This window comes from Eurypyga helias, unplaced genomic scaffold (assembly GCF_000690775.1).
Source record: "Eurypyga helias isolate BGI_N326 unplaced genomic scaffold, ASM69077v1 scaffold33162, whole genome shotgun sequence".
Lineage (NCBI taxonomy): Eukaryota > Metazoa > Chordata > Aves > Eurypygiformes > Eurypygidae > Eurypyga > Eurypyga helias.
Genome location: NW_010234981.1, coordinates 1 through 57019, shown reverse-complemented (window position 1 = coordinate 57019; position 57019 = coordinate 1). Strand labels below are relative to the sequence as shown.

The 57019-nt window shown below is 41.9% G+C and overlaps 1 protein-coding gene across 1 annotated transcript; it reads left to right on the top strand.

Moving 5' to 3' along the window:
- The first annotated feature begins 3615 nt into the window (after positions 1-3615).
- Positions 3616-22345, top strand: MTMR6 (myotubularin related protein 6). The gene is made up of 14 exons (XM_010146600.1): positions 3616-3801; positions 4715-4831; positions 6848-7010; positions 8026-8183; positions 8922-9050; positions 10813-10947; positions 12099-12231; positions 15766-15875; positions 16648-16773; positions 18029-18078; positions 18848-19048; positions 19733-19867; positions 19947-20073; positions 21920-22345. Exons 1-14 carry the CDS (start codon positions 3616-3618, stop codon positions 22178-22180), a joined length of 2031 nt encoding a protein of 676 aa, XP_010144902.1. The 3' UTR covers positions 22181-22345.
- The last annotated feature ends 34674 nt before the right edge of the window (positions 22346-57019 follow it).

Here is a 57019-nt window from a genome sequence, read left to right as displayed (position 1 = left end):
GGGTGTCCCTGCGCCCCGGGGGGGGGTCAGCCGTCAGCGGGGCTGCCTGGCTTAGGTGCTTCCCCCTTGGCTCAGCCTCTGCCGGGCGCCCGGCCTGGGCTGTGGGGCCTGCCCCGGCGGGCACTGCCCTTCCCGGGGCGCTTCTCAGCTGGACCCCTCCGAGCCGAGGGGTTGGAAGGGGTAAAGCATCCGTGGGGAGCTCGGTGCGTGCTGCACGGGTGGGCCCCGCTGGAGCGAACCGTCTCAAGGGGAACGCACTAAAAGCTCTCTTGGTGTAGCAGGGGGCTGTATTGAAGGGTGGGGAGCAGCAGCTGCTTGCTGGAGAGGGTTGCAGTTGGTTTTTGTACTTGGGTTGTGGTTCCATGCAGCTTTTTGTAGACTTGGAGGCAAATCAGTTGTGAAAACAGCATTTTCTTTTTTTTTTCTTCTTCTTATTTTCATAGATTCTGGTGTGTGTGGTTAGGAATGGAAGCTATCGGTATATGTGCAATGGGTTAGGCTGTTAAAAAAAATAGCTAAACTGCAGTTAACATTTTAGACTTCTCCGATTTTTTTTTTTGTCTGCTTTCCGTTTGTTAGTCTTTTGTCTGTACCAAGAATGTAAATAAAAGACATAAGTCTGTCTCTTTTTTTTTTTTTTGGTAAATAACTTTCAAATAAGTTTCTAAGTTAGAGCTTTTACAGAATTTCATTTCTAACACTGTTTTTCTGATCTTGCCCGTCATACCTGACCTCAAGGGCTGTGGGAAAGGCTGCGCCTCTCTGTTAGGTCCTGGAAATTGTCAAGTGATTAGTTCCCTAACCTGGCAGCCTGACTTTAAACTAGTCATATAGAATCATAGAATCATGGAATGGTTTGGGTTGGAAGGGACCTTAAAGACCATCTAGTTCCAACCCCCCTGCCATGGGCAGGGACACCCTCCACTAGACCAGGGTGCTCAAAGCCTCATCCAGCCTGGCCTTGAACACTTCCAGGGAGGGGGCATCCACAGCTTCTCTGGGCAACCTGTTCCAGTGCTTCATATTTCAGTCTCAGAAAGTTGGTTTATAACCAATAATTATATAAAGGAACCGGGTGTGGGGTTTTTTTTTTTTGAGTAACAGCTTATATAAATTTTACAGCTAGCTTTATTTTTCATTTATACCTGTATGTGTGAGTATGAAAACAGGAGGATGAAGCTACTCTTAGTAACACTTCAGTTCACTGGATGGCACAGTCTTGCACCACGCTGGCAGATTGGAGATCAGGTTTCTTTTTCAGCATATATATTATAAACATGAAAATCCTTTTTTGGGAACTTAATGTTGTATTGTTGCAGTCAATAGCTAATATCAAAATAAAAACTAGACTAAAACGAAAGTCTCGTGATGATTTCAGTAGCTGTTTAAGTTTCAAACCTGGAATTGGGAGTAGAAATGCTGCAGGTCACTGACGACTTTGCATCTGCAAGTGACTCTGTTTCTGCATGGTTTTGGGCCCCTGCTGGGGAACAAATACTTTGTGTAGCAATATAACTGAATAGAGAAACAAGCTCTGAGCACAACCTGTGAGATACCAGGCTTACTACTTGAAGCAACTGTTTTTTATAATTCATACCAAAAAAAATTATCCATTCTAAAAATTACCGATTTCATGGCTAGAAATAACATGAGGTTTTGGTTATAACTGTGATGCTCGCTTAGCTTTTTGTAAGCAGTTGGTTTACTGAATATCCAGGTGGAGTAAAATGCATGTATGCTAGATGATGATAATTATTAGGGTTACAGGAAGGAAGAAAACTAAAGTACAGCCTGCACTGTGGGCCTGAAGTTCAGTGTATGTGTAAGCTCAAGTTGGGTCTCACACCAACTGTTCTGAGATGTAGCTGCTTTTTCTCATCTGGCAGCATTTCAGTTTTTCAATTTGTTTTATTATAGTGAAATAAGCTTGAAATAACAGTGCAGTCTTGCACAAATTAACTGCTGTGCAAGGAAGCTGTCATGCCTAGGAGAGGTGATGACACAGGCTTTGTTCTTCCTCAAACTTCAGTTTGCTGCAAATGTTGAGGTTAAAATTGTCTTGGAACTGTCAGCACAGCTACCTGAAATGAAGCTTAACTTTTTTTTGTGAAATTGAACTGTCCAACAGGTTTATGTTGAATAAAGAAGTGAGGTCAACTTAGAAATCACTTCTGTTTGAGATCATATACTTAAATAGCGACAAATGGTGAAAACCAGTTGACAATGTGTTGTAAGTGGTGGTAGTGGTGAAATCACAAATAAGAATAATATTGTGGTTTTGCAATGAACCTTTAAAACTGAAGTGTCCTTAAAAATATTTTACAAAACAAAACATAGAAAAGACTGGAGTTTCTTCAGTCAAATCTGTTTGTATATTTGAAGTCAAATGTATTTTAGTGGAAAACACTGATGCGTTTTCTACTGGAGATGAAAAGTTTTTGTTAGCTTGGCTGCTGAATCCTAACCTTATGTTTGCACGTCTGAGACTTAAATGGGGAAGAGAAAACTCCTTTTAATTTCAGCAAATGTCATACAGAGTTGTAATAGAAGAATCTTGCAATGACGTACTGTAATTGGTTTTGTCTTGGGTTAATTGTTCTAGTTTAATCCTTCATCTTTTTATAAATGCAAGATTTCAGATGTATCGTTCCAGCCTTCCTTTCTCTTCCAACGTGTCTCCTGTACTGAAATGTTCCTTTACTTTTTTTGCCTTTAATCTGCAACTCCTAATCCTGACAAACTGTTTGGTGACTATTTCACTGTAAATAGCCTATATTCTTGAGGTAGCTGTTCAAATTCCTACTGATGTAAAAACTCACTAATTTGTTAGTTAGCTACTCTGAGCAGTCTTCAGTCTCGTAATCTTGTGAGCCCATTCTCTTAAACTGAGTTATTTTTCATATCTAATGATTTGCCAGACCTTACAATTAAAAGGCAAAATTAAAAAAGTGTCTGTCCAGCTGAGTACCCATTAAAGCTGAGGTGGGTCAAGTTTAAATGAACATCTATGGAGGCTGAATCTAAATTACATTTCAGTTGTCTTTAAGAAAAGTATATGTATAACTTAGCTTTCAGAATTTTTGAAGAGGAAGCTGGAGCACTAATGCCTGTCCTCATCTAACACTGAAATACAGCTTTGAGAATAGCTGTGTTGCTACACAGGGGAGAGTGGAACTTCTCATGTCAGGATTTCGTGGGTTGTGTTACCAGAACAAAACCGGAGCAGTTTCTGGGGAGGTGCAGTGCCAGGTACCCAAGCAGTTGCACTGCAGAACTGCCTCAAATGAATTCTGCATTTTGGCTGTGCTGTATTGATTTATGCCTCTCTCTATCTGAGCACTGATACCTTACTGCTTACAGCATCGTGTATTTTGAGCTACTAATGTGTGTAGCTTCCAATTTTTTTGCTTTCTAAACCGAAATCTAGAATATCGTAGTAGTGCTGGCTTTTAGTAGGTATTTGTATTTCCTCCATTCTGCTTTGTATGCATTAAATGGCTTTTCTAACTTTCAAACACAAAATTAAGCCTTGTTACATTACAAGGAATATCTGAATTGAAAAGACACTTTTTAGTTTTTTAGACGTGCTTTTAGTAGATAAATAAGCTTGTACATATGAATTCAAAATGCCCTAACATCAGCACAGTAGATGTGGGTTCTCTGTCACTTCATCTGGGTGCTCGTCTTGCTGGTGTCAAGTTTTTGGAGTTCTGCCATGCATTTAATGGCAGTAGCAGCAAGCGCAAGAGCTTTAACTTGGCGTTAATGAGACGGTGCTGCCGAGAAATAGAGCGCGTGGAGGTAAGCTGTTGTTCGCCACGCTCCTTTCCTGCTGTTGCACACAGACTCATGCAATGTTTGCTTCAAATAAAGCAAACTGTGGAGCCTGTGAGGTTATGAGCAGCCGATGAAATACAGGCTATCTGGAAATCCCCTTCTTTGGACATGTTTGCCATAGCATTAAGATAACAATGTTGATGGAATACTGGGAGGAGAAATTTGCCCTTGCAAGGCTCAAGCTTGAAATGTCTGCTTCAATGCCTGCTCAGTCCATTAATTTCTAAGAGTTTGTTACAATTATTAGTATAATGCTGACACTTCATTAGAATCTATTTTGACTGTGACGCAAGGTTATGATAGTCTTGATTTTTGAAGTTGGGGATGATATAAAAGACAGTAGATACCTAAAATTCAAGTCTGAAGGGCCTAATCTTTATAGCTTTGAGTCTGCAGACAGCTGATGAAGCATGTTGCTGAGATCAGCTGTTAATTCAGTGCTGGCATCTCAATAACAGGAAATTGTGTGTTTGCGCTACTTTGGGGAAGCACCCTAAAAGCTTAGTAATTAATTGTTCTTAATTATTTTTATTTTTTTTAAAACTAGATATCCTGGTGTCTTTTACTAGTAAATAACCATAGTACTTATGTAAGTGGGGTCCGTATTCCAATGAGCCTACCATTGTGCCTATGTTATGCGCTTTTGTTTTGAAACAGGATGTTTTAATTAGTCAGTTTTCTCCAAGCTTATGTGACGACTATTGTGTTCTTAATAGTTTGGCCTGAATAGCCTTGTGTGCTGTGTTATGCTTTCTACCATTTTCAGAATTATTGCACAAACTGACAGGGCTCTTGCAAAGTTAGAATTTTGCTCTCTGGAAAAAAAAAACCCAAACCCAAAATTAAGTGTTTCTCCCCCTCCCCTCTTTTCTTGCAGGTAGAGCAAGTGAAATTACTCGATAGGTTCAGCACGAGCAATAAGTCACTGACGGGAACGCTATACCTTACAGCAACTCATCTGTTATTCATAGATTCAAGCCAGAGAGAGACGTGGGTAAGGATAATTAATGCTTGTGGCTCAAAACCACAAGATGCATTTGTTCTTGCTGATCTAAGGTCGAATTTGTTCACTAAAATGTTCATCTAAGTTATAAGCTGTTCTCTGCGCTCCCCTTGTTCATGGGATCGTAAGAAGTTAATGATTTTCAGAGTGTACACTTGCATGACACTTGAAATCAGGTGGTGTGGAAAACGTTCACTTTTCTTCAAGCTGCTGTAATTTATTCCATAACCTTCACTTTTATTCCTGAGTGACTCTGTGGTGCTTTCCTTTAAGAACTGACTTGCACAGCAATTCAGAGTCAGGAATGGGAGAATGCTAGACAGTTTAAGCATCAGGTGTAAAATTTCTGTGATAACTTACTTGTATTTAGAGCCTGCTTAGGTTAAATGAGATGGCAAAATCCAAAAATTGAGGCTCTGGTGAAATACTGAAGATCCCATGCCCTTTTTTTGGAGTGGTAAGGAGCTGTTTCTTCCTAAGTCTTCATCTCTAGAATAAAAGAATTCAGCAGGGGCTGCAGCTTCTTGGTGACCACTACCAGTGTTGTACAATCATGGAATAGTTTGGGTTGGAAGGGACCTTAAAGATCATCTAGTTCCAACCCCCCTGCCATGGGCAGGGACACCTTCCACTAGACCAGGTCAAAACTGGCTAGTACCGTAATTCCCATTAGTGTTTCTGCTCAGTGCTCTGATGGTACACTTGTGGGCATCAAGTTCTGGCTTCTGCTGTAGCCCTACTTCCTAACAGAGTTCAGTGCCTTAAGTCTGTCATCCTCCACGATGAAATCTCATTTCCCTAGCTGTGGTTAACTTTCTGTATTTTTCTGGATTACCCTTAATTCTGTATCCTGGTTATCTGAGTAGATGCCTCACTGTGCTTTCTAGAAAAGTTATTTTTCCGTGCTTTGTTCTTGGATACAGTGTACAGTTTTGTACAAACCAAACTGTTATCCTTTCATACAAAAGGGGCTATTGGGGTGAACATGATTCAGAAGCAGTACTTGCACTCCCTGTGTGCTGCATTCAAAGGTTTCATTTTGGGGAAATTGAACATATACCGTGAGTATTGCATTTCTGTGATGATAATGCAAGTACCAAGTATAATTGTGATAATTTCTCCAAGATATAGTCTCTTTGTAAATGTGTATTTGGCAGCACGGTTCGCAGATGCCTGTCTAATTCAGATCAATATTTAAGAGGAAATGATTGCTTCAGTGAGGTAATTGAAATTCTATCAAGAACATCTTGTTCAGTTGAGGTAATGTACTTGTGGCTTTCTTCACATGACTGAACAGCTGTTACTTTCCCATGTATTTTCCTAAATTTTGTGTAGATTTCCCACCCAGGTGAATCTGTGGAGGGCTTTTGTACATCCATTACTCTGACAGTCTTTTGTCAGAGTGGTTGAAAGGCATTTAGGTGAGATTTTCTTATCTGTGCAGTGCAATGTGTAATACGAGGGATGTTTTCTTATCTCCTGTTCATTCCATAGATATTGAATGCTGGAATTCTAAAATCTTCAGCATCTTTTGTATAATTTATATGTTGAGTTCCCTGATTGGCTTTATTTTGCCTGATAATGCTGATGTGTGTTCCTGTAGATACTTTAAAAAAAAAAAGGCAAATAGCCTATTTGGCCACCACCTAATTAGATGTGTGTGAGTTAGCAAAGTTATAGAAGAGGACTGAACAAACTCAGTGGTGTTTTGCTTTTTAATTGTTTTTTCTAATTGCCTTTAGCAGAATATTTACTGCCACTTAAAAATATTAGGTAACACCTCAAAATATGAGGACAGAGAATAATAAATTTTGACGAATTATAGTGCCTTGACCAAAATACCAGTCTTGGATGTCTTCTAAATTTATTTATTTTTATAATTGATTGACAAAATTGGTTAAAATCCATATTCAACATCGCTTAATAATGTGTCTTAGTGTTTGTAAATAGTACGCTGTTCTCATTTTTCATCAGCATGCTTACGCTGTGACTTCTTGTATGCCACAGATACTACATCATCACATTGCTGCAGTGGAAAAGCTTCCCTTGACTACTTCTGGCTGCCCTCTTGTCATACAGTGCAAGAACTTTAGGATTGTTCACTTTGTTGTTCCTAGAGAGAGAGATTGTCATGACATTTATAACTCTCTGCTTCAGTTGTCAAGAACAGGTAATACTTTTAATTGTACAAGGCTTTGCAGTATGTGCCTGGATAACAAGTTGGAGGGGCTGACGGGTGGGAATGCTTGGCATATATATATATAGATATAATTTTTTTAAACTGTGTGTTATGTAAGTATTCTAAATGGATTTGGTATGTAAAAGAATTTTTATGATTAAGTATTAATTGGCATACAAATTCAGAAGATGTGTTGTCTGGCTTTTGTAGGTCACTAATGGAATGTGAGATTCCTGTGTGTTTTTGCATTTCTAATGCTATCCCTGGAATTGTGAAAATAAATGCATATAGTCTTTCTTTATTGGTGTGTTCCATAGATAAAACGCTACTAAGCAAATACTAACTTGTTACTGATTTCATGCACTTTCCAAAAGAAAGCTGAAGTTTTCATGCTAAAATAGTACTACCAATTCAGCTTAGCAAGAGACTTCTGTCACCTGGTATGGTCTTCTGCATTTTCTGTTTTGTGTTTAGACCAATGTAAAATGTTCACATCTGTGGTGTGTGAATAGTGTATTGGGAAAAAACATAAAATATTTTGAAAGCTTTTATTGCTCTAAAGGAAACTTTAAAACTTACTGCTTTTAAAGGTCAGTAGACATAAGTTTCTGTTCTTCCAAAATATGTTCTTCTAGCTCTTGTGAAATCTTCTAATACTTCTTCCTTTTGTCTTATTTAATTTTGCCAGTCTTCATCTTGTGACTTCTGCTTTGCCCTTATGGCTTTAGAAATGTGCTGTCTGAAATGGGTCAAGCATGCTCAGGAAAACTCCCATAACCTACCTTTAACTGAATAATCTGTAATTGTGTCAGTTACCAGTATGATAGTTGCAGAATACATATTTCAAGAGCGTCAAGTATCTATTTGGTCTTGTTTCTGAGAATCTTGAAACCTGAAGCTTTATCTGCAATTTGGGCAATCACAAGACTTGTCAACTGTGCTACCTTTCTCCACACAGACCCTTTTGGGAACAATGCATTTCATAGTCTTACTCATTGCCTTTTAGCAAAATACGAAGAACTATATGCCTTCTCCTATAATCCAAAGCAAAATGAATCCGAGCAGGTCAAAGGTTGGCAGCTTATTGATCTAGCAGAAGAATATAAGAGAATGGGAGTGCCAAATGCAAACTGGCAGTTGTCTGATGCAAATCGTGACTATAAGGTAAGTGTTGTAATGGAAACATGTTTTGCTCTGCATCCATTTCTGCTTTATCCCCTGACTCTAGTCCTGTAGAAAACAGTAATACTAAGAAATCTCTTGGCTTGCAGCATACGCAAAAACCTAAAGGTGGAGAGAGTTAACTCCTTAATTAGTGTGCAGTCTCACAACTTTCTAATGGAAGTTTTTTTCTAAGGCCTCATTGAGAGTGTGTGTGTGCATGGATGGGTGTGTTCTTTGGGATTGTTTCTAGTGTAGACTGACTCGTTTGAAGCTCAGCCCCAGCAATTCTGCAGCTTTGTTATCTCTCCTACCTGAGAAGGATTCTACTTGAGCATTTGCGACGTTGGTTGTGGGAGACTGGCTGTGGTGGTGCAGCTGCTTCACAGATCAGGCTTAATTTTATTTTGTGGTCTTCAAATACAAAAAAGGAGGGAAATAATTTCAGTATTTTATTTGAAACACGTTCTTAGCATTTCTACTGACATCGCGTTCTCGAGAGGTGAATGCCGGTATGGCAGTGCTTTCCAGCAGTGCTTGGTTATGAAACTTGGGTACCAATTTGTACTACTTTATCTGTGGCTGGTCTCCTCTTCTGAGTTATTTACAGGTATATAGAGAAACATGTTAATGTTTATCCTTTCTCTTATTTCACCTGATGTCTCTCAAATTGAATGCAATAAAACTAGTATGGACTTTGGGCCTTACACAAGAAGAATTTTATGTACATCTGTCTTTCAGATTTGTGAAACCTATCCTAGAGAACTTTATGTTCCTAGAACTGCAAGCAAGCCCATAATTGTTGGTAGCTCCAAGTTCAGAAGCAAAGGAAGATTGCCAGTGTTGTCCTATTATCATAAAAATAAAGAGGTATAGTGTGTCTTCCTCTTAATGCAAATGTGCTGAAAAGTATTTCTCAATACTTGGCAGTAGGTCAGGGTAGGTAAGGAGGTAAGTACAGTGACTTGCATGAGAATGGTATACCTCATAAGTGTCAGCTGTGCTTACAGTTGTGCCTAATAGGATGCTGAATTAAGCTAAGCCAGTTAAAAAATAATCCTTGATAATCAGTCGAATCTCTTTAAAGTTTCCAGAAACCGACCTTAAGATAAATGAAGATAGCTTTTTGTCAAATGATCTGTCTTCCATGATATATAAAGAATAAAATCTGTTATCAAAACACAGGTTAAAAAAACAGAATCAGCCGAACAATAACAACCAAGCCCGCAAAATCTAAATAAAAAAAAAAACCTCCTAAAAGAATAGAACTGGTTCTTTTAAGGAGGAATTTGCAAAGTAAAAAACTTGAGGATGAGAAGTAAGATTTTGCAGGGTTTGGTAGAGAGTGGTGTGAAGCAGCTTCTGCCTCTCTTGGCTGGGAGACACCTTTGAAGAGAGGGGATTGTCACCTTGCCGAGTTGAAGAATTTATGAAGGAGGAGTGTTCAGCTACTAGATCCATTTGAAGATAATTACTATTTGGAAGATGCACCTGATACCTGGGGGTACTGATGGATAAAAAGCTGGACATGAGCCGGCAGTCTGCGCTGGCAGCCCAGAAAGCCAACCGTATCCTGGGCCTGTGTCAGGAGAAGTGTGGACAGCAGATTGAGGGAAGGGATTCTCCCCTTCTACTCTGCTCTTGTGAGACCCCACCCGCAGTTCTGGGGCCCCCAACATAAGGACATGGAGCTGTTGGAGCAAGTCCAGGGGAGGCCACGAAGATGCTCAGAGGGCTGGAGCACCTCTGCTATGGGGACAGGCTGAGGGAGTTGGGCTTGTTCAGCCTGGAGAAGGATCCAGGGAGACCTTCTAGCACCTTCCAGTACCTGAAGGGGCTGATAAGGAAGCTGGGGAGGGACTTTTTACAAGGGCCTGTAGTGACAGGACAAGGGGTAATGGGTTTAAATTGAAAGCAGGGAGGTTAGATTAGATATCAGGAAGAAATTCTTCACAGAGAGGGTGGTGAGGCACTGGAACAGGTTGCCCAGAGAAGCTGTGGATGCCCCATCCCTGGAAGTGTTCAAGGCCAGGCTGGATGAGGCTTTGAGCAACCTGGTCTAGTGGAAGGTGTCCCTACCCATGGCAGGGAGGTTGGAACTAGATGGTCTTTAAGGTCTCTTCCAACTCAAACCGTTCTATGGTTCCATTCTAGGGCTGGGCCGATTCCATTCTATATATTGTATTTCAGAAGGGAACACTGAAAATGACATGAGGAAAATGTTAGATGATGACATATTGTACTTGCAATAATAAAATCATACTTGCAGTAGTAAACCCAACCATAATTCATTTCTTACCAGTAGAATAACTTGCTTTCCTAAAGTGTATTTTTTCCAGCCTATACTTTTCTGGAATTCGTATACTTAGAAAAAGTCCATTAAGTAAACCTTGCCCATGTAGATAAGCCTGAAAACAATGTTTTGATATACCTTTAGATTTAATTTGTAGGTACTGTGTTTGAAAGTCTGCAAGTGATGTGCTTTGAAATGTTGGAATACTTAAGGTTTTTTTCAATTTAGTGCTGTTATCTGCTGATGAAACAATTTATTTCAGTGTCTTTAGAATTATGCAAGGTATTTCAACTGCAGGTATTAAACTGATGCTAACTTTTTCTTTGTTTTCTATGTCAGGCTGCAATATGCAGATGCAGTCAACCTCTCTCGGGTTTCAGTGCCAGGTGCCTGGAAGATGAACACATGTTGCAAGCCATCAGTAAAGCAAATCCTTCAAATCGCTACATGTATGTCATGGACACCAGGCCGAAGGTATGTACTTCAGGTTGTACAGACTAACTTCTCTTCCTGAACATTAGAGTGCTGGGATACAGTGTAATTCTGAAAAATTTGGAGTCCTTTGACTCCATCGTGAGAAAAATGTTCTTTAAAGGTACAGTTAGACCTCTGTATACATGCATTTAATTACTTGCTTTCTTAAAAACTTGAACCCCTCTCAGGACTCAGCTAGAATTCCCTGAATATGCTAGTGAACTTTTGGGGAGGGGAGGTGCATTTAAAAATATACTTAAAGCATAGTTAAGTGGGACCCAAGTCATTGTCATGGTTTGAAATTAAATTAATGAAATAGTGAGCTGGTTTTGGGTTTCTTTTAGAATGGGAGGGAGTACAGTGTTCTGTGTAAATGTTCAGTGAAAACTGCTATTGCTGTCTGTCTTAGCTAGGAAGAAGTACGGGAAAATCTGTTGTAGCGTTGTGATGTCATACTTCATCACTGTCTAATTAAATTGAATTAGGTTGGGTGTTTGACCTGTGTGGGAATGCGTGGGGTAACTTTCACTCTCGAGGCCCATCTGTGTTTAAATTGGTATTCGTTTCACTCAAATCTCAACACTGGAGCTGGAAAACAAGGATGCAGATTGAAAATCCTGCGCTGCAGGATCTGCACTTAATTTGAGCAGGGTTCAACAATAGGTCGGTTTGACAGGCTGAAATTGAGCCAGATGTGGGGGTTTGTTACAGCTGCAGCAATTTCTTAGCTTCTTACCCCCTAAACTGACACTTTTAGCATACCTGGAAAGCACATGTATGGTTAAGTCTGGGTCTTACTCTTTCCTTTTTAGGTTAATTGCTTTATAGGGTCTGTTCAGAAGTGTTCAGGGGAAAAAAAGTAAAGGTTTGTTGGTGGGAATACAGAGGAGAGAATAAGAAGCTATTAAATGCATTATTCAGATATGTCAGGTCTAAATGTAGACTGCCTGTTGCTTTTTATGTACCATACCTTTCTTATCTTGAAAGCATTCAAGTGTTTTCCACAAACTGTTAATTGAATAGAATCTGTTGATAGTGTGTGCGCTCTCTTGTAGTGTGTATTTAATTGAAATTGTGTGACTCTTGTTTCTTAATTTGAGATTTTTAGTTCAAATACTGTTTTTCAGTGGTTTTATTTTGCTCTTTTTCAGCTTAATGCAATGGCAAACAGAGCTGCTGGGAAGGGCTATGAGAATGAAGACAACTACTCTAACATTAGGTTCCAGTTTGTTGGCATCGAAAATATTCATGTAATGAGATCCAGCTTACAAAAGCTTCTGGAAGGTATGTTCTAACTGTACTGTAATGTATAAAAAACCAGGATAAACATTTTTCTGAAGTCTCTAATAATAACTCATAAACTGTATTGATATTCCTGTGTTTTTACCCCAGCTCTATGTTTAGTACCAGTTTGCTGTGCTCTATAGTAATGAATTACCTTAAACCTTTCCTTTTTAAACTGTGACTCCATTCATTGGGTTTATCCTGAAGAATATTAACTGACTGGTATGCATGTCTTGGGTGAACATGGTTAGTGTGTCAGTGGTTTATGGTAAAGACTTCTGTGTTCTCCAAGTGTACATGTGTGTATACACACGTGTAATAACAAAATAGTGTGTGTGCCTACGTATGTTTTGATATGTTGAATACTGATTTTTCAAGGTGTGCTTAGTTCCACAGAATTCACAATCAGCATATAGTCTGTACAAAACTGGAGCTGTTTGGCCTGGTAAGCCATTTCTGTGCTTGTAGGTGCATCTTAGTGTTTGTAGGGAGGGGAACAGTGAACCGCTTCACTGGGTTTAGTTTTCCCTTGTGTAGAGGACTGGTTTATTTAAATTCGGCTGAAACAAAATCATGAGTAATGTCTGTAGTTGTTCCCAGATGAGGTTGTAGGGTAAATTAACACAGCTGTTCTACCTCTGTTCAGTCTGTATAATTCACTGGAGTTTTGCTGAATACCAGTCTAGAAGTAGAAGCATCTTTAGGTGTAGGACCCTTAAAGTTTAGGGAGGTATGCAATAATTTGCTCTTCAGACCCCTGTAGAAATGTGCCATCAGTGGGGTGGTCAGGAATTAAATGCTATGAAGATGGCTTATCATTTAAAATGAGCAAAAATGCTGTTTAACTTCTGTGTACTAACTTCCCCTTGACATGCTGAACTGAATGTTCTCAAATGGGAATGTGATACCAATGACCCCATTTGTTCAAGAGCTATTGTAACTGGGACTGTCCTCAGGTTTATTTATAGCAAACTGTTACTCATTCTTCAGCATGTGTCCTGTTCCTAGGCTCTTTGTCTATCTGCCTGATTTCATTCAGAATCTAACTATTCCATTTGCAAGCAGAATCTAAGGCTTAATCATTCCCAACATCCTTTTGTAACGGGACCACACCATGAAGCATGCTGGGGGGACTTACAGGCTGTTCTTCATCTCCAGTTCAGGTGGTTTCTAAGTACCTTGCATGCAGTGAAACAGAACTTTCCTAAAATGTGCTTCAGCCGGTTATAGTCACCCCTTGAGCTGCTGCCTGAGGCATTGCTGCTGGTGTGTGTATATGGACAATCAAGCAACAGAACGTTTAGGGGTTTGGCACTCGTGTATGCAGGGCTCGAGTTTTTATGATGGGATCTAAATGTAGTTAATGATAGTTATTGTGAAGTATCTAAACATCTTAGTGTTACCATAAATCATCTTTGATCTTTTTAGGGTCCATAAGGGACTGGAAATGTGGTTTGGTGGGTGTGTTTGGTTTGGTTTTTTTTTTTTTCCCAGCAAGTGTCAAAACAGTGTCAATGCAATTTTATTTCATCACTGAGTAGTATAAAAATGTCTGTGTTCATTCACAGAAATGGAAAGCAATTGTTTGGGCTCAACGTATGTGTTCTTATCTCTGCCTAGGTTTATAAAAACGTAGCTAGAAGGGGGAAATACAAGTGGTGGAATGTTTCTCCCAATCTGAAAATTCTGATCAAAAGCAGACTTTGACAGCAGTATCTGGGTGAAAACAAACTGAGGGCTTGGGAGCCTGTTTTATTTTCCAGCTGAAAGCTTGTGCTTTAGACTGTAAGCTACAGAATGAAGGGGTGAGCAGTCATGTGTAGTGCTTGTAGACATTGCCTTTTCTGTCCAATCCCTTCCCTGTGGCTGTTTGTATTTCTAAATATGTGAGTATTTTTAGTTTCTTTACCAGAGAATGGTGGACCTGTTTGCATGCTGTTGTGATCAAACAGGTGTATGGAACCACTGGTTGTGGAGTAGTTCTCAGCTGATTTCTTCCATGTGCTAGACTTTTCAGAAGCAGAAGTCTTGTCAAACTGTTAACCCTCTCAAAGACCAGGGGAAACTAGAACAGCTTTTTCTGCTTTTACTGATGTTTACAGACTAACCTTTAAAATTAGGTCCTGTATCCAGGGGTTTCTTGATGTTTTGTTACCTCATTGTGCTGTGGTTTGCTAGATAGTTCTGTAGACGCAAACATCTATGGGCTTTAGAAAATGTGCGTGTGGTACGTACCTGGGAGCCTGTCTTTGCTACAGCATTCAGCAGCAATTGGCACTATGACTCTTCCTGAGCAATGGGGGGGTATACCAAAACTTGTGTGGCTGAAAGCTGAGGAACATGTTGTACAGATATAGGAAAGCTCTGCAAGGCAGTGGTTTAGGAGTTTATAGACTTCATTGCAGCAGGGGACTTGACTGAACATGAAAGTGTCACAGAATGAATTGGTGAATTTTGTTCCTATTTTCCCTATTGACTCATTTTGTCCCATAGTCTGAGACAAAGATTAGTTTGCAGCTGCTGTGTGAATATCCCTACTGACAGCGCTCAGCTACATAGCCTCTTTATTTTTCATTTTGGGCCCACTAGCTTAGTATCACAGAATTGTTTAGGTTGGAAAAGGCCTTTAAGATCATCAAGTCCAACTGTTAAAGCTTGGTAGAAATTAGGCTCCTGCTGTGACAGGGGCAGGTATTTTTGCAGATGGCGGCCTTGGGTATCTTCTCTTAGAATCACACATGGTGAAGCTTTATTAGCCAGCGAATATTTCTCTTATTTCCAGAAGTTTGGCATGTTTGGGCAGTAATGTAACTGCATGAGTTGCTCCTCAAAATCATACAAGAACCAGGTTATCTCATATGTGAATTGATGTTTGTGTGAGAAACTGAAGCCTACCCCTACACCTCTTGCTGCTAAGCTGCAAGGTGCCTTTCTTTTAGCTTGTTCTTCCCTGCCCTCTCAATTGGCATTATTGTTACAGCATCAAAGTATATTAGGGAAGAATGGTAAAGATCAATCAGAATTGTAGTATGTCAAGTCTGGAGGTAGATAAAGTCTCAGTGTTTTCAGTTCATCACCATGTCCTTGTACTGCGCTCATCAGAGAGGAGAAGGTGATGAAACTCTGGCCATCTGACTACTCTGAACAGTGTATATTGTCTGGATGCAGCTACTTCCTACTAGCAGTTGCAATTTTTCTTTATTTATGGTAAGCTTTTGGCATTTGCGTTGCCTTCCTTGGCAAGGCAAGGGTGCTGGGGATGACATTCAAACTAAATACACTGGTTAGTTTGTCAAAAAGACAAGGATCTTACTCTTGTCATTCATGGTTACTGTAATTCTAGAGAGTTTAATTTTGGATGGAGAACACTTTGTAGTACCCCTCTCAACCATTTGAGTAGTGGTTTCCTGAAAGATTTCTAATCAACTTACAACATAGGGCATTAGAAACACTATACAACTATTCCTCTTCCTCCAGTGCAGGGTACAGGCAGCTGCAACTGCTTAAGGCTTTCTAACTCTTGGTTTCTTTCAGTCAGTGGCACGAAGGGTTTGTCTGTCAATGACTTCTTGTCTGGTTTGGAGAATTCTGGATGGCTGCGTCACATCAAAGCTGTGCTGGATGCTGCTGTCTTTCTAGCCAAGGTAACTTGCATGCCGCTTTGTTATTTGATGGGAAGTTGACTTGCTGTCAGGTAAAATTATACTTGATATTATGTAACGTCTAAAATCCTCCAGTTGACCTTTTTGGAAGTAGATGCTTAGCATACACAGATGCGTCTGATACGCATTAGTATTTTAAGTATTACACGTTTCTTTATCACTGGAGATGTTAAATATGCCACCTAATGTTTTGGGATTTTTTGAATGCTGTTTGCTAACCTTACTGGGACATGAAGAGGTTCTTCTGCTCCCTGGTTCTTTTAGGTATTTGTGAAAGGTTTAAACAGTTTGGAGGTGGGTGGAGCAAACTGTTACGTAGAGTACCCTGAAAATCACAACTCTGGGGGCACTAATGGCAGAGGAGCCAAGCTGGCTGTGCTGACTTCACTTGGCAAGGAAATGGGACTCTATGAAGAATTTGGAAGAACAGTTGCCTTTGCCAGGCACCTATGGATCCAAGGACTTGACCTGAGGGGGGCTGGGTGAAGAGAAAAAATGGATCTTTGTTTTACTGGGTGAAATAGCAAAGAGTTACTTCAGTTAAGAGTGGATGATTCTCCTAAAGATGACCTTCAAATAGCTGGGCTAACAGGATGTGTATTAGCTTCAGCTAAAAATTCGTATTTCCTAGTCCTTTTCTGTTAAATAGAATGGTCTGTGCTGTGGGTTTGGGATAAATGTAGGTTTTGTATTTACTTACTAAATTTTGACTTTGGCCTGGAATAGAACATTGACTAAACCAACTGTTTCACAGGCAATAGCAGTTGAGAGTGCAAGCGTATTGGTGCACTGCTCAGATGGCTGGGATAGGACTTCCCAAGTTTGTTCTCTTGGAGCTCTTTTACTAGATTCCTATTACAGAACAATCAAAGGATTCATGGTAAGCAAGCTGTTGTGTTGTTGAGTTGTTCCTTGGTAAATAAAGGATGTAAAATGTTTGTGTGGGAAAGGGAGCAGTGTAAACATACTGTGTGGTTTGGTTTTTTTTTGTAGTTACAAATATAACAAGATTTTCAGTACACTGATAAATATTTCTTTTAGAAATTGTTTGCTACTGGGAAGAACCATTTATTTAAAATCTAAAAGTCTGAAATACAAATAGTGGATTGCTGTAGGCACTGTTCAGAAATGTTGCAATGATTATCTTTTGCATCCAAAAAAGCCGCTTATCTATGACATATACGGATTCCTAAGGACTTTATGTGAGATGGTAGATGTACTAAATTATAGCAGCTCTGTGCTCTTATCACTTATCCCAAAATTAATATTATTAAAATCTGAAAATGACAACTCCCCCAGTGAAAGAGACATGAAGGTATTTAAGTAATCTAAATTTCTTCATCTTTCTCTTCCTTGCTGTAGAAATTTCAATATGACTATTCCAAATTTTAGAGTAGGAAAATCAACAGTGTTCTGCAGTGGCAATACAAGGTGTTATGGGAACTCCTGACAGATAGTACATAAAACTAGTTCCATATATTGGTTAGAACTAAGTGCCACAAATATTGCAAGCAACAAAAGTGAAGTTGAGGCAGAACTAAGAGGATTCATTTTTGGTGAATAGTGAAAATATGTGTAATGTTTAGGGAAGTAATTTAATCTTTTTGGTTTTTAGTCCTCACTGTCAATTAGATTTCTGGGAAAACTTCTGCAATGACCAGGCAGTCCTGTGTTCCTTTTGGTGCCTTGATACTGTGACTGAAGTGATAAAACAGGCTAGTGTTGATATTAACAAATTTCTAGCAATAAAATTTACAAAGACTATATTGTGTTGTTTTATGTAAAGTATGATAGCAAGAATGCAATATTAAAGCTTTTCCTGTACTTCATGATTTTTTGCAAGTTGGTTGATAATCTATCTATAACATCATACAACATGAGTGTGCTCAAAGCAAGCCTGGCTTAACAGCAGTTACCTGATTGTCCACTTGCTAAACCTTTCTACTAGTGTTAGAAATGTGCTTTGAGAATCTCTTATGAAGGATTTTCCAGGAAAATAAAGGAAGTATAAAGTGACAAATAGTTGTTCCTACTGTAGGTCATTTAAAATACAATATATTGATGAACTGTGTGGTTACTACTGTAGATGCAAGACAGTAATGTTTTCCATGAGGTTTTTTTTTTTAACCCTCTAGGTCTTGATAGAGAAAGACTGGATCTCTTTTGGGCACAAGTTCTCTGACAGGTAAGCACTTCGGATACAGTAAAATGTATACGGCAAACTAAACTAGGTGTTCTTAAAAGCAGAAGACAGCTTGTGGACATTAAACTACTGCAGTGTTGCTAGAGTTTTTTGCAACGAGTCAGCTGTTGTCAGTAGACAGTGCACTTTGTGTATTGCTATTTATTCATATACCTATTGGATAATCGATTTACATTATAGACATAAATTTCAAGTGGTAGTAGTGCCTCACTCCGGTGTTGTTGACTGCAGCTGGGTCTGCACATACACAGACAGTGCAAACCCAATGTAAAGCTATACCTCAGCTACTTAAGCAATGTAAAACACTTAGTTTTGATATCTTTAAAATTGAGTTTACATTTATGTTTACTTTTAATGATAAAGTCACACCTAACTTAAGAAATCCTATATGTTGAGAGTTCTGTTTTTTATCCTTGATTTGCCTATTATCAGCCATGACAATAGCTTTGCTGCTATGTACTGCTTAGCTGATACACTCCAAATGTTGACTGGGGAAATTATAGACACAAAGGAGCTTAACTGTCTTATGTTGCTTTTCTGTACTGAATACAGATGTGTGATTACTTACAAGTTAGAAAAAGAGGTTAAATATAGACTTATTTCTATTCAAAAATCGCCCCAGTTCTTAAAGTTAGGTGCTCAGTCTCCAAACAAAGCTAGTGTCAAATTCATGTGCAGTCATTTAAAAACAAATGTGGCTAAGCCTTTTTTTACTTAAACCAGTTTCAATCTGTTTATGGAATCTTTTCAGGTGTTGTCAGTTGGATGGTGATCCCAAAGAGATCTCACCAGTGTTCACCCAGTTTCTAGAAAGTGTGTGGAATCTGACTGAGCAGTTTCCACAGGCCTTTGAGTACAACGAAGCCTTCCTTCTTCAGATCCATGAACATGTCCATTCATGCCAGTTCGGTAACTTCCTTGGAAACTGCCAAAAAGAGCGAGAAGAACTAAAGTAAGCAGATGTATTGTCTCTTGTTTATTCAGCAGACTAAGAACTCCTGTGAATCTTCTTCATTTTAGGCTCTGAATAGAAATAGAGACAGGATTGGTAGTTCTGAAAATGATGATGACTTGCATCAGGGAACAGCAGTGCTTCACATGCTTTTGCACACTGAAGACAGTCTTTCTCCATGGAAAATGAGATTTTCTCCCAGAATTAGAAAGAAGCCTTCACTTTCCCTCTTCCCCCTCACCCCCCTCCTAAAAATAGCTAGAGTTAAGTTTGGAAGTATCACTTCATGCCCTCCCCCACTCTAGTTTTAGGTAACCGTAAGATTCTATCCTGCTCGAGACTAATTACTGTCAGAAGGATTTATATGATGTATCCTAATCCTTCCAGTTGGAGAACTTCTGTAAAGTTTTCATCAGTACCTTTGTCTCAAACTGTTTTGTAAAAACATTGCAACTAAGCAAAACTTGCATGGCATGAGCAGTAATACATCTAAAACTGACAGTTGTATCCAACATTAGCGTATGCCAGGACGAAGTTGATTTTACTAAGAGCTTTTAATTCAAGATTTAGAAGGATTTCTGGTTACTTGGGGGAAAAAAAAAGTTAAGATCAGTTTAATATGTTGAGTTGAACAGCTTCTGTCTTTTGCGTGTAGTCAGTGCCTTGACCTCTGCTTCCTTTAAGATTAAAAGAGAAGACCTATTCCTTGTGGCCATTCCTTCTGGATGAACAAAAGAAATATCAGAATCCCCTGTATAATCCAGACTTTTCTCCAGAACTAACCCTTTTGGAGCCTAATACAGTATCATTCAATTTTAAGTAAGTTTAAATTATATACAGTATCTCTTCTTCAATTTTGTCTTTATCCTGTGTAGTTAAAACTGTCTGCTTCGTGCAGGTTTTGGAGAAATATGTACCATCAGTTTGATCGAAGTATGCATCCCAGGCAATCTGTGTTCAATCTTATAATGAACATGAGTGCACAGAATAAACAACTGGAGGAAGATATTAAAGAACTGGAAGCTGTAAGTATCACAGAATAAGGGTGTGCACCTGTGACTTGTTCTTCAGTTTCACATTTGTAGTCTGTAATAACACTGCTACCTTTCACGTGAATGCCACTGCTGGATGGCCTAGCACTTACTCTGTGTAATGTCGGCTTTGACTGTCACTGTGCTTCAGTGATGACTGCCAGACTGTGCAGCCAGTGTTCTGCTCTTAAGCACAATTTATTTTGCTTTACTGATGAACTGTATTATGTAAAAGTGCTCCTACTATCAAAGCATTACTGAAGATGGCTTGATTGATGTAGGCTGAATTTATGTGCATCTTACCCTGGATAACCAGGTACCCATCATAGCTACGGCTGTGTTGCTAAGCCAGAGAGACTGAAAATGTTTTATTTCCATTATAGCTACTAACATGGAAGCAGTAAGTATTGGCCTTCTTTTGACTTCATGTGCAGGTGCATGCCAAGTCACCATAATTATGGGGCACATACACTGTGATGCATATTTGGAGACAGGGCTGAAACCAGACTTGTATAAATGTCTTTTACAAGGTGCTACTGTAAACAGGCAGGAAAGACTGATCAGTGTATGTCGTTTTATCCTAGTATGGCTTAACCAGTGGCTTTTAATTGGTACTTCATTATAGTCAGTTACGGTGCCGAAATTTCAGAACGATACCTTTTAAGAAATGCGCAGGTTTTCTAATAATCAGTTTAACTACTTTGTATGGCTAGAAATGGTAGCTTGGCTTTAGTATGTTAATGCTGGGGGAGAAGGAGGGGGAAGTACAGCTTTTCTAGGAGGAAATATTTTATTAAACTGATCCTACTGTAGTGTAATGAATGCAGGTTGCTTAATCGTAAACTGTTTAAAATCTTAATTGTATATCCAAAGTTTTTTATACAATTGAAGCAACAAGATGAAAATGCAAGCTGAAGCAAGATGTAAAGTGAAGTCTTGGTTTTGAATTTGCTAGACCATTTGTTCCAAGGTGTTAACCTCACCTGGGCCCACATTTCCCACCTGAGTGATGAAGAGATGTAGTTGTTAGGAAGTCTGTGTCAAGATTTCATGCTGCTGCAATCTTTAAAAAGTTGGTGTCGAGACACCAAAGTCATCTGGGCTCATTCTCAATTGAGCACAAGCACTTCAAGAAAAAAATCAGTTAACTTGTTCAAGCTCCCAGTTACTGGGCGAGATTCTTTTTTTTTAATCCAAACAACCAATGAAAACAGAAGAACTGAAGTGTTGATCCACATCTTTCCTCTTCCCTAGCTCAATGCTTGCAGGATAGGTCCTTTCCTCCAATCCTGCCTTCTACTTGACATCTTTTAGTGTATTCCTGCATTTGAACAAACTGTACTGCTGTTTTTCGGATCTAAAGGAAAAGTCTTTTAGAAGATTTTTAGAAGGACGTAAGGGCTTAGCTATGAAACTACCCTCTGTTTAAGAGACTTGTAGTCTACTGCGAGCTTCCTGCTTGCTAATGGTGCCAAGGCCTGTCGTCTTCTGCCTGTACTCCAGAAAGCATTCCCCTCTTGATAGCAAGCAAACAAGGGCAAACCTTGGAAGAACCTCTCCTTCTCTACAGACACTGACTGGCAACCTTTCTGCTTTCTGCTCAGTTGCAAGTTTAAGTATACTGTTCTTGTAGCCTCTGCTGTAAACTATGGGGAAAAATGTCTTAGTGAATGCCCTAACATTTAATAACCCTGTTGCATGTCTAACCTAGGGTATGTAGCGCAGGGTTCTGCAGATGCTGAGTTGGCCAGCTAAAGAAGTGGATTCAGTTCCTTCCAAAGCAGAATGTTTCCTGTAAAGCAGCCATGCTCGCTGTTAGTAACTGTTCTCTGTATTCCAGAAAATAAAGTGGAGAAACGGGCAGTCAGGTGCAGTCCTTGTGAAGGAGCATCAGCAGTCCGTTCATCCTGCACCCATGGCGCTGAAGACCCCTCCGTGCTTCAAGAAGGAGCAGCCCCTGATCCCCGTGAACGATGCCGTAAGAACTATAGAGGGCAGCAACGCCGCAGACAACCGCTACAGTGAACTTATGGCAGAGTTCTCAAAAGCTGAGCCTGCTGTTGTCAGCTTGGAGTACGGAGTGGCCAGGATGACCTGCTAATTAAAATTCGGCACTGTGCTCTTCTAGACTGATCGAATTAAGAGATGGGTTATTTTGAGGATGGGTCTGTGCTGCATGACCAAAACATGATTTGTATATCAGCAAGTTTTGTTAATGTAGACTAGAACAGCATGCTAGTTGTCAAGTGTTTTGCTGTTCTTTTAAGACAAAAAGAGGTGTAGTTGTGTTTTAAAAGAAATAGGGGCATTTGGTAAGTAGTGTCTAAAAATCACGAATGGTATGTCTTTGGACATAAGTCAGTTTGCACTAAATTGATCCAAACAGTAATACTACTTTATCCAATATAGAAAAACACAGGTGGTCTTTCACAGATTGATTTTTGTTTGGGCAAGAAAACTTGAACTTTCTGTTTTAGGAACTGAAGCTACATGTATATCTAGCATATGATACGAATATGTATACCCTTGTTTAATGTCACCCAGTGCTAGCTTTCAGTGTATTAAGTGCCATGGAAAAGTAAGATATATTTCAAGTCATAAATAGTTGGCCTTAAACCTGTTATATCAATGATATTGTCCTTTTACTATTGCAGTCTACCCGGCTCTGTTTACATTGTATTTGCTCAAATTGTTACTTCCTTAAAACAAGACTGAATATAAGGAATGAAGCATGCCTAAGCTGGCACAGCCTTTTGGCAAATAGCTACATGAATGTGAACTCATCACCCAAGACTGTTCTTTCTTCTAGTTCCTCTATTGTTTAAAATTATATAGATTGGCCTGATTTTCTTCTCTGGCAGCTCAGTAGGTTGAGCATCACTTAAACTACAGGTTGTGTCTGACTGTGAGCGTGTTGATTTGTGGCAAGGTATTTAAGTGTAGAGTAAGAAGAGTAAAACCTGTCACATAAGAAAACAAAACTCAGCCAATAACCTAATTGTCACGTTAATTTAGATCGTTTACTATGTGCTGTGCAGTTATTCAAGTGGCAAGAATAGAAGCAGAAGTTTTGGAATTGTATTCTACTGACATTTTTCCCAAGTACCATAAAGAAGTCATTTGTGTGTCAGACTCGTGAGAAACTGAGTGCCTCCTGAATCACCTCCTGAATCTTTCATTGGAAGAAAATTTTAGGTTTTAGTGAAACCCCCTTCTCATCTTGTTAAAACTTGTCCAGCCTGTGCATATTCAGTTATTTCAGTAGAGTGGGGATTTTAATGTAATTAGAAGACAAGCTACTTCTAGCAGGATGCAGAAGAGATCACGGGACTTAAGAAAAAAGGGTGAAGCTTAGGGTTTGTAAGCTTAATTGCATACCTGTAAACCTTCTAGTCAGGGAAGATTTTTGCTGAAGTTTCTCATGATGGATTTTTTCTGAGCAGATAACAGAATAGGGAAGAAAAATGCCAGTGCCTAGTTCTTAAATAGAAGTATAAATGATAAACTTGGGTATTAAGATCCATAGGTGTGAGGTTAGATTAATGCTACTGACCTTTTATCTCTAGATTTAAATTATTCTTGGCTACAAGTGAAGCTGAGTTTATTCTCATCCTAATCCCTGAAGTCTATTTTGTTAAAATTACTGGTGTGCCCCACACAGTTTGATGTAATTGGCAGTGTTTCCCTCTGCACCATATTGGATCCCGGACTCTTAACAAGGCTGTTGTAGGTCATGATCAAACTGCACTTGTGAAGCTTGTCTGGGAGAAATTACCTGTGACTCCTATATTTGTTGATTCACCTGTTTCCACTCATTTGTTTTTGAAAAGCCTACAAGTGTAAATAAAGGTTTGTAAGTATTTTTATTCCCAAAGATACACGAGCATAGTGTCATCTTCAAAATACATTATCCAGTCACTGAACCATGTTTGGAATTTCTCTGCTACAGGTTTTGATAGTTTCATGTTTGCACAGCGGTGCCTTACAGGGTTGCAGCAAGAGAGGGTTTGTGCCTTGTTTATTGTCTCACCTCCTGTATCAACTTGGTTCTGCAGTTTTCATTTGGAAGAGCATCTCGTGTGTTAAGCATGTGTTGTGTCACAGGAGTGACAAATTCATTGATTACAGTGTAGGTAACTGTTACCAATTTGTACTTGTGTTTTAACATTTAGCTGCTCCAGTGTGCCATGTACACTTTTCATATTTATTGTTTAGAGTTCATAGACTCAAAAGATTATACTAGCTTTTTTGCAAATATTGTTGTATGTTGTTTTTACTTTAACAGCCATCTGACTACCCCTGTATTCAAAGATTTTAGAGAAGACCCGTTCCCTTTCAGTGCCGTTAAAGTGAGTTTATTTCAGTCTTCAGGCCCTTTTTATTGAGAGTTTACTTCTTAACAAAAGGAATCAGGATGCCCTTTTATTTTAAATCAAGGTAGGCATGTTAGGTCAGCTTTAAAATGCCATAAAACTATCTGCTTAAGCACAAAAACAGTGTCTTCATGAAAAAATACAATACTTCCTGATCTGAAGGAAACATTTTACTCCAGTTAATGTGAATAGAGTTTCATGAGGCTGCTTTGTAGAGCTGCCTTCTTACAAAGTCCAGATAGCCCTGCCAACTCAGCCCCCCGGCTCACCAGTGAGAGAAGTTCCTGCAGAGGCGCAGCTGTCTCTTCTCATTTGCTGTCTAAGCTTAAGCCAAAACTACCTAAAGCACATGGGACCTGTGGTGAAGTAAATAGATGGTCGCGAAGTAAGCTCCAACAGAAAGCTTGGCAGGATGGCCAGGGCTCAGCGCAGGGGGGCTGTTCTGTGCCCTTCAAGAAGGGTTTAAAAAACACCAAGAAAGTTGACTAAACTGTGGCAGAAGCCTTCTGGGAGCAGAAGGAATTTTAATTCTTATTTCAGTGGGTGAGCTTTTCTGCCTCGTGAGCAGTTACAGTACTGGAAGGTGTGAGGTACAGCTCAGAATGGTGCGTGGAACTCTTTCAAGCCGCGACGTTGAGACGTAGTCTGTGTGCTCACCAGTGATTTGGGAATATAATGGCCCAGACAGAAAGTTGCTATAGTTGACTGTGCTCCATCGGTTGCAAGACTTCAGCTCCTGTCGATTCCGTGCTTCTTGAAGTCTTGGTAAAGTCTTCTGGGTTTCTGTTTTGTGCTGTGTTTGATCTTTTTTCCAATCTGAATGCCATGAAAGAGAAACAATTCCTTTTAATTAACAAAGCTGATAGTCTCATCTGAGTGACTAAAACCACTTCACTCTAGGCAATTTAAAATATTTATTCCACTGGTACCGAAAGAAGTTGGGCTTATTTTTGGGAGGCTTGCTATTGTCATCCTGTATACAGGTTTAAATATCCAACTGTTCTGTTTTTTAGGATGACTGCCAAGTCAACAGACTAAGAAATTAATTAAGCAACACTGAACTGAGCCTGTGCATTTTTCCACACATGTCCAATTGCTAGTGACCTAAATCTAGGGCAAAAGCCTGAAGTCTGGAGAGTCCATTTAGAGATTTGGAACAGCAGCCCTTCCATAAAACAGCACATCCCTGTGTGGAACAAATGCCCTAATATAATACTCCTTTAGAGGGAAAGCTATCACATATCAAGCTGACAATTTGATGTCTCCTCCTCAGGATGAGCACACTGGAGAATGCCTTGCTGGGAAAGGTGATGTGTTCTTCCTCTGTAGCTGCTGTTTCCCTGAGGCCTTTTGATAAAGTAACACGTCAGCAAATCTCTGAGAACTTGCTATTCCTCTTCTGGTAAACTAAGCTCATAACTGCATGCACAGTTGGGCTGAAGTGGAGCTGGGGTAGCTTGGCTTAACTGCTAACCTCGAGTGACATAATATAAATAGATTCGGTGTTGGTAGCACGTGTCCTGCCCTATTTTAACATCTGGACTTCAGAGTCCTGCCCTGCTCTTGAGCAAGCGTGGCTAGCGTGGGGGCCTCGCCTAAGCATGATGACTGCTTTCTAGTCAGTTCAAAGGTAATCTGGTTTGCAACTAGATCATCCCTCCACAGTAGTGATTTCTAGATCTTTAAGGTCAGAACTTAAAGGTTGCTCTTAAAGCTCTTGTTTAGTTGCTAATAGTTTGAAATCTGTACCTGATCACAGACTTAACTATACTGGTCGTGAAACCTATGTTGACCTTTAGGATTAGATCTTCAGATTAGGATGAAGTCTGCTTTGTTTTAACTTCACCATTTATGCCACACTTTCCTCCGAGTGTTGCTTATTGTGGTGCTCGATACCTGTCAGATGTAACAGGCTTCTTAATGCTGTGGTTGCTTCAAAAGCCTGGGAGTACTGCAGTTTTCTTCCCCTCTTGTGAAGGCTCAGGTTAGCGAACAGCACAGGGGAGAGCTGATGTTTGATCTAGCTAGCCTGACCTGCCTACGTGTCTAACAGCATTGAAAATCAGCATGGTGCGTTGTTCAGTGGTGCCACCTCTGTATGCCCGGCAGGCGTAAGGAAGAGGATGTAGTTGGGACCCTTGTCACAGCATGTAGCAAGGAGCAGGGCCCTGCTGGGGTACGACTCATAGAAAAGTAGAAGCGGTAGAGCTGTGGTGATGCCCAGCGGCAGCTCAGGGACTTTGGGTGGAAGGTCAGAGGCACGCTGCTTCTGAATCGTTTCCAGGTCCCAGAGAATTCAATGACCTGGTCTGTTCAACACTTGTAGCTGAGCAATTCTGCACTGGCATCAAGCGATGGAAAATATATATGGATTTGTTTCTTAATCTATTGGGTTTGTGTAATAAATGTCCCGGTGGTGACTTTGAAACTGGGGTGCAATATTTTGTTTATTCTTGTTTATAGTTTAACTCGAGGTCAGTTGTATACTGTTTATAATTAAATGGGATTATGGGTTTTTTGACATGTACTACAGAAGTCTTTCCCATCCTAATGACAAGATTAGCTTGTACATATCTCGTGCTTTCTATCTCTGTGTGTATTTCTGCTGAATGCTTTTTTGCAAGTAGGCAGTTATGGTGATGTCCCATGCTGCCCCACAAAGACGTTCCTCATGACCTAGCACTACACAATGGTTTCCTTGCTGTCTTACTGCTGCTCTTCAATCTCACACTTCATAGCTGTCTGTTGGCAATGTCCCTTGACAAGCATCTTTCCATCAAAGAAAACGGGTTGGTTGGTTCTTCTCTCTCTCAGGGATTTTTACCCCTGAACTAGTGAACTTGTAAAGTACCACTTACTCTCCCTTTCAGGGCTTCTGAGTGCCTGTTGACTTCCACAGTCAGTTTACTTCCACATTTTAACAAAATGGTTAATGGCTATTAACAAAAACCCAATCAAATCAAACGTTGGTTGTGGCAAAGGGAAAGAAAATGGTTTTCACTGTATAAGAGTGGCTGTTTCACTAGCATTTATTGCGCTGTTAACGCTCTCTGTAAGAGTCATTTATCTGTGTGCTGGGATCATGCTTGATGTATATTCCTGAAGAAACTTTAGCAAATGGAATTTTGTAACAAGTATTTTATTTGTACGTGTTTTGAAAATCCATAAAGCTTAAAATAAAATACCTTAATATTGCCAATCTAACTGGGCATTAAATAGTCCATTTAAAATAGCAGTGTTTGAACATTAAACACTGAATAAAATTTTCATTTTATGGATGAATCTTACCTGATACAGACTGTAGAGTACAGAAATTACTTGGCCCATTTATTACTTTCTTGAATGATCTTGTAACTCTTAGATATGGGACACTGGCTCAGCTTTATGTTACTGACTCTAGACTGCTGTCTATTAATTAAGAGCTAAGTGTCAGGAGAAGAGAGCTCTGTGTTTACTTAGCATTACCATTACCCCTTACTTGATAATCCAGATTAGGGTATTCCACAGCTCCAACAAACCTGGTTAGGACACTGCAGAACTTCCTGAAAACACCAGGTTCTCAGTGACTTTTCTGTTTATTATTAACAACTGTTTTCTTTAATTCTTAGTTCTGAGGCTTCTTAAGGATCATACAGCTGCATTCTTCATTTGGTAAATATAGGAATTGTGTTTTGCCCTGGTGGTAAAGCCCTCCCAAACTGCTACTTGCTACACAATGCTTAAGATGCTTTTGGCAGCATTTTGCTCATTTACTTACTTCACCCACATCCAAATAACATCTTGATCTGCACTAAGATCATAGTATGAGTATGTGCATGAACATGTTGATCCATGTGTGCTTCTGGTGCGTGGATGCTACTGGTTGCAGTAGAAGCGCAGTTTCATATGTGCATACGTAAGTGAAGGGAAGAGTAAAGTTTAACTTCAGTTCTTACTGTAGCCTAGAGGTTAATTTATTGTATTGACTTAGTACGGGGAGCATTCATTGCCTCTACAACTACAACCTGCCTAAGATTAAGTGTTACTTGGAGTGTCCATATTTAAACTGTAATAGTCAGCATATGTGAGAAGTAGCTGGATATGGTGCAGAATGCTTGAAGAGAAGCAAGTGGGACATAAAAAAAAAAAACCACCCCAAAACCAAAAACACACAAACACAGCAAAAAGGCACACCACCTGGAGTGCTGCATCCAGCTCTGGGGCCCCCAACAGCAGAAGGATATAGACTGGTTGGAGTGAGTCCAGAGGAGGCCACGAAGATGCTCAGAGGGCTGGAGCCCCTCTGCTATGGGGACAGGCTGAGAGAGTTGGGCTTGTTCAGCCTGGAGAAGAGAAGGCTCCGGGGAGCCCTTATAGCCCCTTCCAGTACCTGAAGGGGCTACAAGGAAGCTGGGGGGGACTTTTTACAAGGGCCTGTAGTGACAGGACAAGGGGTAATGGGTCTAAATTGAAAGTGGGGAGGTTTAGGTTGGATATCAGGAAGAAGTTCTTCCTGGAGAGGGTGGTGAGGCACTGGCACAGGTTGCCCAGAGAAGCTGTGGATGCCCCATCCCTGGAAGTGTTCAAGGCCAGGCTGGATGAGGCTTTGAGCAACCTGGTCTAGTGGAAGGGGTCCCTGCCCATGGCAGGGGGGGTGGAACTAGATGGGCTTTGAGGTCCCTTCCAACCCAAACCATTCTGTTGTTCTATGAAAAAGGGAGGTGTGTATGTTGTTCCTGACCTTTGTGATGGCCGTAGTGGGCTGAGAGGAGGAAGGGCTGGTAGTGCAGTGGTTGAGCTGGTTCCAGAGTTTGATGCAAGGTTGAGTGATCCTAAAAATGTTGTCATCTCTGTGTTTATTTTCCACCCCCTGAGGCTGCCCCGGCTAAAACACTACGGGTAGCTATGCTATTACAAAAATATGGCTTGGCAGAGGATGGGGCTGTTCCCTGAGTGTTCTGGAGGGTGCCTGTTGTTGAGAAACATTCCTCAGCTGTGGTAGTAGCTGCTCCTGCTGAGTCCCTGCAAAAGCATGAGACTGCTGCAGCTTAGTGCTCTGAGATTCATGTGAGAATACTTTAGTGGGGGAAACGCTCTCAGCAACTAGATCCTTTATTTTCTAATCCCCCTTTAAGCTTTAGTAAACTTGGTTTTAGTAATTTGCTGGTGGAAGAAATGATTCTTAATGAAACAAACGCCTGTTTTTCTGCTTGTTTGCTGGTCTTTGCGTGTGCGCTGTCATTTGATGTTCCTAGGTTATCTGGTGATATGCAAGTGTCCCATTAGTCAACACCATGTTTGACAGGTTTAAGAGTGACTACCATGATAGGATAATGATTTTGATTACTTTCTTTTTCCCTTTGAGTGTGATGAGGACAGTACAGGAGCAGGAAAAATGTTCTAATTGCTATTATGTCATTTATTTGAATGGCTGTTAAATGCTCATTGTGGGTGCAGGGAATGTCAAAGGAGGCAACTGACAGCTGATAGGAAGCATACTGGAAGGGAATGATTAGTGGAAGAAAAAGGATTGTTTATATATATCTTAAATCTACATTTAAGAAGGGTTTTTGGTTTGTAACTCCACTTCACAGGTGATTTAAATCCTAGTATGAATGCAGCTAGAATGATAGAGGTGTGTGGTTAGTAGTGTCTCCAGAGAAGCATAAGCACTTAGTGCCTGCTGTGGTGCTTTATCAAGATCAAGCTCTGTAAATATTAATGTAGTAGTTCTCTAACAATTTGTGGTGAGTTAACTTTGGATGGTGAATATGTTTTGGGGCAGGAAAATGTGAATAGGGAACACAGAGCACAACTAGGTATAACCATCACTATGAATTTTGTGAAATACAGTGCAGAAGAGAGCACTGAGGTTTTGGTAGCTGTAAAAAAAAAAAAAAAAAAAAAAAAAAAATTGAGGCCGAACTGTGCTCTAATTTCTTTGTTGCTGCTTGTGTCCCATAGCACACAGGTCCTTGCACAGTGCCAAAGGACAGCCTGAGAGAAGAGAGATAACTGGTATCTGGGTATTTCCTGACACAAACCAAGAAAAGGGAAGGAGAGCTGTCTCCCAAGCAGAGATCATGTGGTGGAGATCACATACCAAGAGCAGATCATGAGGTTGTAAGAGAATTAATTTCTACTTAGGCTGTTGCAGGAGCAAGGCAGGCTGGTCAGCTGGAGATCAGCAGTGGGGGAAGGATTAGTGTTAGGAACAAGAACTGCTTTAACGTATTGGTGTTTGAGGTATTGTAATGTATGGAGGAATTGAGCTATTTATATAACCCTATAACTGAGTTATATATAGCCCTGAAAGTTCAAATTCCTGGGTCTCAGTTTGGCTTGTTCTATTTCAAGAGGAAAATCCATATGTAAAATTCTGCTCTGCTATTCTAAAGTCTTGCCAAAAGTTTATTTAAAGATCACTATTTGGCAGAGACTACTCTCCTGCCTGCAGATTTGCATTGAGCCCTGTATGCTCTGTTGTGGTTAGTGGCTATTCAGTTTTTGGTGATTGCTGCTATTGTCTTGCTTTTTCTCTCTTATCTGCCTATATTCAGACTCCAAGGCAACTGAAGCTGGGGAGAGCTGCTCATACTTAGCTGCAGAGGTCAGCCAAGGGACAGTGGTTTACTACTGAGCTGCTTGTCTTGGTAACAGCTATCCAAGTCAGTAAGGTACAAAACCACCCTTTGGGATTTCCATCGGCAGCACCCCGTGCTTGGTCTGAGCTGCAGAAGAGTGTGCTAATTTGGAAACTGGTATTATGGCAGGTCTGCAGAAGAGCTAATGAGCTCACTCCCTTCTGAAAAGGACCATTAGGCAAGTGTTGGAAGAGCAGCACTTGAGGATGTGAGGTGTGGTGCTCTGCCGTTGTGAGGATTAGGGAGCTGCTCTGATTTACTGCAATTAAAATGTGTTCTGGAGCTGTGCTGCTCATGCTCAGTCTGTTGCTTTGTAGGCTTATTCGTGTAACAGATAATGGGGTGCCTTTAGTGTTAGTTAAACAGCAGCATGTGCCTTGTTTTTGGGGAGGTTTTTAGAAATTGGTATTCACAGACTAGAAAGAGCTAAGAAATCCCAAGTCTTACAAGGTCAAGGGAACTTGGTTTTCTAGCAGGGTTTGCAGCATTAAACAGAACTAGAGCTGCACCAATGGGTCTTTACCAGGTCCAGAAAGACTTTTGGCCTCACTGTTAAATCATGTTTACATTTTCCACAGCTTATGTTGATTCCTGTTTCCAAATTAAGGAATCATAGAATCATAGAATGGTTTGGGGTGGAAGGGACCTTAAAGACCATCCAGTTCCAACCCCCCTGCCATGGGCAGGGACACCTTCCACTAGACCAGGTTGCTCAAAGCCTCATCCAGCCTGGCCTTGAACACTTCCAGGGATGGGGCATCCACAGCTTCTCTGGGCAACCTGTTCCAGAGCCTCCCCACCCTCTCTGGGAAGAACTTCTTCCTGATATCTAATCTAAACCTCCCCACTTTCAATTTAAACCCACAGGGTGGTTTCCTGCATGTAGGGATTGTTTCAAGATGATCCATTGTCTTGATGTTCCTACCCGGATGGTCTGCAGAGTTAGTGACTTGTTTTGGATGAAGAAAGTCATATATTCACAACCTCTTGCTTTTTCCAATTATTTCCTTTGTTGTGAAATATTTTTATTAATATCCATCAAAAAAATGTAATTTATGATAGTGATGTATTCCACAATGCTTTAATTGCCCATTCTGGAATGTAAGCCTTTGAATAGACTGAAGCTTAGGAGAGGGAGTTGTCAGGCCTTTATACTCTGGTTCATATTAACAGACTAAATGAAGCCTCACTTCACTTTTAAACCTTCATTGAGGGTGAAGGGCTCAGCACAGAAATGCATTAGTGACATATTCATCCAGCCAATTCCTCTTCTTTAGGGACCCTGGCTCTCTGGACGTAAAGCTAGGCAGAATAGGGACAGCTTCCACAGAAGAACTCTATCAAAGCTAAGCATACCTTGATACTAGAACATAAAATACTAGGAACTGGTCTTTATGGTGACCTGTAAATTGAAATACTGGCTACTGTTAATCTGAGTTTGAGAGGCAGCTCTCAACACTGTTTAGTTCCTTGTTTTTACTGCCATTCAAGTGACAGTGCAATTGGAGGCACGCACTCGCTTTTGTCCTTGTCAATGAGCTTTTATGTGACATCTAGACTGAGTTAGAACTATGGAGAGTCTGAGGCTGCTTACATAATGCACTTATGCTGCAGTTACGTTATCATTTTTGGCTGTAATGCTTAAAGTACCAATAAATCAAATTACTTCTTTCCTTTCTGTAGTACAAAGATAATAGTAACTGCCCTCTTACCTTCTTCCTGCCATTTTTGTAGACTTTAGTATATAGTTGGTTATGTCTTATCAGACTTTATTAGTTGGATAAGTTGATTTCTGCAAAAACAGACTTTATTTAAAACTGAAAGCCACAGATATGGCAGGGAAAGCATTCTATATAACTTCTTTGGGAAGATGCTCACGGATTTTTTTTTTTTTTATCCAGTCCTGTAAGACTACAAATAGGACTGAAAACCTGCAGAATAATGATGGTCAGTGAACAGTTCATCAATCCTGAAATTCTCAGTCATTTCCAGAATAGATTCGTACTGGCTAGAAGGGGTGTGTGGAATACAATTGAATTTCATCTGAGAATTTGAGCAAGCAGGTAATGTTAGGTTAGTTGTGCAAAGTATTTTAAAGTTGCCTCAAGAGATCCTAGGACTAGTTTAATAAAACAGAGGCAGTGCAGAAGTACACGTCAAGGCTGTAAATCACAGAAAAGCAGCAACAGAGATGAAATTACTCTGCCCACTTGAGCCATGAGCATCTGTGTAAATTACTAAAACCCTTGAGCACTTTTTCCAGCAAACCTGAAGGAGGAATCACAAGCTGTTGGCATGCACCCAGGTCCTGGTGGCACCCCGTGGGACTCATCTCCAGCTTTATGTGCCTGCTCCTGTGCAGACATCGCCCCTGAACTGCTCACCCTTGGCTTCTTGCACAGATGAACAGCTGGGGCACAGCTGCCCTTGGGCTAAGGTGCACATCTGAAGTAGGCTGTAGGAACCACATGGTGAAAATACCCATTTCTGTCATTTGACTATGCAGGGGGCCTTGGGTGACGCACTCAGTGTGTGTGAGGTCAGGCACAGTGAGTCATGTCCCTGCTGCTTTTAAAGGTCTAGAATTTGGAGTAGCTCAAAAACATGCCTGGGAAAGTATGGACTGGTGAAGGAGCAAGGTGCCTAGATATCCAACATTGCAGTGGATATCTGATGGAGCACTTCATGGAAGTGGCCCCCAGAGCAGCGCTGGAGCCTTGTAAGGCACTTGGACACGCTGTGCTGCTCGTGGAGACTTGAGGAACTCGCAAGACATTAATAGACACCAGAGACTGAGGTCTCAGTCTACTGGTAGCAGAGCTTGGGCTGCAGCCCAGACACAGGTTTGCCTGGCTGGCAAGAGAAACTGAAGAACAGGGTTCAACAAACTGGTGTGCTGAGCAGGGAGCTGGTTAGAGACTGCCAGCAAGACATGCTGGTGCTTGGGGAAAGATGCAAGGAGGTCAGGGACCAAGTCCTGCTTCTTCCTCCTGCCTTTTAGCTATCAATGAACTGAATAAGTTTCATGTAAAATGGGAGCCCCCACTTCATTTTCCTCACAGACCTGGGTGGGTTTGGGCAGAGGTCTCTCTGGCCAGGCTGTCCTGGCACTCAGGCTGACTGCTGGGCTGAGCAGGGTTGGAGCAGAAAGCAGCCCCCTCTCACCTTCAGTCTCTCCTTGAGAGATGACTAAAGCTTGCCTTTAGTCACGCTTTGTGTGCTTAACCTGTGATGTCCTCAAGGCCACATTGTTCCCACACACACCTGTTTCCCAAAGGGCTGAGTGATGTTGGTGTTGGATCATCATTATTTCCAAGGCATGTTCCAAGTGTGTCATGATACCATAGGTATACCAAGGTCTGAGGGCAAGAAGCGGTGCCTGTAGTGGAATACGTTGAACTGGGAAGGGGAAGAGCAGAGACTGTAGTACTGGCTACGTTGACGTGTTCCTCACTGGTGACAAAGCCTCACGTGCTGTGTACAGCTAAGGCTTTTATCCCCTTGGACACGTAGGAAAGCCTCCTCTCTCAAAATGCAGAGACTGAACCACGCTGATGGCCAGCAACTGTGCTATACACTGAAGATACTATTTTGTTACCTATTAATTTTGCTCTCTGTGAAGGCGATTCACCCCAGGGTAGGTGTGGAATAATGTAGCAATTGCTACAGAAAGCAGTATTTCCTTTCTATGTGGCACCAGATGTGGCCAATCCAACAAAATAAATTATGTGACTTGATTTCACCAAAGCATCTTAAGTAGTTCATAAATATTCCTATATGCCAGATTCTTTAGGTGGAGCAACTGCCAAAAAATTATGGTGCCCCAGCTCTCTGGAAAAACTGTTAAAATACCAACAGATACATGAATCACAGAAAGATATTTGGTTTCTCTTAGAGATATTGTAATAATTTCCAGACTGTAATAAACTGAGGGATAATTCTCTAGCTTTTTTTTTTTTTTAATTATCTCTTATGATTGCCTGAGAGTGGGAAGATGGCTTCATAGTTAAATCTGAAACTTCAGGAGATGTGGGTTGGATGGCAAGGTCTGCTGCACGCTCTCTCTGACCTCAGATAAGTCTTTTAATCTCTGTGTTACTCCTGTTTGCCTGTGGAAAATGGAGATAATATCCTCTTTTCATCAATTCTCCCTTTGGTTTGCTTAGATTGCAATCTATTCAGGTCAGATTCAGTCTTATTTTATGTGGCATATAGATGGACCAATTTCACTGAAGGCCCTGAAGCTTGATCTATAGATAATTCTATTTTCTAATAGTATTATCTGGAAAATATCTACAATTAATCCATGAAGAGGTACTAAAATCACAATGAATAACAATTCCTCCCAAACTGCTTAAAATTTCTATCAGCTTGCAGAATGGCAATATTATATCTAGATGATTAGAACAGCAGCATACAGCTGGCAGATGAAGGTCCCCAGTGTTGCACAGTCTGAATATTTTATGCTAAATTGCTGGTTTTAATCTACGATGGCTGATACTTGTTATGTCTTAAAAAACTTGTAAAGGAGAAAAAGTTCCTCAGAAGCTAGACAGTAGCATTCCCCCTTATTACCAGTTCTAGCAGATCTGTCAGGTAAGAAAAAAATGCTGAAGATAAGTACCAGTGAAAATCAAGATATTATTTTTTCTCTTCCATTAGCTTGTGAGGCAAAACTGAGGAAGAATCAGAAGAACTTCACATAAAACAAAATTCTGAAGTGGATGGAAGGTCATTACATAGCTTTAATACGTTAGCTTTCCTTTGTAAACGGAAGAATCAACGTTGTTGTATCTAGAGACCTAGGAGGAACTCTAAAGTACAAAATTAAGCAGTAGTTAATGAGGATGAGAATAATAAAAAAAATTCCCCAAAGCTGTTCAGAATCAGATAAATAACATCAAGGACCCTGATTTCTCTGCCTTTGGCAAAGCACATACCAAAACTGAGTTTAGATTATCCTGCTAATGGGAGCTGCCTGCTTCTCCTGATGGGTTGTAATGTCGAATATCCTTGGGCCTGGCCTCCTGCCACTGCACCTTCCCCAGCTTGCCTAGCCCACCTGTGGCATGGCTGTAGTCCTCTCCCTCCTGTGGCACAGGGTAGCCAGGACAAGGCTGTGGAGCAGATATATCTAAATGCTTATGTCCAGATGCTGGGCGACCGCATTTGGAAGTCCTCTGGATTCTCCTGTAGGCAATGGAGAGAAGGGGATTCAGAAATGGGAAAAAACCCCTGAAATAATTTACGGATAAATCATGCCAGTCTCTGTCCTCACTTTCTTTGGGGTGTTGCCTAGCGCATTACATGTTTTAATAATGCCTAATCTCTAATCCTTACTTTGTCACTGATGGAAATGAGTGTGGTGGTCTTGCAGCCTTCCGACCACTTGCAAAAATTTTGGTTCCTCTTTGACACTTATGAGACGTCCAAATAATGAAATGCTGGTGGGATGTTTTCTGAACACTTTCACTGCTTTTAACATGTGCTACTGCCTCCTTTCGGTGTAAGGACATGTCCGTGGGGACAATCGCAAGAGAGGAGTCTAAGGGAGAGAGAACTTCAAGGTTTCAAATTATACATTTGACTGAAATATATAATTCATACTTATGAGAGTTGTGTACAAATTTTTGTTATATTGTATAATTTATGCATATGATGTCCAGCAGTTCCTCAGTAAATGTCTTTTATTCTTTTTTTCTTATTAAAAAAACCCAAGATGTTCTCTCATTTTCCTAGAATTTGCCAATTGTTTGTGATTGGACTTGTCTTGGGTATAATGTTCCCTGTTTCTTGATGGATGGGACATGCCTGAACGGGAGCATGAACAATTATCACCTCAGTATGCAACGGTTTAACAGCAAAACACCCCAGTCCTTTGCATGTGACAATGCTTGGTGTGCATAATGGCTATGGATTTATAGCGGTGGCCCTACAGAAGACAGCCTGCTGGTCCCTGCTCTAGTTTAGTCATCTTAAATGCTTTTGGTTACCCACAGCTCCCACCAACTTGAAAAGGCTCTGTAGGTGTGCAGTGCTTTAGAAACAGACGCTTCTTAAGGAAAATAAACAAGGACTCGATTAACACTCTTCAACCTCTGTGACAGCTAATCTTTTTCTACTTTGTTAACTGTTTTTTTCAAGAGCCAGAAACCTAACATCTTTGCTTTCACAGCCTCTAATTAATGCATCTTTTCCTGGATTCCTAGCACACCCGACATCTCTTCTTCATGTAGTATCTAAACATGATCTCTGTTTTTCATGTCAGCAACTGAGTTTCTCATTCATGTGATGTATAAACCCATGAAGGCTGGATCTCCAGTGTTTTCATCAGCAGCTTACACTATACCATGCCCTTTCCTAATATCCTTAATCTCTGCTTCTGGCAAATAAAATAGTGACCTACTTTATTTTTCTGCCTTAAAAAAAAAAACCAAAAACCCAAGTGCACATGGTGGAGCAGCAGCTGCTGTTTCCTGTCAGCAGGCAAAGAGCTGTAGCGCCTCTGGTTCAGAGCTTTGCTAAAGCCTTTTTTTTTACATCGCACTCTCCCTCCTCCATGAGCGTTGACACTTGGTGCAGCCCTCTGTCTGCTGGTAGAGCTTGGGTGCTATCAGACTGGATTGCCTGCAGATGAGAAGGGGCTAATTACAGGGAAAGTGGACTCAGGGGCTGCACTCCCCTCTGTCAGTGCTCCCGGATGCAGTGGTGACACCTGCTTGCAAAGCTGAAACAGGTCTTGGATGATACACCTCCTCTTTGACCGCCTCATGAGCTACTACTGATTTGGAAAACGTGTGGGGAATAGGGACCCATGCATTGCATTCACTTTGCAATATGGGGAGAATAGGGGTGTCTTTCCCATAGTTCCCCCCCTTCCCTTTTTGCAGTGAATGGTGGTGTCAGCATTGACTCATCAACCTGCTTGCTTCATGGGCATCCTCCAGTATCCCCAGGAGCTCCAGCGCTTCACAAGGCTGTCGTACAGCGATGAGAGCTAGGCACCAAAATAGAAAATCAATAGTATGCAAGCAGTCTTCTCCCACGTGTGCTTTTGAACATCTCCCCCACAACCTTTTGCATCAACACTAACCAGATTTCACCTATAAATCTGCTGCACTTAATCTCCCTGAGTGCCTCTCCAGCACTCGTCTCTCATCCCCAACCTAAGCTCCCTCACTGACAGATGCACACATGCAAACAACCATTTTCCCCCTCTCTCAATCCTTCATTGTTCGAAAACAACATATGACAGCAGCTCTGGCAGGGCTGTACCCTTCCTCTTTGCGCTCCAAGTAGCGAAGGGTTCAAAATGGGAGGATGGAGCTTTGCTCCTGCCTGGATTTCACAGAGCTCCTGGCGAGAGGCAGCCAGGCAGCCCGTGATCTCCAATTTGGGGGCTTATGTGGCCACCTCCAGCTTCCCGGCAAGGCCATGGCACGTATCTGCGCAACTGCACAGTAGCAGCTGGATGGTTTACCCTTGGCTGGCTTTGACGCTGACTTCAAGTTATTGTTTCAGAGCTGCCTGATGCAACATCAAAGCAGCAGCCCAGACAAAGCGCATTCAGGCTGGGAGCTGGGGTGGAAAGAGGGAAAACCTGCAGCAGAGTGATCATGCAAGCTGTTTTTTCTTTTGCTTCAATGGGAGTGAAGGGCATGCAGGAGGCAAAAATTCATAGGTGTGAGTCTGGCTAGAGAGAAAATCCAGCCCATGTCAGAATGCCCTTAGCTGCTTTTTAGTTTTTTAATTGCCAAATGTTTTTAGTACATACTGGTTGGAAGTGTTGGAAGACATGTTTGGACGAGGGTAACAGTATGAAGACTTGACAGAGTAGCTGAGATAAATGCAATGGCTCTTTCTTGTAGTAAAATGGATGAGTAAGCTGAGAATCCTAACGAGAACTAATCTCCATTTCAGATCTTGTTTAAAAGATTAATTATGGAATATTGTAGACCTAATTAAACACATAATCAAGGGCAAGTAGGCACAGTCTTACACCAACCAACAGAAAGATAAAAACTGTTGTGCTGGAACTGAGAGTATTTCTGTGCTTGGAAAGCAAGAACTAGCCACAGCCTCTTACAGGTCTCACATAGATGAAACCAATACCAGCAAGAGAAAAGGTCTCAATACATTAACCTACAAATTCTACAGTAAAGAAAAACTAATGACCTTCTACAGCCACAATTGCTATGAGATTTGTGGTTACCAGGAGGTCTCATACTAATTATTTTTCCATTTGCACAGCATCATCAATTTAAGTAACCTAAATTACCATAAAAAACATTATTTCACCTTATTAGTAATCTGTTGAATATCTGGAGAAACAGAAACCCGAGTGCTGAAATCATGTGCTCGTGTTCTCCTACAAAATCAGTGAAAGAAAAAGTAATATAAATTGAGACTCTTGACATTCAGCTGTTCTGTCAAAATTTAAGGGTTTAAGGAAGTTACTTTGTAAACATACAAAAAGCCACCCCAGGGGAAAGTGAAATCACAGATGTAACTAATTGAGACAAATAATTCCAGCCTGCTCTTGTCAGCTGGCAGCAGCTCTTAGTTTTGAGGTTTTGTTTTTCACTGAGTTCTTGTGAATTCCTTATTGACCCTTATTATTATTCCTTATTGACTCCTTATTATTCCAAGTCTTCGCTTGAAAAACCTGGCAATTATATATTTTTTATTTTTTTGATGGAATTGACTGTCACAGCCACATCGTTTTGGCGCTCTGAATTCTGCAGTTATTGAATCACACGTGGCCATTGAATCAATCGTATCCTCAAGCAAGGGACATACGCATGTGCATGTGTGTTACACGTTTGCTATTTAATTTCAAAGGGTTTCTGATGCCCTTTTCGGCTCCAGAGAGAAATGCCGTGGCTGCCTTTGCAGTATGGGCATGGGAGTGATGACTTTTCCTGCTCCTCTCCTTTGAGTCGCCCCAGGTACTGGGGGGCCGTCTTGGGATGCAGCACTGCAGCACGGCTGTTCTGCCCTTTCGCTTGGCTTTCCAGCCCGTCTGTTTAATGTCTGTGCCTTCTGTCAGGACGAGCCATTAGTCAGACTTCTGTTCGACACCGGGTTGTCCTCCCCTGCCCTTTGCTTGTTACTCCTGGTTTTCTCTTGTTCTTGTTCCTTTTTTATAACTGGCCCATTTTGGGCACTACATTTTATCCTCTGCTCCTGGAGGTGGTCCTCAAAAAACCTTGTCCTCCCCTGTTTTTTCTTTACTGCCTCAAAGAAATAAAGGAAAAAAGGGATGTGCTACTTTTGAGGACAAGAATATGAAGTGTCTGTGTTTGAAAATAATGCTGAATACAGTGTCTCATCTTCATGTGTGGGAAGGAAAGAAGTGAGCAAATCACTCGTTACACTCAACCTTTGAAAAGTATCAAGGATAACTCTAATTTTACAGGGTATATTTTTCCCTCAAGGAATTTTTAAAGGATACAGCTGAGAAATGGCTGTAAATAAGGAGGTGATCAGAAACAGAAATCAGATGAAGGGGTTTTACCTGGGACTTCTTGTGAAGCTCAGCCTCTTCCCACGCTGCCTGATTCCTCTCTTGATGGTGTTCCCTTTCAACAGAGGAAACTGTGAAATAAAGATCTGGAAGGGCCAGAAGGTCAGTACCTGCTGAGTTGAACTAGATCACACCAGTAATGATACCTTTGTGGTCAGACATGGCAATAAGGGTGCCAACTGGAATTTGGCAAAGCCGGGATCCTTTGGGTGTTAGAACTCAAACAGGCTTAGTTCATGCAATAATTGGTATCTTTTTCAAGGTTAATTCAGTTAAAACAACTATGCAGGATATTTCAGGGTTATTTAATTTCCTTGCTTTTCATCCGTGCATGGAAACTAGTGTGGAGTGAGGGTCTCAGTCACTCCTCATGGGACAGAGTATCCGTAGGGGAGGTCTCCTCCTGCTACAGCCATGGCAGCCAGGTGCCAGAACCTTGGGAAAGCAGCAGAGAATGGGAAGTATTTGCAGCTAGGAGGTGCCTGCATGAATATCTGTGAGAGTTTACTCCTTGTCAGTACCTCCAGGTCACAACTGTGTTAGTGTTAACAGATTTCGGGCTGCTTGGGAGCAGCCAGGTTTGGGGCTGACTTTCTGTTTGCAGCACCCATGGCTACTCCCACCTTCAAAATACTATTTTGGACTGCTGTCTACCCTGCCAATCTGCGATGCCTTTGCACCAGCCACATTTCCAACTTCGCTTTGCAGTAGCTTGCTTTTCAGTACAACTGATGTGCTGACACCGTCACAAAACCTCAGGGATGGGCCTTGGGCAGGGTCTGTCTGCACCTACGATCTGGCCTCCTGGGGCATCGCTTGCACAAGAATAAGTGTGATCAGCAGGTCGAGGGAGTGACTGCTCTGCTTTTGTGAGACCCCACCTGGAGTACTGCATCCAGCTCTGGAGCTCCCAGCGTAAGAAGGATATAGACAAGTTGGAGCGAGTCCAGAGGAGGCCACGCAGATGCTCAGAGGGCTGGAGCACCTCTGCTATGGGGACAGGCTGAGAGAGTTGGGCTTGTTCAGCCTGGAGAAGAGAAGGCTCCGGGGAGACCTTATAGCACCTTCCAGGACCTGAAGGGGCTACAAGGAAGCTGGGGGGGACTTTTTACAAGGGCCTGTAGTGACAGGACAAGGGGTCATGGATTTAAATTGAAAGCGGGGAGGTTTAGAGTGGATATCAGGAAGAAGTTCTTCCTGGAGAGGGTGGTGAGGCACTGGCACAGGTTGCCCAGAGAAGCTGTGGATGCCCCATCCCTGGAAGTGTTCAAGGCCAGGCTGGATGAGGCTTTGAGCAACCTGGTCTAGTGGAAGGTGTCCCTGCCCGTGGCAGGGGGGTTGGAACTAGATGGTCTTTGAGGTCCCTTCCAACCCAAACCATTCCGTGATTCTGTGATATGATTCTGTGATGTATCAGCCTCTGTGACAGCTTGTGCTACAGCAGTCCAAGGTATTTCCCAGCTGATCTGAAGTCTATGCTGTAAGTTAGAGACAGAAGACAAGGTGTTACTTCTGCATATTGTATTTCTGTATGGCATGGCCTTATAATTTTTCTAAATAATTTTTTTAAAAAAAGTCTTAATTTCTTAGTCGACCTTTTCTCTGCTCTCCCACCTCAGTTTGACACAGAGTCGCTGGAGCCCATGAAGGTTTCATGAGAGTTATTGCCTGAGCTCTGTTTCCTCAGGATCTTCTTTGCCACCTCCAGCTGCTTTTCCAGTTCATCCCCAGTGAACTACAAAGCTAACACCACTCTGGTCCCACTTTCCATGACTCTAATAATAAGATGCTTTTTTTAATTTCAATAGCAAAGTTTTGCAGAATGAGGCACAATTGTTCCTTTGCATGGATGCCAGTAAGACTGGCATAAACCAGTGCCCTTAATGCACACGTAGCCACTCCAAGGTGACTAGTGACTGTTCTGCTGTTGAAATGGGGAAGAGAGCTACTCTGGTTATCTTTCATGCTAAAATCTACAGCTTTGTTCAGGTTTCAAAAAGAACATGGAGAAAACTGGGGAAGTACCATGCTAAATATGAGGACTGACTGAAAGAGTCGTTTTTCCCTAGAGCAGAATTGACCAAGTCTTGTGTCATTTTCTGCAAATAAAATTATTGGCCAGGATTTGCAGAGGTGAATATGCTGATGGAAAGGTGGGCTCTGCAGGGCCTCTGGGCGTGTGGGGATGTATCCAGTCACACAGACCAACCCCAGCATACAGCAGCTCCTTGCGCTTTGCAAGAAGTCAGGAGAGATTGCTCTTTCTGTCCTTGTGTCCAATAAATTTATTAATATATTTATGGAAAAACAAAACCAAACCCCAGCCATTTCTGTTTGGATGACAGTGGTTCATGATACACATTGTGTTCTAGAGGAGCAACAGAAAGATTTTCAAAAGTCTCCATTTCCCTGGTGCAAAAACTCAATAAATGTGCTCAGAAACAAGACTTTCACAAACACATGAGCCCCCATTTGTCCAGCTGAATGGCTGAGGCCTGGGCCACTCCAAAAAAAGGAGTTTTGCAAATTTTTTTTTAAATCATGTTGAAAGAAATTGTTGTCTTAATAGGACAGTAATCCACATGTGCTGTAACACTGGTTACTAATTAAATAATTTTGAGACTTGGAAATGTAGATGATGCAAGCAAGGATTAAACTGGTCTGGCAGTATTAGTCTCTTTAGGAAACTCCCAGTTGAGTTTTTACAGAAAACTGCTTAAATGAGCACAGAGATGGGAAGCACCTTTTCAATAATCACTGTTTACTATATGGAGCCTGTGTATCTCTAATGGTGATCTCTCACACATATTAAGGGAAAAAATTATAGGACATATATGAGGACAGTACTTTTTGTAATTCAATAATATACAATTTTTTTAACTTGAGATAAACATATTCTTCCTCTTTCCTACTGACAGAACTTATCAACCTGGGGTGAAGACCCAAAACTGGTATCTTTGAGGTGTATCAAACACAGCCTAGGAGGCTCGTGGAGGTGTTGTGTCTAACTTGGGCACAATATGCCTTTCTGGGGAGGAAGCATTTGGCATCTCTTTTCATGCTGTCCCTGGGTCTCCTTTTCCCTTGGATTCTTCCCCTGAAAGTGCTCATCTCCCCTTGGAGAGGATTGAGGGGCTGGGCCAAGAGACGTTCACTTCTCCTGCCATCCTCACGAGACCTACAGGAAAGGGAAATCCTTTCCGGGCTCCGTGTGGCACCTCCAACTCTGTATTTCCCTGATTCGGTGCAATGTTCCTTGATGTTCCTCAGGAGTAGCCAACCATGGGGAATGGGAATGGCAGGGAACCAGGATTCTGGGAACGGTCTCCTGAGTCGACCCAGGGCTGGACACAGTGCACCAGCTGCCCTCTCCAGCATCCCCACACCAAAATATGCATCCTTGCTGCTCTGCCCGGTCTTTGGCTCAGCCCTTGGAGGTCCTGGCTGAGCTCCAAGATAAGTCAGATGGTATTTTTTTATTGCAACTTTGATTTTTGGTGCTTTCATTTAGCTGATTATTAAGATGCAAATGTAGGCACTTGAGTTAGGGTTTATACATTGTCTAGATCTGTATTTCTCACTTGAAAATGTGTTGATGTAAATTGCTGGCAAGTGCAGCTTTCCACAACTCTGAAACCACTGTCTTACACAACCAGGTCCCCGGGGTTCTGCTTGAGCCTGGTGTTACAGATGTGGTATAAAAATAACTACATTTTAAAGCCCTGCCTTTGTAATTTAGTCCACCAGCGTAATTGTCCAGCTATGGTTTATAGCAGAAAACCCTCAGTAAAGAGAAGTATTTTGCTAGTCGGAGTTAAACAATGACAAACACTAAACAGAGATTCATAGTGGCATGCTCTAGTCTTCTCTCTTTCAAACAAGGAGAGTGAAAAACATGTTGCCAGTGAGAAATGAAGGCGGATGGAAGTGTTTGATTATTGCTTCCGGCCATGTTGAGAGTATCCTATATCCTTCTTGTTCTCATTAATTCTTATTAACTATAAAAGAAACAGGACAAACTATGCACAAACACCTTATTATGAGAGAATAATTTCCCATCTCATGCTAAGATTCTTAAAATTTTCAGAAATCACTTGATAATGTTATACTCTCTTAACTGGTAACATGTTAATGTATATCCTTAGGGTAAATGACTTTTCACTTTTGATATTAAGAGAAACTTCTCTGGAAATCTTTCTCCCTATCTAGAAGCAAATACTTTTAAATGCTTTATTATAATTGAGCACCCATAATGTTCAGTGTCTAAAAAAAAAAAAAAAAAGACTCTTACAAGAAATACCCTATCAATATTATAAATGATTAACAGGAGACCATCATTCCCTTAAAATGCTTCACCATGTTTGCAGTGCAAAAGGCAAATCAGATGCTGGAGTCACACCAAATTTACATTAATGTCTGTGCTATGGTGTTCTGCTCTATCTTATTTTATACGCATTCCTATCACTAAGTGCTTTCCAATTGTTCTGTAATGGAGCTAATTGATGTTGTTTGGTCTTTTTCTTAGCCTTTCCCTTTTATTTGGGCAATGGAGTATTTGGGTAGGGTTGATTTTCTTTGAGATACATAGAACCATTCATTTACATTGGAGGAAACAGGGAGAGAACGTGTTCCTTGCACTTGGGACAGAGAGTTGTGAGGCTGAACGTCTCCACTCCCTGCAGGACTCCATCTCCAGAACAATTGGGCTCTCTGCTTTGCAAGGACACTGAATAGCGCCCTTTTCAAGAGCTGCATTTGGGTCAGCATATTTAGGTTTTCACATGCACTTAACAACCAGCTCAAACTGTCCTGCCTCTGTGAGATAGCATCCTACCTCTGCAGTTAAAATCTTCCCAGAGAACTGAAGGAGCACAGATTTAAGCTGATTCAAAGCAGCTTTAATTAAAACTCAATTAAACAGATTCAGATTTAAACATCCAGGATGCACGATCCCCACTTAATTACCTTAGCCCAGCCACGGCTTGTGCTCGGGCGCTGAGAGGGAGGACTGTGGGGTGCAGAGCTCTTCCAGACTGCTCGAGCCTTCCGCTCCCTTCTCCCCTCATCCGCCGCTCCCAAACCCTCTCCCCACACCCTGCCGAGGCTGTGCCGAGCTGGGCGAGCAGCTGCAGAGCGTGGGGCAGGCAGGCAGGGAGCCCACTGCCACCCCAGCAGGGCCACTGCCACGCTGCTGAGAAGAAGTCGCTTGCAGGGTCACAGGGGCAGTCGAGGCTGCCTGCAGCCATATGGCTGCTCCAGGAGGTCCCTGGCACAGGCCCCAGCAAATCCTCTTAGTTCAGCTTCACCCTCTTTCTTGCCTCTTTGATGTCGGTCTTGCCTTGGTCCCTGCTCCCATCTCAATTCCCACCGCGAGCTCTTGCGGTCAGACAGTGGTTGTGCCCCCGCAGCTCTCACGGCCCGACCAGGGCTCGAGTATGGGACACCGAGACTACGTCTGATTTCTGCACAGGGTCCTGCTGGTGGTGAGACATCAGGCACGAAACGGCCCGCCTTCATGCCATTAAACCCTCTCACCCTCCAAACCCAGTGGCTGCATCCAAACTACCTTTCCCACTGCTCTGCTCTCTATCATAGCCACCTACCTGAGAAGAACTAGCCTAAGGAGAGCAACGAGGGCATTTTGTAATGAGGGGCACTGCCCGGTAGCAAAGACCAGAAATGAAGAACTTAAATCTGCTGCTGACACTGATTCTCCTCTGTGATACCTCAGTAAGATATGTGTTTGTCTCCCTGTGCCATAGGCGGACAATAAACACCTTCCTAAAGCTGTACGAGGATTTTTGTTAAAATTTAGACTGAGAAACTGAAAAGTGGTAAATAAAATGTTCTTACGTGGAGTGGAAGTAGGTGCACAGCCTTATGTACCGGGAAGGGTGCGTTCACATTAACGAGAGCTTGTTGCAATTTATTCTGTTCCTCAAAATCTAAGTAAGAAACCAAAAATCCCTGCTGATCCCTTTTCAGTTTTGAAGCAGCACGATCAAAAAACATCTGCTAAAGCTAATGACGGCATTTGCATAGATTACATGTGACAATCCAGCACACAACAGGGTGTCCTGCCATGTAGACAGCAAGCCACAAGGGTGATGCACTTCTTTGGCATTTATTGCCAGAAGTCAGCTACGCTTCTACAATAATCGTGTCGGCTCATTTCCAGGGGGGCTTTGGCTAACGGTGCCAGAGAAAATTACTGATTCCCTCTTTTTTTCCAAGCTGAAAGGTGTAGGGCTGTCTCCTGCCAACCATGGAGGAGAGGTGGAGGAGGGAAGACAGCTTTCATGACAACACCCAGCAAAACCCCTTGGCCCCAGTGTGGCAAGGGAAGGGGTCTGGTTCTGCTGGGCTCAGGCTGAGCCCTGTCCCCCGGTGCTGATGGTACGGGGCTGGCCGCAAGCGACACGGGGTGGCTGTGCAAAGCCCTGCTATCCGCCGGGCTGAGGGAGGGCTGGCGCCTGTCATGGGGCATCGTGGCTGGATGCCACGTTGAGTTGGAGGGTAAAAATGGTTCCTTTGTGTTTTCAGCACAGTGGTTTAGTTTTATGGCATCACTGTTATTCTTGCAGTGTTGGCTGTGGACAAATAGAAGACGACAATTTATATCCCAAGGCAAACTGGCTCTGATACGGTACTACTCCTTTTTGCTTTGCTTAATTGGGCTAACAGAAAAAGACAACAGCTGCAATGGTGGGAATGAAAAATGCCTCTGCTTGCCCTGGTTTTGACAGCAATCAGACTGACAAGGGATTATCAATTGATCTGAGATAAGTGTTAGTGAGGTTTATCCCCTTTACTATTTCATAGATACAATTGCACTTCAAAAAACTAATATAGGCAGTGATTGTGAGAGAGAGTAAACTCTTAGGCACGTTTAAGTAAGACCAAAGTGTGAAAAGGAGAGGAATCTCTCTTAGAAAAATGCTTTGGGACCCCTGTGTGTTTAGATATGTACATATGTGTGTGCATGTGTGTCATGAAGTGAGCAAGGAGAAAGAGAGACTGGCCATAGGCACGTGTTTTTCAAAAAAATCAGGTCATTTTCTCCAGCTTATGTTTTCCAAGACTGCAGATCTGAGTATCACAGGATGCTTCCTTCTGGCCTGATAATCCACGAGTTCAGGCAAAGCTCTGCGACCACCTGTCAGGCTATTTTTGTGAAGCTCCATGGAAAAACTCCATGAAAAGGACTGGATGATCTTGACTGTCCTGTTTGATATATATGACATCTTTTGAACTGGCACATGGTTTTCCCATTGGGTTTTGCTGGAAGCAGGGGACAATATACCTTGGCCAGGAGTCAAGTGAAACGGGCTTTCCCCAACCAGCCGGTGACACCAGGCAAACCTGTGCTGCTGGTTTCCAGTTTGCTCGCCCCTGGCCCCAGTCCAGCACCATGGAGCTTGGCACGAGTTTTGTAGTTGTCCTTGGTAGACGCTGAATCCAGCTATTGTGCCTGGAAACTCTACTGAGAAGAGCCCAAAGGGCTGGAGGATGCTTGCTTTGGATCCTTGGTACCCTACCAGCCTACTCAAAGGGCCTAATCCTTCATTTCTTACATGTTTCTTGTGCAAATGGTGTTTCTCCTGTAACCCGTTTTGTCCGAGCAAGAAGAGCAGGAGTGGAAGCCCCAGTGATTATTCCTCTTGGTACTAATCTATTCTTAAACTGAACTGTACTCTTTAGATTTTTTAGTAAAACTGTCATAAATCAACACCCACTGCCTCGTTTTTCTTAGTGATGAAAAAAAAAAAGGAAAAAGAGAAAACTGAAAAGCTGTCCTTTAGCTGACATTCAGTTTGAACTGATCGAGCGATCTGCTGCCAGAGCAACAGCTCTTGTCAAAAATAGCCCTTTGGAAAAAAACCTCTGGTGTTATTTGGATTGCATATACCACACAACGCTCATTAGTGGGAGCAGGGTGTCAGAGACCAATATTAAAAAGGGATCAGTGAAGGAGCCGTGTGGGAAATGAGTCGCGTGCTTCTCTACAAGCTGCCAGCATCCCTGTGACTGTCTCCACCTAACGAGTTGACTGATGTGCATCAAGACATCATTTTTAGAAAGAAGCAGCAGGGTCAGATTTCCTCAGAAACTCTCACAGGTCTGAGTGACTGAGTCTACCAAAATCCAGGCTGCACCAAGCCTTTCCCATGCTCTAACTTTGTCTCAGTCCTGCAAACAACCAACCGTCTTAGTAGCTTCTTTGGTGCAAGCAACAGGCATTGCCACACGCACATCCACGCGGCAAAGCACATGCTTGCATTAGAGATGATGGAAAATGTTTTATTTCTGTTTAACAATGCTTTCTCCAATAACTTAAAATCCACAAATGCTGAAACATTTGGAGAGGGGCTGATCTGAGCAGACTCACATGTTTTTACCTCATCCATCTTTCAGCTGACATGTAAAACAGGTCAAACAAACTGCACCCTAAGAATACCTGTCTTTTGCCACATTCGAGAAAGGGGATTTAAGCTAACCAGCTGAGATGTAGCGTTTTACCCTGCAGCTGGTTGAAGCATGGGGAGACAAAACCTACCCTTAGGTCTGAAACAGACGGAAACCAGTGGTTCCTACAGATTTGCAAGGCATGGCCTAATTTTGCGTAGCATCTTATATTCAACCCTTTAGGAGACTACTGAGATGCACCCTGTTTCAATTAAAAAATATATAGTGTCTCTCTGCTTAAGAGCAGCTCACATAAGAGCTGATGCAGTTTTGAGGCTCCTGAAAAAAAAAAAATCCGTGCAGTGAATTTTCTCTTTAGTTTTGGAAACTTTCATAATGAACAGCATAATTATTTCTCTCCTCTCCCACTCTGTTCCAAGGCCCAGATTTACTTCCAAAGCTTTTCAGTAATTCCCTCACAGCCTGCGTGTTTCACATGTGCTGAGGTTTCCCTTCTCTCTCTTCCCATTTGGCCTCCGAGTCCTTTCACCTTTTCCTGAAGGCTTCCACGTGCTACCACGGTGCTGGTACCCAACTGCTCCGCCTGAAGTTCTGCACTGGTGCTGGTTGTTTATACACATTGAAATGAGGGGAAAGAAGGAAAGTGCGATACTCCTAAACTTAAATTTGTAATATATCTATCAGTAATTGTAATGAAATAATTTTACTCTTTTTTTTTATTATCTCCAGTTGCTGATGGACAAGATGGAATCTAGAACAAGATGGAACAGATGGAATCTAGAAATAGTCTTGATGGTGAATTTGAGAAGTATTTCTTAATTAAAAGGTAGCACAACAAGTATGATCACATCTGCCTAGGCATCCTATTTAGGGAGGCTGAATCTCTAATTAAGGGCCACATTCTGAGTTTTACGTCCACTAACACTAATCAGGACTATTTCTGCTGAAGTCAATGGAAAGATCTGAGATAGCACAAGGATGAGAAAAAAATTCAGGCATCCCCAGTGAGATAAAAAGTTTTTTGGATGCTTACATCTCACCAAAACTCATTCTCATCCTCCAAAAATCATTCTCATCTGTTTGAAAAACATGTTCTGAGCCACTATTCCCCACTGTCCCCCTAATCTGCTTATGCTGTTGTTTGGGCTTTTAATTAAAGGAAGTGGGCAAGACACATCCCTCCTGTGGTACCATTGTCTGTCAGGTCTCCTGGGACTACACAGCCAGGTTTTTATTTTCATTCATTTTTGAAGTAGAAAAACACTACAACAATTAGAAATAGAAAAAAGTTTTCATTATCTCTGGGATATTGCAAACATCCAAAGAAGAAAGTGACTGGCTGTATTTCCACGTAAAAAATACATATTTACAGGATTTAATAAAATAATTTCTCTCTTCAGTTCAGTAGGTGGAAGAAAATAGAGTCTCCACATTTCCAGTAATTACAGTGCAAGTAAATCTGGGATTGGGCTGGGTTAATTCTTACTGGTTCTAGCTACAATGGTACAGCAGGATTAATCTAAAGGGCTGGGTTTTTTTAATGCAGAGAGCAAGGGCACATTTTATTAATTAGAAGTAAATCTGTCCCTTGGGGGACTACATGTATTGCCTGAATTTTTAATTCATATTTAGCTTTAAGACAAATGAGGGATATTTTCCCCTGCTCAGTTTCTCAGTTGCTTCCTTATTTCTCTCTGTAATCCTTTTGTTTTTCATTGGGAAGAACAGTTGGATAAGACAGAGATTGTACAGAGACAATCGATTTTTTCAGTCTGTTGGATGAACTGGAAAACATTCAATAATTTTCCTTTGGGCTGAACTCATGTTTTGCTTAATTTTAATTTTCCTATTTTGCTCTTTAAAACAGCAAAACATAAGCCATTTATTCAGAAAAGTTGTTTCAACAGCATCAAAACCCTACAAAAATCTTGAACGAAGTAACTATAACTTCATTATTTCTCAGCTCAGATTCGTTACTTGATTTCAGAAACCCCAGGATTGCTTTGCTCAGTCTGAACATCCATTTCTTGCTAAGGATTTTTATATAAAATTGCACCTGGAAGGGATGCTGGGGCTGAGTGACAGTAATAAAAGCAAACTTCACAGTGGCCGCAGGATTCCTTTCACACACAAAAGTGACCTTTGCTGCAAGGATATTATCAAAGCATTCATCCTTGTCAAGTCCTCACTAGCAGGTCTAATACACACTCCTCCAGGTTCATGAAATGGGACTTTTCCCCATTTTGGCTAGACTGGACCACATGGAAGGTCGGTGGCTCTTTTTCTTTCTTCCACATTCATGCTGCAGAAGGATCGGATCATTCACCTGTTCAAGAATCTGTACCTCAGCTCTCATTTCGTGTGATTTCTTGGAGATTTAGAGGATATTTTGGTTGCTTAAATTGCACAGCTCTGCAGCACTTCCCAATTCTGTATGTTTGTGGGGTTCAGACATAATTTTCTGAAAATAGAGTCTAGGTCTCTATTTGGAGACACAGGTCTTGTTCTGCTCAGCATGTACTTCCCAGTACTGCAGGTCTTCGTTCAATAAAACAAATTAATGACAGCTTATGATGTCCCAGGAGATGGGAGATACACCTTACAGGGTCTGCACATCTCCCAGTCAGGATGATCTTTGCTATCTGCACATTGCACTGATACCAGGTTTTCCCAGAGACGGTTTTTCATGTGTTTAACCAGGCAGTTCCAGGCGGAGGTGAGCATGAAGCCTGTGCAGGGATGACAGTCTGATGGAGTGTAGGAAACTCACTTTATCCCTCATCTTCTACTTGTCACTCTTTATTCTTCCTTCCATATATCACATTTTTTAGATTCTTTTAAGAACCTTTTCCCGAGTTTGAGCTGCCTGAGAGTAAGGGTCAGCCAGGCTCTGGACATGCTGAACTGACATTTATGCTCTTTATGCCTCTGCAGCTGGGGAGAGTCTGGTTTGCAGAAAAGGATATCTGACTGGGGTAAATGGAGAGTGGTGTAACAACACTGGTGGCCCAAGGAGGTCCTAGCTACTGCCACACGGGCTGGAGGGAGAGGAAGGAAATACGCAGTATTAGAGGACAAGGACCTGTTGGGAGGCAAATGCAAACAAGTGGCAAATGTTAGAAATCCAAAAGCTTTTCCCCTGTACCTGTATGAGCAGACTATTCCCACTGGAATATGTTACAGCAAAAAGGTTCACATGGAAAATAAGATGGATTCTTTAATCTTCTATTTCTCTTTCTGAATTTTTCTTTGCTGTTTTTATCTGTTCCCTTTGTTTAGTCCCAGCGGTTCCCTAAGCAGATCTTAAGGTATCAGCAGAGATCTGGCATTACTTATGTCTTCCTTAATGAGCCCATCGATTCTGTAATCCAGCAGTGTCTCTTCCGTTTCCTGATACTGTAATGCATTGCAGAGTTTATCTGTGCAGTAACACACCTAACCATGTAAGAAGAAACTGCGGTGTTTGATGGAACTTTACAAGCTGTAGGCCTGTTTCCCTTGTGAACCTATTATTGCTCTATTACAGGGCCTCCCTGTACTCGTTCCTAAATTCTAGACCCTGGTATGATAATTGTGTATGGCTTTTGAAAAGCTTGCTGACTTTCTGCCCTCACCAGGCTGGGTCTAGATGCAGGCATTGTGCCAGCCAAAGTCTTGCGATTCACTTTCTGCAATTTAGATTCGCTGCTTATCATTAGGAAGATCTACTAGTTTTAAATTGATGTGGCGTCTTTGAGGCCCATGAATTATATATATACACTGTAGTATATGTGATGGTAGAAAAACAGCTGTAGAGAGTGCTAACTAAAAAAAGAGAAGTAGAAAAAAGGTGAAGAACTTTGGCAGAAAATGGTAAAACTGAGCATGTCACAGGTACTATGTTGACAGAGCTGCCCCCGACTCTCTGGAGTCACTGAAGCTGCTTGGAAATGAAGCATGAAGTGAAAAATTCCTGCAGAGCTTTTCAGACACCTCTGTCCCATCACCCTGTGCTCGGTGCTCCCGTTCAGCACATGAGGCAACCTTGAGACACCACGGAACTCAGAGGCTTCTGCCAAAACATGGGTCAAGATGCTCTGCTAGCTGCCGCTCCCGTTGCTAATTCATTCTCAGAGAATCATAGGATTTTCATTCAATATTCCTCCTGTGCCATATTCTGCACTTCTAGGGGGGAAGTGAGAGGGTCTGGCTGGTGCAAACTCGAGGGGAAAGCCGGGTGAGGCTCTGTCTGCTGTTTTGTAATTACACCGCTGCCACTCTGAGCATGGCTCCAGCGGCAGTGGTACCCAAGTGGCTCCGGCACTGCAGGATGGAGGCTGGAACAGGGCTGTGATACCTTTGGGTCACTGGAAGACGCACCCTTGGCTGAAATGAAGGAAAGCGGCGGCTTCCTGAGGATCACAGCACCAGTCAGTGGTGGAGCCAAGGCTGGGAGCTGGACGAGCAGGCTGGGGTTGTAACTCTCAGCAAGCAACCCATGAAAGCTGCAGGGTACCCGGGGAATAAGGAGAGGATAGCCCTCACCTCAAAGTCCTTAATTTCTATTAAAAAGGGTATACCTATAAATGCTACATGTTTTTTGAATTACCTTTTCTGAACAATTTTGTTACATAGTGCTTCTTGCCTGTTTTTCTTCATTCATATTCATTCTAAAGATGGAAAAAATGCACCTTCAAAAACATTTCTTCCACAGACCCTTTTCAATATCCCCTTCAGCTGGAATCTATAGATGTCTTCAGTTTAAAACAAAATAATAAATTAAAGAAAGAAAAAAAGGGAATGGGAATGTTTCATTTGTCACTTTCAAAATTCAGTGCTTTAATTTTTCATTTTAGAGTGATTATCCATTTGCAGAGGTACTTCAAGGTTATTTAAATCATTTTAAAATGTGCACAAAGGATTGAAACCAAACGTGTAGAAAAAAAAAATCATTTTGTCAAAACATTTCTAAAGTAGTAATTTCAGATTGACCTCAAGTCACTTTTCTCCATTAACACTTGGATTTTAAGTTGACTGAAAAGCAAGATGAAAGCGCACCCCTTCCTTCATGACTGCTGATATGCACACAAAAAGAAAAAGGGCAAATTAACTTGCCTGTTCCATATATCTGTGAAGCATTAAGTCACCTGTCCTGTGCCTTTTTTGTCTATCTCCTTCCTTTGGACTCAATGCTTGTAAGAAGAATTGGTGAAATATAAAAGATTGATGAAATGTAGCAAAGCACCACTACGAAAGTACAAAAATTTGTAAGTTCAGCCATGCAGCCAAGTCTTACTTATTAGCATTTTTGCCCACTTTTTCCCAAGATACGTAACCAGATTTTGTTCTTCCAAATTTCCAAAGGATGGCTGGCTCTGTGTATTTGCATTTGTGTAAGAACATTTGGTATTTTCTGTCTTTTATCAAGTTTCTTTCATCTGTCTGGAAAGTAGAAATGTTGCCAAGTAGTGGTGGAACTCAGGACATGGCACAACGGATGGAGGCACAGTCAAGGTGAGCAACTTATGCCTGTGGGCCAGGGTTCTGGTCTGACCCCCTGTCTCCATGGCTTCTAGGTGCTGGGCATGTTTATGAAGTGCACACTGTAAAATGTAACTCAGTCCGCCTCCTCCAGCCGAAATCTTGGCTTCTGTCTCACCTGTCCTTTCCTCCGTCTCTTGCACAAGGCAGGAGAGACCCGTGAGCTGAATGATGTGCCCATATTGCTCTTATTGAACGCCTGTAATTGTGAATGCAAATGGCACCTTTTATACATGAACAGAAAAAAGACTAAATTCACTGGATAAATTATTCACAACAGATAATTCAACCAGCTCTCATGGGACAGTGCAATGAATGTCTGATGATGTAAAAAAAAAACCCAAACCAAAACCAAACAACCACTAATCCTTCCAGCCAGTGAAGTCAATGGCAAAACCTTTTACTGACTTGAAAGGGAGCAGAACCTAGCCCCAAGCCAGAGGGCCCACATACGACTTCCTTATAGTGGTTCCCACTTGCATTTAGAGCTAAAACCCAGACAAGTGTTTCTGTTTCAAGGAGCCCAGACTAATGCTGTATAGCAGAGTTGTTGCCAGGGCGCATGCATTATTATGGCTCTGGCTGCAAGTAGGTCTGCTGTGCAGATCACTGCCCCCAGGCCAAAATAACCCTGCCTCAAGAGAGAGACAAACGTATTTTCTAGTGGGCTGGGAGCTCAGGACGGGTTAATTTGGCCAGGTTTGTCTAGTTTGGAGGAAAAGGAGGCTGAGGGGTGACCTTGCTGCTCTCTACAGCTTCCTGAGGAGGGGAAGTGGAGGGGGAGGTGCTGGTCTGTTCTCCCTGGGATCCAGTGGTAGGACATGTGGGAACGGTCCAAAGCTGCATGAGGGGAGGTTTAGGCTGGACATCAGGAAGCATTTCTTTACTGAGAGGGTGATCAAACACTGGAACAGGCTTCCTAGAGAGGTGGTCAGTGTCCCCTAGCTGGTCAGTGTTGAAGAGGCAGTTGGCTATTGCCCTTAATAACATGGGTTAACTTTTGGTCAGCCCTGAACTGGTCAGGCAGTTGGACCAGGTGATCATTGTAGGTCTTTTCCAACTGAAATGGTCTATTCTATTCTATTCTATTCTATTCTATTCTATTCTATTCTATTCTATTCTATTCTATTCTATTCTATTCTATTCTATTCTATTCTATTCTATTCTATTCTATTCTATTCTATTCTATTCTATTCTATTCTATTCTATTCTATTCTATTCTATTCTATTCTATTCTATTCTATTCTATTCTATTCTATTCTATTCTATTCTATTCTATTCTATTCTATTCTATTCTATTCTATTCTATTCTATTCTATTCTATTCTATTCTATTCTATTCTATTCTATTCTATTCTATTCTATTCTATTCTATTCTATTCTATTCTGCTCTGTTCTATATGTACTTTGCATCTAGGATAGATTTGCAGCCAGTTAGGGGTTTGCGAGGGTGACACAGGCCACCCCGACATGGCTGTGCTGCTGGCCATCATCCCGGGTGGCAGCGCAGCATGGGCATGGTTTGGGGACCGTGAACGTGTGCAGTGGATGTGGGCTCAGGGAAAAGACTTGCATGGGGGGTGCTGCCATGCCTGGTAGGGGAGGCAAGGGGAGTGAGGGCTGTGCTGTGCTCCAGCTTGTGCCACTGCTCCCCTCTAGTTGCTGGTAGTGGGGGACATGTGGCCTTGGGCACCAGGGAGAAGCAGGGACATGGGGACGGTGCGAGTTGTCCTGGTGAGGTGGGAGAGGAGGAATCAAGGCCGATGGCATCCTGGCTTGTATGAGAAATAGCATGGCCAGCAGGACTAGGGCAGTGATTGTCCCCCTGGACTGGGCACTGGTGAGGCTGCACCTCGAATCCTGTGTTCAGTTTTGAGCCCCTCACTGCGAGAAGGACATAGGGATGCTGGAGCGTGTCCAGAGAAGGGAATGGAGCTGGGGAAGGGTCTGGAGCACAAGTCCTGTGAGGAGCAGCTGAGGGAGCTGGGGGTGTTCAGCCTGGAGAAGAGGAGGCTCAGGGGAGCCCTGATCGCTCCCTACAGCTCCCTGAAAGGAGGGTGCAGAGAGGTGGGGGTTGGTCTCTTCTCCCAAGTGACAAGAAAAAAGGAAATGGCGTCAAGGTGTGCCAGGGGAGATTTAGATTGGATATTAGGGAAAATTTCTTCGCTGAATGGGTTGTCAGGCTTTGGAATGGGCTGCCCAGGGGGGTGGTGGTGTCACCATCCCTGGAGATGTTTAAAGGGCATGTAGATGAGGTGCTTAGGGACACGTTTAGTGACAGACTTGGCAGTGCTGGGGTAACGGTTGGACTTGATGATCCTAAAGGTCTTTTCCAACCTGAATGACTCCGTGATTCTAAGGGACGGGAGCAATGCCGGTATCCTTCGCCTCAGCCCTCGGGGCAGGTACCTGCCGGGCTGGCTCCGGGTGTCCCACGTTTCCATGTGCGGTGCATCGCCACCCGCACACCGT

What these genes read in the sequence shown, in the direction of transcription:
- MTMR6 (XM_010146600.1), top strand. Translation starts at nt 3,616, where the DNA reads ATGAATTCAAAATGCCCTAACATCAGCACAGTAGATGTGGGTTCTCTG. An exon ending in ATGCAAATCGTGACTATAAG is followed by an intron (nt 8,184 to 8,921) that starts GTAAGTGTTGTA and finishes TCTGTCTTTCAG; the next exon opens with ATTTGTGAAACCTATCCTAG. An exon ending in GAACAATCAAAGGATTCATG is followed by an intron (nt 16,774 to 18,028) that starts GTAAGCAAGCTG and finishes TTAACCCTCTAG; the next exon opens with GTCTTGATAGAGAAAGACTG.